The 72089-nt window shown below is 38.0% G+C and overlaps 1 protein-coding gene across 1 annotated transcript; it reads left to right on the plus strand.

The window, feature by feature from the left end:
* The first annotated feature begins 17828 nt into the window (after positions 1-17828).
* On the plus strand, positions 17829-35353 carry entpd3 (ectonucleoside triphosphate diphosphohydrolase 3). Its single transcript, XM_079836614.1, has 10 exons — positions 17829-17956; positions 19813-19935; positions 20742-20859; positions 27921-28080; positions 28795-28954; positions 29255-29482; positions 31729-32001; positions 32391-32501; positions 32644-32778; positions 34500-35353. The coding sequence occupies exons 1-10, from the start codon at positions 17873-17875 to the stop codon at positions 34689-34691; spliced, it is 1584 nt and encodes a 527-aa protein (XP_079692740.1). The 5' UTR covers positions 17829-17872; the 3' UTR covers positions 34692-35353.
* The last annotated feature ends 36736 nt before the right edge of the window (positions 35354-72089 follow it).

Here is a 72089-nt window from a genome sequence, read left to right on the forward strand (position 1 = left end):
CAGCGAGTCTGAACCTCGAACAATATCAGGAAGACTATTCCAGAGTTTAGGAGCTAAATGTGAAAATGCCCTCCCTCCTTTAGTGGATTTAGATATCCTAGGAATGACGAGAAGCCTCGAGTTTAGTGATCTTAAAGAGCGCGATGGATTGTAGGGCGATAGAAGATCCGTTAAATACACTGGAGCTAAACCATTTAGGGCTTTATAGGTCAGTAGCAATACTTTGTAATTGATACGGAACTTAATAGGTAACCAGTGTAGAGATGATAAAATTGGTGTTATATGATCATATTTTCTTGACCTAGTAAGAACTCTAGCAGCTGCGTTTTGGACTAACTGCAGCTTGTTTATTGATGATGCAGGACAACCAGCTAATAAAGCATTACAGTAATCTAGTCTCGAGGTCATGAACTAACTTTTCTGCATCAGAAATAGATAGCATGTTACGTAGCTTAGCAATGTTTCTAAGGTGGAAAAATGCCGTTCTTGTAACATATGAAATATGATTTTCGAAAGACAAGTTGCGGTCTAATATAACACCCAGGTCTTTTACTGTATCGGATAAAGTGACAGGACATCCTTCTAAGTTAAAGTTGTATTGTGAGAGGTTTTGTGGGCAGTTTTTTGGACCAATAAGTAATACCTCCGTTTTATCTGAATTTAATAGCAGAAAATTACACGTCATCCAGTATTTAATATCTTCAACACACGCTGTCAGTTTAGATAATTTAGCGTTTTCATCTGGTCGTGATGAAATATATAATTGAGTGTCATCAGCATAACAGTGGAAATTAATTCCATGTTTTCTTATAATATTACCAAGTGGCAGCATATATATTGAGAATAGCAGAGGGCCTAACACAGATCCTTGCGGCACCCCATAGTCTACTGACGTTATCTTTGATTTTTCCCCATTTAGACAGACAAAATGGTAGCGGTCTGATAAATACGATCTAAACCAGTTTAATGCCTGTCCCTGAACACCAGTGTAATTTTGAAGTCGATCTAAGAGTATTTTATGATCTATAGTATCGAACGCAGCACTAAGATCGAGTAGAACTAGAATTGAGATACAGCCTTGGTCAGAAGCTAGAAGTAAATCATTTGTGATTTTAACGAGCGCGGTTTCTGTGCTGTGATGCGGCCTGAATCCTGATTGAAATTTTTCATAGATATCATTTTCTTGCAAGAAAGAGCACAATTGAGCGGACACAACTTTTTCTAGTATTTTAGACATGAAAGGAAGATTTGAAATTGGTCTGTAATTTGCTAGGTTATTATGATCTAATTGTGGCTTCTTAATGAGAGGTTTTATGACTGCCAACTTGAATATTCTTGGAACATAACCTAAAGATAAAGACGAGTTAATAATATTGAGAAGATGCTCTTCCACTACAGGTAACAACTCTTTCAGTAGTTTAGTGGGTATTGGATAATACCATTAATTAAACATGTTGTTGGTTTAGATGCAATAATAAGTTTATTTAGCTCTTCCTGTCCTATAGTTGTAAAGCGGTGTAGTAGTTCTTGAGGGGCGATAATTGCGGTTGAATCATAAGACATCATTAAAGATTGTACATTTACAATTTTGTTTCTGATGCTTTCTATTTTCTCAGTGAAGAAATACATAAAATCATTACTACTAAACTGTAACGGAATATTTTGTTCAGGTGATGCTTGTTTATTTGTTAGTCTAGCCACAGTGTTAAATAAAAACCTTGGATTATTTTGGTTATTTTCTATTAGTTTGCGGAGATGCTCAGCCCTGGCTGCTTTTGGGGCCTTTTTATAACGTGACATACTATCTTTCCACACGATTCTAAAGACCTCTAAATTAGTTTGTTTCCATTTACGCTCTAAGTTACGAGTTTCTTGATAACATGTGTAGCACTGTTGTACCATGGTGCTTTAGTTTTCTCTCTAACCTTTTTAAATCTAATTGGTGCAACAATTTCTAATGTACTAGAGAAAATGGTGCTCATACTGCTAGTCATTTCCTCTAGTTCATCTGTTTGTTTGGGTTCACTTAGCAGCTGAGACAGATCAGGTAAGGTATTTGAGAATCTATCTATAGTGGTTGGAAGGATTGTTCTGCCTGGTCGATAACGTGGCGCAACATGACAGATTTCAGCAGTACGCAGTATGCAAGTTACCATGTAATGGTCAGTGACAACATCACTTTGTGGTATAATATCTATATCTGTAGCATCTGATAAGATATGGGAAGCACTTTCTCCTCCCTTTTAAAGATCCCACAGTTTAATGATACGCCTATTTATTTTGCTTTCCTAATTGAGAACAATTAGGTAGTTCGGATATATGGATTAATTTTTTTTTTTTTTTTTAAGGATACAGAAGAATGTTCTAATGGGAAGAGATCCCAAAAGTTGTGATATTATGTGCTAATGCACTTTGCCACATGCCTATATCATTACACACTTGACAGCTACACTTTGATTAATGGACCAGACCACACAAGCTACAATTATATTAGAGGATGTACAGATGTGATACAACACTAATGAGTTTAGTCTGCTTGTCTGGCCTGCTTTTATTTCACACTAACCTATTGATATCTACAATACATCCTGTTTAATTATTTATGTTGATATCTGCTGATTTTCTTTAATTGACGATTCAAATTCTTCTAAACACTTCTGGTGATCTGCATGACTGGGATATTTCACCAAAAAATATAATTAAAATAAAATATAATTCACCAAAAAAAAAACGTTTCTTCGGGCATGTGTATGATCTTCTGGATACGCTGATCGCTTTTGAGGATTTTCTTCACACAAATCAATCGTTTGGCCTTGGAATACTTTTTTTTGTACTATAAATTGTGCATGCAGTCGTATCTGTCTGTTATATCCTGTATTTTATATCATATTATACAAAAAAAGGTTAGGTTTGGGGATGGGGTTGGGTTACATGTTCAAAAGTGTCTAAATAGCATAAATTAAATAAATGTACTCTAAATAAAATTATACTGGCTGATTAAATTGAGAATCACACTCCAACATGTCATAATAGAAAAATCATAACCCAATACAATTTCATCATGACAATAACGTTCCCATGCCCAACGCGTCTGTGTATGACACCAAAGGTTTCTCATTGAAATCAACGGAGTGCCCTGAGTGTCAAAAAATTAAGCTTAGGGGTACCTTTAGCGACTTCATTGTGACGCGGAAGGCACTTGACCATGCTTCAGATTTTGATGCCTTGGAAGTGAGAAAGGGTTGGAACACAAAATAATTTGAAAAATGCGTAAATGATGGTGTAAATGTTGGCAAAAAAAATTTAAGTGCGTAAATGATGGTAAAATTCTATTTTGGGTGTACTATCCTTTAAATGGAGCAGATTGGAGGACAATACAGGATATACACTATATTACCAAATGTATTGGGACACCCCTCCAAATCATTGAATGCAGGTGTTCCAATCCCTTTCATGGCCACAGGTGTATAAAATCATGCACCTCATGCAGACGCTTCTACAAACATTTGCGAAAGAATGGGTCGCTCTCAGGAGCTCAGGGAATTGAAGCGTGGTACCGTGATAGGTTGCCAGCTGTGCAATAAGTCCATTCATGAAATTTCCTCAATACTAAATATTCTACGGTTAACTGTTAATGGTATTATAACAAAGTGGAAGTAATTGGGAACAACAGCAACTTGTAAAATCACAGAGTGGTGTCAGCACATGCTGGGGCACACAGTGCGCAGAAGTCGCCAAATTTCTGCAAAGTCAATAGCTACAGAACTCCAAACTTTGTGTGGCCTTCAGATTAGCTCAAGAACATTGTGTAGAGAGCTTTATGGAATGAGTTTCCATGGCCGAGCAGCTGCACCCAAGCCTTACATCACCTAGTGCAATGCAAAGCGTCAGATGCAGTGGTGTAAAGCACGCCGCCACTGGACTCTAGAGCAGTGGAGACGTGTTCTCTGGAGTGATGAATCACGCTTCTCTGTCTGGCAATCCAATGGATGAGTTTGGCGGTTGCCAGGAGAAAAGTACTTGCCTGACTGCATTGTGCCAAGTGTAAAGTTTGGTGGAGGGGGGGATTATGGTGTGGGTTTTTTTCAGGGGTTGTCTTGGCCCCTTAGTTACAGTGAAATTAATTATTATTGCTTCAGAATACCAACCGTTTAGGACAATGTCATGCTCCCAATTTGTGGGAACAGTTTGGGGATGCCCCATTCCTGTTCCAACATGACTGCGCACCAGTGCACAAAGTAAGGTACATAAAGACATGGATGAGCGAGTTTGGTGTGGAGGAACTTGACTGGCCTGCACAGAGTCCCGACCTCAACCCGATAGAACACTTTTGGGATGAATTAGAGCGGAGACTGCGAGCCAGGCCTTCTCGTCCAACATCAGTGCCTGACCTCACAAATGCGCTTCTAGAAGAATGGTCAAAAATTCCCATAAACACACTCCTAAACCTTGTGGAAATCCTTCCCAGTAGAGTTAAAGCTGTTATAGCTGCAAAGGGTGGGACAACTCCATAATAAACCCTACGGATTAAGAATGGGAGGTCATAAAAGTTAATGTGCATGTAAAAGCAGGCGCACCAAAACTTTTGGCAATATAATGTATTTTACATGTTACATACAGATAAGATTAATTGCTTTATTATTATTTTACATGTAATGCATCACATTTGCCCAATGATAGTTGCATGCAACACTTTCCAAAGTTGGGTGGCCAGACAGGCTCCCTGCAGATGATTATAGTGAATCACGCACAACACACACAAATGTTCAATTGTGCAAACGGCATATTGAGGGTGTCCAGAAAGATTATTCATCTCCCAGTCTAAAAAAAAGTACAATTGCCCAATTGTGATGTCACACTTGTCACAGAAAGCTCAATTAGCAGATGGGAAGTCTGTGAAAAGGGCATCCCAAAATCGTACATTCATTCTTTTGATCACCCCTTTATATACATGGCGTCTGAAATTTTTGCGTAAATGTGTAATACCACAAGAGTCTTGATATGTTCCATTGGCATGTTTGTTTTAGTGTCTGGTCCTCTTACATTATATCTCTAGAAAATGACAGGATATTGTCTTGCACTCAGAAATACGCCTTTAGCAAATATAAGTCCCAGCTGACTTCGGTCTTTAATTGTTAAAGAGTTTGAGGAAATGCACTCTGGGTAATGAAGATGTACAGTACACCACAAACATGACATGATAACTCTTCAGACTTAAGAAAGGAATGAATTGTGTACAGTTACGTCAACATTGTCTCCCCTTCCTAAATCCGTGCTATGAGATTAACTGCTGTGGATGTAAAAAGGACAGTATTTCTACTTTCTGTGGCCAGTGTCTGTCAGCTGTGAATCCAAAGAGCACTTGCTCTGCTAATTGCCTAAAGAAGAAACACACATCCCAACTTCTACATTTCAAATGGAAGCATTAATGTGTTCTGAAAGCATCTGGCGTACAAATAGAATAACTGATACAAATGTATCAACAAAATATAATTTTTTTATACACAATATACACATCGGAATGTATCATCTCTGAGTGCTATAGCTGTAGGCATTAATGTTTTTTCTTTTTTCTTTTTTAATAATTAATTGAGATAATCTTTGTGTAGATCCTATTTGTGGTCATGTATGCTTGATTATTATTGCTATTCACCACTTAATTGATTCAAATGACCAAAGGCTTTTAGGGGATACATGTTTTTTGCAGTCTTCTAAACACCTCAACTTAGTTAATTGTTCTTATCTCTTCACACTTAAACTTTGCATCGACTCCCTATCTAATGATGCTTATGCGATAAGCCGGTATTGAGTTTCACTGAGAAGTGAATTGAATCAAGTGCTATTATTTTGTTCAGTGGTTGTATGATATATTAATAGAACTAAGGGGGCATCTTTCTTCTGGCTACCATCACACTCAGTATACATACAGTCATGAGAAAAAGTTAGGACACCCTATTGAATTCCATGGTTTTCTGTATCAGGGCATAATAATAAAAAAAAATCATCTGGTCCTTGGCCGGTCTCACATTTGGAAATAAAACCCTCAGATGAACAAAAATAATTCCAAAATGGAAAAGCCAGGGGTGACAAAGTTAGGACACCCTAGTGTTAACATAGGAATTAAAAGGGTTAGTAATGGTCAGGCACTGCTAATCAAATGCCTACAAATGCACACTAGAAAGTGTGATCGCCTCTAGAAAAGCTGAAGTTCTGGCAGTTTGTTGGTCTGGATCATTTAGATGTGTGTTAACACGATGCACAGAGGAGGAAAGACATCAGCAATGATCTTAGAGAAGCAATTGTTTGCTGCCATCAGTCTGTGAAGGGCCATTTCTAAACAATTTGAAGTCCTTGATTCTGCAGTGAGGACGATTATTCACAAGTGGAAGACATCATTCTTCCCATGAGTGAACGTTCCAGCAAATTCACCCCAAGATCAGACTGTGTAATGCTCAGAAAAATTCAGACCTCAGACTCTACAGGCCTCAGTTAACATGTTAAATGTTAAAGTACATGACAGTACTAATAGAAAAATATGGGTCAAGTATGGCATGTTTGGAAGGGTTGACAGGAGAAAGCTCTAAAAAAAACATGGCATCATGGCTTAGGTTTGCAAAGTTGCATCTGAACAAACCATAAGACTCCTAGAACAGTAGACTCCTAGAACAATGTCCTTTGGACAGACAAGACCAAAGTGGAGATGTTTATGGACAGCTTTGGTGAAAACCAAAAGAACATATCAGCACAAACACCTCATACAAAAAGTCAAGCATGCTGGTGGAGGGGTGATGATTTTGTGCTTGTTTTGTAGCCACAGGACCTGGTCACTTCACAGTCATTGAGTCGACCATGAACTCCTCTGTATAGTATTCTAGAGTCGAATGTGAGACCATCTGTCCGACAGCTAAAGCTTGGCCAAAATTGGGTCATGCAACCAGACAATGACTCGAAGACCAGCAGTAAATCTACAACAGAGTGGCTGAAAAAGAAAAGAATGAAGGTGTTGCAATGGCCCAGTCGAAGTCCAGACCTCATCCTGACTGAAAAGTCTGTGGCAAGAGCTGTGCATTAACAAACCTGCCCCCGAACCTCAACAAACTGAAGCAATGACCAAAATTTCCCCAGAATGATGTGAGAGAAAATTATTGCTGCAAAATGTGGATCTACAGGCAATTGAATGATAGGGTACACTCTAAAAAAAAAGGCTCGTAATCATAGGGGAACCTTTTTTAGTGCTATATAGCACCAATTTTGGTGCTTCAGTAGTTCTTCAGCGGTTCTTCAGAGGTGCTATATAGCACCTTAGTCAAAGAACCGGTGAAGAACCTCTGAAGAACCGCTGAAGAACCTCTGTAGAACCGCTGAAGAACCACTGAAGCACCAAAATTGGTGCTATATAGCACTAAAAAAGGTTCCCCTATGATTACGAGCCAAGAACCATTTTTGGTGCAATATAGAACCTTTTTTTTTTTTAGAGTGTATCAAAATGCATTGGGGTAAAATATCTTTACGTATTGTATATTTCATAAAATATATAAATAATTAAATAAATTATTTACATATGTGGCAAGTAGCGCGTAATAAGCAGGATAATCTGCAATAATAACTGGCTGGATGTACATTATCCTAATGTAAATATAGTAATTTAGTAATAGTAAATATAGTAAATAATTAAATAGTAAATAATTAGACATCAAAAGTTTTGTCTGAGTCGAAATATTTTATTAGCTCTTTAAACGAAAAAAATCCACGAAGGGAGCAGCAGCAAGTTTGAACTAGATTTAATGGATACAGTACAGTCATACAACTTATTACACTGTATTTCACCACATAAGTAATTATGGGGATAAGAGTTATGATTTGAGATTAAACTGTGTTTTTTTTTTACTGAGATTATCGTTTACACCACACTCTCTCGTCTCATATCTTGTATGTTGTTTTGGTGCATTCATCTATTTAATTATTCCAAGATTAGCTACAGCTGTGATCCACACTCAAAATTATTTTAGGCACTTTATTTCATATTTTTTTACCACATTATAGATGAAACTGTTTTAAAATCGTACCTGTTTGTTATCTTATAATACATTAGTTTTCAAAACAATCGTCGCAAAATGTCAGCAGCTGTGTTTGTATGAAACAAGAGAGTGTGATACCAGAGGCCTATTGCACAAAACTAGGATAAGGGATTAAGCCGGGATATCTTGGTGATCCTGGCTCAATTTATCCGTGATCCGGTTGCACTAAAGCTGGATAGGGTGGCAGTTGGAAGTTATGGTATAAATTACCATGGAGATTTATTCTGTGGAGCTAGCCTGCTCCAGACCAGGCTAAATTCCAGGATCTATTTAATCTCATCCCTTATGTCAGTCAGCAGTCACCACAAACGGAAACCAATAGTTATTCCACTGCCCACTACATATTGTTATCACATATAACTAGACCCACTGTCATTATTTAAACGTTTGTGATCATAATTTCAATAATTTTGGATAAATTATGATTTTTAGATGATGTTGCTATCATTAGATAATTTACTGTTTCCCATAGACTATAAGGCTATATATAAAAATGATAGAATATTAGGGCCACAGAGGAAAAAAAAGAAAAGTCACAGACTTCGAAAAATTAAGTCATAATATTGTAACCCGTTGTTTTAGAGGAAGACGGTTGTTAAAATGACAGCTGTGGGGCATTTCGTGGAATTGTTCTTCAGTATGGTTTCACAAACAAGGACATACTTAATCTTTTGGCACATCAGCGTCACATTGTCATAAGTATCAGGACTGTAAAAAGAATATGCATCTTTTCCGCAGAAAGAACCAGCCTCATAAATGTATGACTTTTTCCTTCTTCCTCAGTGTGGCCCTAATACTCGGTCGTATAAAATACACATTCCATATAAATATAAAAACACAAAGTGTAACATTAGGTTCCTTTATTGAATAAGGATAAAACAAAGCAGGTAAACCATCAGCTCCTTTCGAAACTGAAGTCACACAGTGACTCAACAATACAACAAAAGGATAAATACACATTCAAAGATAGAGATTATATATACAGTATATATATATATATATATATATATATATATATATATATATATATATATATATATATATATATATATATATATATATATATATATATATATATATATATATATATATATATATATATATATATATATATATATATATATATATATATATATATATATATATATATATATATATATATATATATATATATATATATATATATAAATATATAAAACACACCCCGCTTGTCTGCACACTGCGGTAAATGCAGGACAAATCCATACACATCAACTGAACAGACAAATGAATGGAAGCAGTAGCCTCCCTGCAAGCTTGTATTACACACAGTATACAGCACAAACATCATAAGAGGCCAAAAAAAAAAAAAAAAATCGGTGGACAGCATAAGAAGCAGAGTACAACGGCTAAGATTAAACTGTACTACTGAGCGTAGTAATTATGTAAGCCTTTGATAATAATTTATCAAAGCCTTATACAGTGTGATGGGGTTACTTTACACAATTTCACTCATATCTGTTGTCCATTTCAATTAAAAGTTAAACTGTTTCATAATCAGTGTACAACTGCATTTTTGGAGATGTGAATTAACTATTTGGATTGTAATTGTGATGTTTCAGCAGAGCGGTGAGTGTGTAATTGTGCACTACTTACGCATTCAGGAGGTCTGCAATACTTTTTCTCTTTGCTTTATCACTGTGTCGGTGTTGCCTTTCTTCTTAATTATGTCTTTTTTACCTCCTCGTATGCCTCCATGAGGATTTATGCCTCCAACGGGGAAAAGTACGCCGCTCTAGTTGCCATGGTGAATCAGTGAATCTGTGATCGGTGGCGGGTCTATTTGAGTGAGCCGTGAGCGCGCACCTATCCAAGATTGGTTTAACCTGGCTTGATGAATCCGTGTCTGCTCATCCTGGCTTGGTCTTTGTGCAACCAATTAAGCCTGGATGCACTTGTTTTGGCTTCATTGAGCTCAGCTCAGTCATTTATCCTGGATGTCTTAATTCTACTTTTGTGCAACGGGCCTCTGATGACCAAAATATCTGTAGACAAAATATTGATTTGAGGAAAAAATCGGAAAACATTTTTCCTAGAAAGAGTAGCTAAAGCACATACTTCACTGACAGTTACCAGGATGAGCCTGTGTTGTCAGGACTCTGGTTTGATCTTCAGGCTTTCTGTTGTTTGTCTTGATTGTCAGTTCACCTCACTCTACCATCACAGCTGATTCCCATCCTGATCAGGGCTCTCACTCTCATTACTCACACACCTGTTCCCCATTTTCTGCACTGATTTTCTCCACTACATATGCTTCTCTCTTTCTTTGGTTTTCTGTCAGTGTGTCTTGGTTTCCATCCACTTCACCACTGTACCCTTGCCTGAAGACCTTGTTTTGGTTGTTTCTAAACCTTTAAACGCCTTGTCTGATGATTTAATCCTGTTTTGTCGTTTATTTGCCCAGTTCCTGTTCCCTATCTCACCTCAGCTTGCTCACCTGGATTTTGACCCCCTGCTCCCATCCAGGACTATTGCCTTGGCTTCTTCCCTGTAACTGTTGGTCTGCTTCTGGGTTTGACCCCAGCCTGTCCATTGGATTTCGCCTTTGTCTTGCCCTCTTACTTGGTGGCTCGGCTACCAATTATTTTATGTTTTGTTTTCCTTCAATCTTTTGGACAATAAATTCTACTCTCAATTGATCTGCTCTTGGGTCCCTGTTGTCTCTGCACCACCCTAACATGTGTTATCAGTTTTTACCGGTTGTTATTGGGGGATAACATACGGCTGGATGGCATGATGATTCCACAGAGCCGTGTAATAATATATTTAATGCACCGTCTATCCTGAATTAACAATGAACAACTATTTTACATTTGTTAATCTAGGTCCTTATTTATTTTTAATTTACTATTGTTCATTGTTATTTTCTGTGAACATGCCATTGGCTTCTGTATTAACTTTTGTTAACAAATGCAACCTAAAGGTGTTATCCTTTTTTAAACTAAAATGGTTACCCTGTGAAGTACATACCTACTTAAAGTACATACCCACCATATCCACAAATATTTAAAGATTATTTATTTTTTGTTCACAAAAAACAAAATATATAGAAAAAAAAACATCTGCAGTAAACCATGCTGTCAACGCAGTGGATCACGTTATTGATATTAAACACCATTGACAAGCAAAGGTATTTATAGATGCAAGGCCTGTGTGCATGGCAATGAACCCAAGGACTGCAAACCATGTTATAGCATAGTGAGAAAGGCTTTAATATGCCTGTTTTCTCTCCCTTCTCTATCCTAATCCAATTGCGAAGAACTGACTTTCCGGCTTCTTCTGGCTAATGGAGTGTCAAATCACACTTCCACCAGCTAAAAATACATGTATTCAGCACACCCTATGACGAAGAGAACAATCTAATTCAGTTTGGCTGTCTTCATCTCCAGTCAGTGTTAAGGTATGATTCATCTTCTTAGGCTATAGCAGCCCTGGCTAGATGTGTGAGGCGTCAGTGTGGCGAGGATGCCCACCTTTTCTTTGAACTGCAGTGGAGGACAGATGAACCTCAAGAGAGAGAATTCAAAAAACAGCAAATCAAATTACCATCTAGTATGCACTGGGTGTGAACACTACACTTTTGCAGAGCTTGATAAAGTAATGGTAAAAATAAAAGATACTAAAAATATATAAAAAGGTATAAATTCAATATATTGCTTCTTATTATTTCATGTGTTTCCTTGCACTCTAAAAAAAATATGTTGGCTCAACAACAAAAAATGTACGCATTAAGTGAATTTACGTTCAACCAACAAGCTGCATTGAGTTAGAGGAACTTAATAATTTGTAGCATAAACACAAATTTTTACATTTTTTATTTTATTTTTTTAATTAAGTTGTAGCCCTGGAACCAATGAATCTTATCTATTTCAGTTCAAATCAACAGATATCATAGTACATGCTAACATAACTTATTTAACATGTATATTTAATGAACAAGTGAGATATACTTGTCACTGGCATTAGCACAATGGTAACCATAAAAACATTACAGAAACTCTTTTAAATGTCAAACACAACAGCATTAAACATTCACTAAAAACAAATAAATTAACACTTAATTTCAACATTTATTCTTCTTATCCAGTCCTATGCAAAGCATGCTGGAAACTAGAAATGATTTATCTAATTTCAGAATTTATCAAGACAATTTTATTAAGTTACCTATTTTTTAAGCCAATTACAGCAGAAATTTGAGTTTAAATTACAGACGTTATTAAGTTGATGTAATGATCAACATTATTATGTCAAGACAACTCTACAAACCATGTTTGCAACTTAAAAGGTTTAATTAAAACAATAAATTATATATTTTTAACTTGCAACCATGCATTTATTTAAGTTGTGGTAACAGGTCCCCTGAATTACTTCTTAAAGTGTGGTTGTCTTGGATACTAAGTATGTTTTCAATTGTTGCCATGCAAACTCATTGTTTGATTGATTTGATACACCCATTCCTTGTTTAGCCCTTTAGTTACTCTGTGTAAATATAGCCCCCAGTTTGAGTAGTTCTTTGTCCATTCTCATTTATTTTTATTTGATTGTGTTTCTCCTGTGTCCTTGTATTCTTCTTTGCTTCTGCATGTTTTGGTTTATCGCTAAATAAAGTGACTGTTCCTGCCTCTACCTGCTTCTTTCTTGCTGCAACAAACTGTGACACAATTCAAATTTAAATGGAGCTGGAATTAAAGTGTGATGAAATTAAAATAAATGTGTTAAATTTGTTATGGTCTCTGTGTAAACTACAAAAACTTGAATTTGTGAAAACAGTAACGTCATATTATGTGTTCAGTCTATACAGTGGGTGCATAGTTTTTCTTTACAAAGTAACATCACCAACTTCTGTCCTGGTCTTGTATAATACAGCGTTTTTAGTCATTTTTGCGGATCCGTGTGAATGGGGATCGTTTTGACAATGTCGTCTGTATGTGAAAAACACAAAGGAAAACTTTTCCATTTTTAGTACATTGTTGATGTGTAAACGTACCCTAAGTAAAGTCGGTTGACTGAGGAAGTCTTTAGGTGGAACCCGGCCCCTCATCTTCTCATATATGCATCCAAAATGCAACTCGGATTAGTTGGCTGAATTGCCTTCAGTACTATTCTTTTGCTGATTTCTTCCCAGCAGTTTGCATTAAAAAGTCACTGAGGATTTCATGTTGAGAAGTTTTTCCCCCTGAAGGATTCATCCCTCATCCTAAACCACACTGCAAAGAATGGTTCTGTTTTGAAAATGGATACTGTTCTAGCAAAGAGATAATGTAATGTCAGTATGTCTCTCATGTGGTCCGTGACTTTCCAATAGAGGGATCTCCGTGAGCGCTGATCACCACAGAGCTCTTTCGTTCATTCTCAGGTTGCTGTAAAGTGCCCCATTAGGACCAGGCATAAACATATCCAGCTGACCAAGCAAACAAAATAACCCATTAAAAGGGGGATTTTCAAATGATATTACAAGCTTTTAAAAACACATAATGTACAGTGGGCAGAAAGAGAATTATGAAGTATTTTACTGCTCAAATGCTAGCAAGATGTCTTTACACTGTCTGTATTTCCCACAAATCTAGTCATTATCTAACATTATTGAATTAAATATTTTTTTACAATGGGAACTGCTATATTCATAAGAATATATAGCAGCACACATCCAGTAAGGAATCAAAAGTTGTCTGTACAGTATTGTGAGAATGTTAGAATTGATTCTATACAGTGGTGCTTGAAGGTTTGTGAACCCCTTGCAGAATCTGTGAATAATTTTAACAAAATAAGAGGGATCATACAAAATGCATGTTATTTTTTCTTTCATTCCCAGTCCCTGAACCTAGAGCAAACCAATGACAAGGGCATGTAGGCATCATCTCCTTCTTCAAAAACAACTTCAAGCAATATGTTATTTAGCAATGCTTCTGATAACCGAAAAGATAGCAACAGTTAGCACAGGCCGATACAAAAGTTAAAAAGCACATTATCTAACATTATTCAACTACCTTGAAGATGAAGCATGATGGAGGGTCATCATCTCTTAACAGCTCATCCTTAAAGAAAAATATAAGTGGACTAGAATTGTTCTATGATAAACATTTTAAAGCATCATTGAAATTGATAATGCATACCAGAGGGCACAACTGGGGTTTGGTCTGCTAAAATGAAGTAGGCTAATTTAAAATTAGCTGACCAATATTATAGTTACATAATTTGAATCCCAGCATAGTATTTGTATTTTGTTTCATATCAAAGTTCTTACTTTCATATGCAAGTTCTGATTTTTCCTTGCCATATGTTTCAGGGAGAAGTGCATGGCATTTTTCTTCTGAAAGTGGATTAGAATAAAAAAAGAAGTGATAAAATTATCCATTAATTTGACTATATATATTTATATATAAGCACAATATAGAAAAGCTGACAATACCAGCAGCTTGTTTTCTCTTTCTCCCTTCCACAATTTGATTGTCATGCAACAAAAGCAAATAAAGTAAGCAATAGAACCAGTACAATATCAAAATGAATTGAATGCAAGCATCCATTAAATAGATCACAAATTACAGTAAAACAAATCTAATTAATTACAAAAATAACACTGCCACAATACCTTATTATGGTCTTCAGAATCCATGATCTGGAGAGCAAATTGTAGAAATGGAATGCAGAAAAGATCTTGTCATGCACGTTACAGATTTTGTAATTTGTTTGTGCTACTAAAACAACATCAGAAATTAATTTTAATACACTTTACCCTTATTCTTTTTAACTACATCAAGACTAAAAACAGTGTACAAACGCCTTTATGAAATGTTCTTTTTCACAACTTATAATGCTTTTTTTTACAAAACTAAAAACTGTACAACAAGCTTACCCTTTCAACTCAATGTTGATGAACACGTGAAAGTGGTTGTTTCCTTCTTTGTTTTCTGATGGATCACAACAAAATTTACAACATTACCGCCACCAACTGTGGAGCATGAACCAATAGCTATAAATTATGTTTTATAAACAAGGTTCGGGAGAAGCACATTCAGATAATTGACACAGGTGGAGAGCACTCAGCTAATCAACAATAGAGGTATATATACACTCAGCAGTCCTACTTCCGTTTGTTGACAGTTCTCAGCAACCCTTCCACCACCCCTTCGCCACACCTTTTAACTCTAAAACCACTTACATATACGGGGGGTATTCTGGGTTCGGGCCTAATTCCGAGCTCGAAGCCATCCCCCCGGACAGCACGCCAAATACGCATTGAATTACTCTCTATAAATTATATGTACAGTAAGTGCGAACTCGTGAAACAGGTTATACTAAATAAACCAATCAAAATCCTCTGGAAGTTTGTACAGCCCACTTGCTGCTAAAGCTCCACCCACTTGCTGCTGACCCACCCATGTGCAGCTGGCTCCGACCTCCGTTTATACTGAAACTGATCAGAAAATGTAACAAAAATAACGAAATGTTGTAGAAATGTAGTAGAGTAGAAAGTATAATAATTGCTGCAAAATGTAACAAAGTAAAAGTAAAAAGTATGCACTATTGATTCTACGTGAAAAATGTAAGTAAAGTAACAAAGTATTTGTACTTCGTTACATTCCTGGACACTTGAATTACATTTTCTTGTCAAAATGCATGCTAGTCCCCCAAATATTACACAACATAATAGCCTACTTCATAATTCACCCGGTCTTTTGGTGAAGACGGTTGCTGTAAAAAGCACAAAAAAGTAATTGAGAATAGTATTGTGACACTGACATGTCAGCTCCGAATTTGCTTTGTAAAATGTAAATGCTGAACTAATTAATTTGTGAATGGCTGTACTAACAATAAATAAACAGATAAAGCTACATGCATGCAAGACAACAGAAAACTGACGGATGTCTAAACTTTATCTAAGCCTGTGTCATTGATGCCAAACAGCTCATAATATAACTGGATTTTAGGCTTTTGACAAATGTTTGTTAAATGTGGTACTGCAGTAAATTATGTTTGACATTCGACTCTGTGCATTTCATGTTTTTATTCTAGCCCAAACAAACTTATACATAAACAAACGCCCTTTGCATTGCACACGGCATATTCAAAACAAAACCAAAAAATTTCATAGCACAAGACAAGTTTTATGATAATTTTAGAACGTTAAATGTTTGTAATACATTAAATTCAGGAACACTGAATTAACGTCTTCATCAAAAGACTGAGTGATTTATGAAGTAGGCGTAGGTTCTACGTAGGCTATACTGGGTTAACACAACTGGGTATACTGGGTTGTTTTCCCCCACTTCGACTCCGCCCCCACGCCACGCTATGCCCCCAGCTATGGCACGACACCAACCAAGTCTATTAAGAATCAAGTGTACATAAACTTTTGAATGGGGTCATTTTTATAAATTCAGCATTCTTTTTTTTTTGTCTCGTGGCCTACATGTAAACATATTTTATGTAAAATATCTTATTCAGGACTGTACAAAATAAAAATAACATTAATTAATGTATGATCCCTCTTAGTTTGTTAAAATCATTCACATTTTGACAGATTCTGCAAGGGGTTCACAAACTTTCAAGCACCACTAGCAATAATTTAATGTATTGAAAAAAAGAAAAAGAAAAAAATTCTCTACAAACATAATGCACAAAAAGCTAAATATGAACTATTTGATTACTTTCAGAAATGTTAACAATGGCTTTTTGCTTATTAAAGGGTTACTTCAGCGATTAGCATTAAGCTTTGTATAAGCAGAAACCCGGTAGTATATTCATATTATCGTACTTTCCCCCCTCATGTCCCCCTGAGACGAGAGAATTATGCATTTTATTTCTGGAAAAAATCCTCCGATGACACAAATATCGTCATTTTGCGTCATCTGAGGATTTTTTGGCCAGAGGCTAGAGACTACAGCCAGTAGTAGGAGCTAGTTCCACATGTTATCAACTGGGATCTCACTCACAGAATGTAAATGCGCATGGCCGCTCGGCTCGGGCATTCATAACGGAGCAGTGCGGAGCAAAGTGAGTGTTTCAACTTTTCAATTAATTCCTATGAAAGTTAAGCTTTCATATGCAATCTGAAAACGCGTCAGACTGGACACGCACCGTGAATGACTACCACGCTTACCTCAGCTCTGCTCAGCTCTTCGCTCTCGTGATGAATGAAATCTGACTCCTGCTGCGTTTGTGCCGTGACTTCCGTTCGGCTCACTCACACTTTATTTAAAAGACACGTTCAGTTTTTAATTGTAGTGTCTGTTCTCTAACTGAACGAAATTGTTTTATTACTATGAAAATCAAAACGAGTAGCCGTGGCTTTGGGAGTGCCCTCGTTGAGTAGCAAAGCAAGTGCTTTCTGGGAGTTGTTGTCTTTCATCCACATAAGACAAAAATACCTTTTCTAAGTCTAGAAGGCACCAAATTCAAAAATATTTTCACATTTCTACTACATAAATTACCCAGTTTAAATACACAGTCATCTTCCCAGCGCTGAAGTTCCCCTTTAACAACATCCATCTGAATAGGTGGAGTTTCCAATTAAATTGAATAAAATGATCTGCTTATCAGGAGTGACAGCCAAACCCCTCCCATCCAGTTTCTTCAGCACGGGCTTTTGCTTATTAACATCCCTCTGAATGGGTGGAGTTTTTTAATAAACTTTAATAGAAGGGTCCTGCTTATTGGAAGTGACGGCCAAACCCCTCCCATCCAGTCTCTTCAGCACGCTTTATCACACACAATCATATGCCCACGCTCTCACACACATCCAAACACAGTTACACATGCACAGTCTTGCACATCTGGACAGAATGATCAATAAGGAGTCCCAATCTTCTGACCACCTTACAGCAGCCTCGCGCAGAGGGGTAAGCAAAATGTATTACTGTACCAATGCTTTGATTCTTACAAGCATGAATGTATTTTTGCATTTGTTATTTTCTTTCTTATCAGATCATGTAACAAATGTGGGTTCAGATGAATTGATTTTTATTATAAAATTTTATTGATTTTTGTCTCTGCAATCCGCCATAACTTAAAAAGAGCTATTAAATAATTCATACATTAAATAATATATACAATGATAAATAATAAATATTCACTTTAATGGCATGGTAAGCTGTTTTGGATGTCATTCTTATCCAGCTTCTGTGCTGTTATTTAAAAATATACTGCATGCATCAGTCTGTGAGTTCCAACGTCTAACCACTTTCTTTGATCAAATTAGAAACTGAAACCATAATATGGGTTATGATAAAAGTCTCCAGTATGATTTGTGTGCATTCTGTTTGAGTAAGGTGCAAAACTGGGTGTGCTTCAGATCATTTTCTCATGAGATCATAAATCAACAATTGATAGAGTGCCTGTGAGCTTGACAGTGTGCGAAAGATTCCTAAATCTAACAACATGCCCAAAGTAGATATGTCTGTACTTGCACTTTTTGTTGTTGTTGTTGGTTCAAGCAAATGCTGAGAAGTTTTTGATGGTTATTAGGCTCAGAAAATAGGCTCTTTCTTTCAAAAACACTCAAATTAAGTTGCCAGAAGAAGAAAAAATGCTCCTAAATTAACGTTATAATCAAATATTACAGTTAATAGGAAGCAGCTTGAAGGTTACAACTGCAAATTTTAACCTTTTACAATGAGTACAATGAGCTATTTTTGGCTGTTCGTGGTTCTTGTGTTAGAAACATGATTCTTTCTCAGAGAAAAACTGATAACACCTCAGAATAATATATGTATGAAGTAATGCAGGACAAAAGAGTAGTACTGCATAAACGTAATTTCGGTGGACTGAGGAAGTCTTTGGATGGAACCCAGCACACCATCTTCTCATATTAGGAACAAGCATCCAAAATGCAATATAATTATGTAGGATTAATTGGTCGGAATTGCTTTCAGAACTGCAGAACCCCCCACCCCACCCCCAGTTTCCCCAGTAGTTTGCATCAAAAAGTAATGCAGGACAAATGACTAGTACTACATTAACACTTCAGCTACTACTATTAACTAATATGGAAACAAAATGAACTAATCAGTAAGTAACAGCAAATTTAGGACAGAGCTAGTTCCTTATTAGGTAATCAATAAATTATCAATAATTATTACTATGACACAATATGAAGAATTGTCAATTAATTACTAATCACAACATTAACATGTGTCTGAGACAGTTTAAAATAATGGTCCAGTTAGTAGTTCCCTTTCGTTCAGTCACTCCGAGTTACGTCAGCGACTGACAAATGGGGTGTGGGGGTGGCGCACACCCCCCCATTCGTCAGTCACTGACGTAACATCTCCGTTCCCTCCTCAGGGAACGAGGGTTGCATACGCAACCGAGACGTTCTTGAATATTGTCTTTTTTTTACTATATTTTTTACCCATATTACTCAAGTGTTGCCTAGTCACTCTTCAAGAACTATCAGTGGTCTGGACCATTTTAAAGTGAAAAAAGAGAAGAAAAGAAAGTGTTTCACTTTAAAATAATGGATTAGATCACCAGTAGTTCCTGCCAGTGCTATATAAATAAAGGTGACTTGACATGACTAAATAATACTTTAGTAATTCTGATGCATTATATGACCATGTTTAGAGTAAAAAAGACAATTACTCACGTCTCACACACATGTTAATGTTGTGAAGAGCATTAAGAGTGTTCAGCGTGATGGGAATCAAGCTTTGCAGTAAGCTAGAAATTTGATTTGTTCATTGTTTTTTGTCTGTAGGTAAGGATGGCAAAAGTGGCAGTAGCTTTGGCCGCCGCATTTATGCTGGCCAGCATAGCGGTCATCATTTCTATTGCAGTTGTACAAACTCATAAGAAGACTTATATTTCCCGTGGACTCAAGGTAAAATTCTGAAATTTGAGCATACGTGATACAAACCGTACTAGTATGATCCTTTTAAACAGACCTATAAATTGGGTGCCTTTCTGAGGGTGTAAAATGATGGGACATAAAAGCATAATTGGTGTTTACCAGTCACATGTGGGAATTAATGTGTTCAAGAAGGACTTCAGTCCTATTGTTTAATCATAGTCATTTTCCTTCTAATTATACAGGAAAGAGTAATGTTTGTTTTCCTCTGTAATATTTCTATTATGTGTTGAAAAACAAACATCCCACATATGTTATGACAGTATGGGCCAGTATTCATTTACAGATGAATGACAGGTAAAATGTGGTGAAAGAATATTATAGACATGACCTATGGATTATGCTTTTTCATAATGCTTCATTCAGTTTCCATGAAAACAAATACTGTTTTTGTAACACAGAATGGAAACCCATTTTCATAAACACAAAACGACTTTCAATGGATAATCACCATTCATGGAGTTATTTAATTTCAATGCTGCATCCTTAATTTCGAAATTCCTTCTGGTGACTCATAAAGTCAGTCCTTGAATATTTTCCCAAACGGAAAAAAAAAAAGTGCTTTTGTTTAGTTTCTTAGAGCTTGAGGCAATTAGACATGTCTGTTCTTGAGCACTTCACAGAGTCATGATTTATTCCAAGGCAAATCTATTCATCAATGTATTTTGTGAACAGAGCAAAAGAATAAGGTCTTTGTGGCTTTGTAAGATCTTTAGTATTTGGTCTTTGGTTACAGTAATAATGTCCTTCTTCATTTCTGTTGCTCTCTCTTTCTCTAGTATGGTATTGTTTTGGATGCAGGCTCGTCCAGGACTACCGTTTATCTCTATGAGTGGCCTGCCGAGAAAGAAAACAACACTGGGATTGTGAGAGAGACAACAAAGTGTCAGGTTGAAGGTACAAATCAAAATGTCAACTGTCGTGTAAATTATTTTATCTTCAAAGTAATTAGGATTCAGAGAAGTATTAAAAGGTTTAACAATTGTTTATTTCTTGCAAGAAAGGCAAACTTCCCTCTGTCTCTGAAAGCTTTATTTTAGAGAAACCAAGCAGAACTTAATGTTCTCTGAAGTTTATTTGAATAAGGCATCAAAACTAAGCAGAACTTACTGTTCTCTGAAGCTTTACTTAATAAGGCATTGATTACTGGAAATTAAAGGGGTGGTAAAACACATTCTTTTGAAGGCTTGACTGTGTTTGTGGGGTGCACTGTAACATGTGTTCATGCTTCGTTTAAAAAAAAATTGCCTTATTTTTCATATATTTGACCTTTATTCTACACTGCTCTGTCCCTCCTTGTAAAACGGTCTGATGCTTTCCGGGTTGTATGAAGCCAGTCCCTCAAAAATACGCAGTGGGCTCAGATTGGTTAGCTGGCCTAGTGTGTTCTGATTCGCTAACCGCAGTGCACGGTTGTCGGAAACGTCACGCCCCTTACCGGAGGCTGTGCTTTGGTCGGCGTCAATAAAACCATATGAGAACATTTGAGTGAAGATGATCGAGCAGAACCTGTTCAGTCCTCAAGTGTAAAGACTGCGGATCTATAATGATCGCTACTGAATGGCACTGTTACTTTTGTATTTTTAGAACGATTATAGCCAAATATCTGTCGCAAGAACTATTAACCCAAAACGAACACTAAACACTGGCTTTACTAGTAAGTTAGCCAAATCGCACACAGAACCATGTTTAGCATGCCTGAAGATAAACAATACATAAAAGCTCTAATCAAAGAATCATTTACACTAATGCCAGGTTCGCTGTTGAGATTTTAACGTTAGTGTTTGTAACGTTAGGTGTTCGTCGGATAACGTTAAGTATGAATGAGCATTTAACAGACTGGTTTGCAGAACAGCGTTGTCATCTGTTTACTTCCTTGCTACAACATACAATTAACCTATTACAGGAAAACACATCGATGAAATATAAATCAGACTTACAGGTTGTGGCCCGTAAACAGCTTCTGTTTGTAAATCCAGCTTTCAGGACAAGCCGTTGTGCATATCCTGTATTGAACTCGCGAAGTTTGTGTTGTCCTCCGTGAAATGTGCAGCGCGCGCGTCGTGCATCCACGCACCGGCAGTGTTTTTTTCACGCAGCTGACGTTGTGCAAATCTGGCATTGAACTCGCGAAGTTTGTGGAAGTTTGTGTTGTCCTCCGTGAAATGTGCAGCGCGCGCGTCGTGCATCCACGCACCGGCAGTGTTTTTTTCACGCAGCTGACGTTGTGCAAATCCGGCATTGAAATCGCGAAGACGGTGGATGTTTTCCTCTGTTAGATGTGCTGCAGAGAGCCCTGCGCGCCTGATTCCCCGCTGACTCAAACACACGTGCATATAACATGCTGTATGTTAAACGCTCTGCAACGCACCCCCGTCCCAAGGAAGGCTGAACAGAGCAAGTACCCCAGACCTGCAATCCGGATGGAAATAACAGCGTTTCCTCGGCATCGCGGCAACAACACTCCAGCCTAACTAACTTATACCACAACAGCGCCGCGATACAAAATGGCCTCACCCTCCCTTATTTAATATTCTCGGAGGAGGGGTTTATGTAAATATTGAGCCTGTTGATGTCACCAACCCTGGAGGAATGTGTGTAGTCGCCTACTGGCCGTTTGCTGTAGTTCTTAGAAACTGATTTCTTTAAAAGCAAATATCTCCCTTTGCTTTAAACTTTGAACGTTGTAACTTTGCAGATGTTGTTTATGCTCAAGCAGCAACATTACATGCTAGCTAAAGTTAGAATAGTGAAATCGTGGTTTACCACCCCTTTAAATGTTAAAGCATGCATTATATTTCCATAACACAACTCACATTTTTGTGTGTGCAGACACTTTATTTTGATGGTTCCCCAACAGACTTTCTACTGACTATGTTTGACATGTAACTTCATGTCATCTTACTACTAACCCGAACCCTAACCTAACAGTCCGCTACAGTCTTTTAAAACTCTCATGAGAGTTAGTTGACATAGTTGATTTATAGTTAGTAGAATATCTAAAGTGAACCATCAAAATTAAGTTTAACCAAATATATCTAAACGCTATAATTTTGTGGTCTGTTTAATAAAAAATGTTGGGTTGCAAAAATTATTTAGTTTGACCTATGAGGTTGACAGTCAACATTTCTCACCGAACATTGAAAAAGTCCCCCTTTGTGGATATTTTAAGTCTTAAGAACAATAGATAAATGGATGACTTCCCTTTTATCTTATTGACCCTTTATGGCGTATCATCTTTTATAAATGATGCAGAGAAAATTTCCAATACAATAATAATATTCAACCAAAAAAAACAAAAACATTTTAGTATTATCATATGACATCTACCTCAGCCAATAAAATCTATGTGCCATGTGCTTGACATTTTTGGCAACAAGGAAGTGAAGGAGACATGTTAGGTCACATGCTGTCAATGCTCCATTGTGAGTTAATTCTAGACTAGGATAGTTTAGGATCATTTTTGGTCCCATTTTATAATAGGTGGCCTTAACTACTATGTACTTGCATTAAAAAAATAAGTACAATGTACTTATCATTGTGTTCATATTGTATTGCAAAACACTTTTACTGCTATTGAGGTGGGATACGGGTAAAGTTAGGGACAGGTGTGGTGGTATGGGTTAGGTGTAAGGGAAGTGTCAACAGTGTCATTATAAATGTAACTACAGAAAAGTACACATGCAGGTAATTAAAAAAAAATGTAAGTACAGTGTAAAAACATGTGGTAACACTATAATAACTACACGCTATGAAGCATTAGTTAAGCATTAGTAAATAGTTAATTCATCATTTATAAAGCATTAATATACATTAATAGGCAGTTTATAAATACAGCTATAAATGCTTTATTCTTGATTTATAAGCATATCTATAATGTGTTTAATAATTGTATTTTCATACTTTATAAATTATCAATTTATCATTTGTAAATTAAGTATTAGATTATTTACAAACCAGTTATTTAGGAGTTGTCAGTGGTTCATCAGATCGTTTAGAAAGTGTAAGTAAAGGATTAATAAACTATCTAAATGTACATTTGCACATCTTATTATTTAGACATATAGAAATAGTTACTCAGCGTGTTAATAAATGCTTTATTAACATGTATTTCTACTGTAATTCATGATTAATTCAGATAGTTATAAAACATTTAGTAGTCAGTTAACTCTTTTTGTGAGCTCATCTAAAGTGAGGACTATTTATGCCTCGTAAAGCTTTTACAAATGAGATATAAAGGCTCAGTTCTCTTCTGAACATAGAAAGGAAACAAACACAACACAGAGGAATATAGCACATATAAATATTTCTTCCAAAATGCAAAAATGGATAGTAACTTAATATCAATTTAAAATTAAACCTTTTCAATGTCATATAGAAAATAATATTCCTGTAGACTGCCAGAAAACATAACTGCAGTCAAATAGCCTCTGCAATCTGATATAAAGTGTAAACATTGCTGAATAAAAATGTACCAGTGGATTACACTGGATTACAGGAGAACCAAAATACAACAAATAAAATTTTGATAAAACAATAATAATATAATAAAATATGTTATAGTGTCAAAACAGTACTAACTTTAAAACATTAGAGAACAGCAGTGCAGAAGAGAACTGAGCCTTTATATCTCATTTGTAAAAGCTTTACGAGGCATAAATAGTCCTCACTTTAGATGAGCTCACAAAAAGAGTTAACTGACAACTACTAAATGTTTTATAAATACCTGAATTAATCATGAATTACAGTGGAAATACATGTTAATAAAGCATTTATTAACACACTGAGTAACTATTTCTATGTGTCTAAATAATAAGCTGTATAAATGTATATTTAAATAGTCTATTAATCCTGTACTTACACTTTCTAAATGATCTGATGAAGCACTGACAACTCCTAAATAACTGGTTTGTAAATAATGTAATACTTCATTTAGAAATGATAAATTGATCATTTATAAAGTATGAAAATACAATTATTAAACACATTATAGATATGCTTATAAATGAAGAATAAATAATTTATAGCTGTATTTATAAACTGCTTAGTAATGTCTATTAATGCTTTATAAATGATGAATTAACTATTTACTAATGCATAACTAATGCTTTATAGTGTGTGGTTATTATAAAGTATTACCGGAAATTTTCTAGTGAACGATCACATCTAAATTTTTCAGAAATTATAATAATTGAGTTAAATTGCATCAATTCACAGAAATTCAATTTGGCCAACTGAAAATTTAGATGTGATCGGTCACTAGAAAATTTTCAATTGGAGACCTGCATTTTTTTTACAGTGTAGAAGTTAAGGCCATGTAATATAAAGTGAAAAAATCTCAGTGTACATCCAAAAGTTTTGGTCATGTTCGATGCACATTTTGTAAAATCATTAACTCAAAGACCAAAGACGTGTATTATGCATAAATGACAAGTCCTATTAGGGGATAGATTATCTTGCACTTTTGTTCATTACTTTTTCCTGTGTTTTAGGTTGATGTTAATAAGTTTTATAGAAGACAGAGAGGAAAAGCTGTACCTTTTCCAGAAATTGAGTCACACTTTATATTAGGTGTCCTTACCTACTATGTACAAAAAATAAGTACAGTATACTTATTGTGTTCATATTGCATTGCAAAACAGGTTTGCTGCTATTGAGGGGGGATACGGGAAGTTATGGAAAGGTTTGCTGTATGATTAGCTTTATGGTTGGGCTAAGGTGTAAGAGAAGGATCAATGATGTAATTATAGATGTAATTACAGAAATTAATTGGCAACACTTTACAATAAGGTTCATTAGTTAACATTAGTTAACTAAATTAGTTAACAGGAACCAATAATGAACTGCACTTATAGAGTATTTATTTATCTTTGTTAATGTTAATTTCAACGTTTACTAATGCATTATTAAAATCTTGTTAACATTAGTTGTATTTTTATTAACTACCGTTAACAGATATTAAATAATGCTGAACAGAGGTTGTGTTCATGGTTAGTTCATGTTAACTAATGCATTAACTAATGTTAAATAATAAATCCTTATTGTGAAGTGTTACCAATTAATTACAGCTGTAATTACATGCAGGTATTTAAAAATATATAAGTACAATGTAAAAACATGTTTGTACACAATAAGTACATTGTATCAAATGTTTAATTTAAATGTTAGTACATAGTAGTTAAAGACACTTAATATAAAGGGGGAGCAAGTATTGATAATAGTGATGGCAGTATCATAAAATAAGGTTGTAGTAAGAAAGGAAGATAGTCATAGATTGTGTAAGTCAGGCATTTGGGTACATTACCCTATGCCAGTTTGGAAAATGGGATTCATACTACAACCAGAGGTCAGAGAAAATGCCACTGCCTATTGTCCTCAACACTGACAAGCAAATGCTACAAAAATTACTAAACAGGTCAAAATCAGGGTCTGCGTGGATAGTGTAGGCTATACTAAAAAAGAAAAGTCTTATTTATTTTCACTTGTACTACTATCATTGTTTTGGAATTCCAAGAAAGAAACAATGTTAAAAATAATAATAATAATATATAGAGGAGAGCAGGGACGAAAGTACCATTTTTCAGAAAAACTTAATTTTAAAAGATAATATTTTAGACCGAGATATATTTTTGCTGTGGTCAATAACTCACAAGTGTGGTCTATCAATAGCAGGTGGTATTTTGTACAAATATAAAATGAATACAGTATATTTTCACTTTGAACATAAGCTGCACATTGTTACTTTTGACACCATCAGGTGGGACGAAAGTAACACACAGGTGGGTCAAAAGTAACACAACAATACAAGCTAGATTGTTTTGTGTTACTCTTGTTTTTTTAAAACATACCTGACTATGACCATGTTAATATGTAACTGCAAACATATTTTGTCCTTTATCTTTGCAAAACAAAAATGTATTTGCAATGTAAATCTATTTGATAAGTTTTTTCTTCAACAGTATGACCAATATGAAAATTAAATTAAATGAAATTAGCATAATATGCATTATATAATAGCGGGACAAAAGTAACAAGTGTTACTTTCGTCCCGACAGGAAGTCCTGACATTTAAACACGATTTACTTTTATACTGAAAAACTCTGAAAAGACAAACCTTCAGGGTGTGTAACAGCACTAAATAACCTGTAGATTGATCATTACTGTGACACATGAAACAAGAAACACAACTTGTAATTAGAAAAAAAGTACCGCTTCATTAATTTACTTGCCGTACTTGAAAACTGAATCTCGGACCTAACCGTGGAAAACGAGGACGGAATCACGTGATCTTTGGCAGATCCGTCAAGGGTTGTGTGCTGAACGTGCTGTCATAGCTTGGAATGCAAATGTAGTCAAGGGCTCTGAGAAAATTGCTTTGTTACTTTCGTCCCGTGTTACTTTCGCCCCGGTTCTCCCCTACTATATATATATACTGTATATATATATATTTTTTTTTTTTACATCTAAGACATGGTTTCGCTACTTTCCAGGCAGTGAAGTTGAATCTGAATTTGTGTCATTGTGTCAATGTGACATTTTCACATGTGAGTTCCAAATGAAATATAGTAGCACAAGGTGAAATGGAATATTAATAAAGCTTTGATTTTTGAAACACAGACACTTCTTTTCAGATAGTGAAAATGCATTTGAATGTGTGTGACGTTTCAGACAATTTGCCAAAAATAATATACACTAATAGGACAAAGTCAGTTATAAATGACGATACCCTAAACAAAGCGTCAAAGGTCAGATGTAGAAAACTCATTTTGGAAAATTATTTTTAGCCTTAAATATACAGTATGTTAAATATAAAGTCATTTATTTTTTCTAGCTGTGATTTCATCATTAGTATTTGGTTTGTGAGTATAATTCTTTACTTTTATATTAGAGAAATATAATAATGTATTAAATATATAGGCATATAACAGAACTTGCATAATGTAATTTGTCTTTTCAAGGCCCTGGAATTTCAGATTTTGGTATAGACGAGAAACAGGACAATAAGACACGGACAAGTTTAAAACATTGCATGGAAGAGATAACCAGGCAAATTCCCTCCCATCAGCATAAATCCACCCCTGTCTTCCTTGGTGCAACAGCAGGGATGAGGCTCCTACAGTAAGAATGATTTTCCATTCCTCTTTTTGATCATATTTTTCTGCATCACAATATATTAGTAGAGCCATTCGCTATGATGCTGAGACCTCAGGGGATCATTCCGTGTTACACAATAGAATATAATAAAACAAATAAAAATATCGGTAGCACTTTACAATAAGGTGTAATTAGATAACTAGTTAACAAGAACTAAGAATGGACCATACTTCTATACAGCATTTATCTTAGTTAATGTTAATATCAACATTTACTAATACTTTATTAAAATCTAAAGTTGTATTTGTTTACGTTAGATAATTTATTGTGAACTAAAATGAACAAACAATGAACGACTGTTTTTTTAAGTAATATTAACAAAGATGAATAAATACTGTAATAAATGTATTTCTTATTGTTAGTTCATGTTAGTTAATACATTAACTAATGTTAACAAATGAGATGCATAATAAAAAAATAACATGGCAAGAAATAAGAGACTGCATTTTCAAGCAGCATAAGCTGTTTAGTACAGCTACAAATTAACAGGAAGCGTTATTTCTTTTGTTAAAAATAAAGTTGATGGCCAAAGAAAATGTCCTTACACACTTGTTCATAGTGTTAAAATGATGTACAGTGTTAAAATGATGGTGTTATACGTATATATATATTGCCACAGAGTGAACATGACACTGACACCATGTGTGCTGCATCTTTGCAAAATCTTTTTTTGCACAGTATGAAAAATGAAGACACATCCAACGCTATCCTGAAATACATGAGGAACTATCTTAGCTCTCTTCCTTTCAATTTCCAAAATGCTTCCATCATCTCTGGACAGGAAGAAGGCCTTTATGGTTGGATCACCGTCAACTACCTGATGGGGAACTTCCTGGAGGTCAGTTCATGGGCTGCCTTACCGAACCTTTTTTTTTTATTTTGGTCTTTGAAGCTAAATGATAATCTCAGAATTAGTTTGGTTACAGTTTCATCTTAAATGTATGTATTCAAATAACATACTGTAAATACAAGATTTTGAGTTTAGTCTCGTATTAGCCCAGTTATGCTTCATTTAGAATCCTGATGTTTTCAAGGCATTGCAGTCATCTTATGACACAATATTGAATCTATAGCAGAAGCGGACAACAGAGTTGAATTGAACTTTTTTTTTAAAAATAAACTTTAGTCTGTTTTATAGAAAAATCTTTGGAATGCCTGGGTACACCCTCATGGGTCTAAGACAGTTGGTTCATTGGACTTGGGCGGAGCCTCAACACAGATTGCCTTTGCTACTTCTGAAGATGCAAAAGGAGAAGATGTCATAAAGGTTTCGCTCTATGGCTATGAATATAATATCTACACACACAGTTTCCTCTGCTATGGGAAAAATGAAGCTGAGAAAAGAGTTTTGGCCAAACTTTCAAAGGTACAGTATATGCTCATTTCATTGAAGTAAATTTCTAAATGTTCCTATTTCTAAATGTTCTAAATGTTTCTAAATGTTCCAACCAAAATATGTGTTTTTATGATACAGTAAGTTAAAAAAAAATGATAATGTTGTACTTTTAGATTGTGTAATATTTTATGTTTCTTCTTGCTTTTCAACGATCAGTAATTATTATACATTAATCACAAAATTGTAAAAAAAAAAAAAAAAAAAAGGAAACCTTTCTTAGAAAATCCATTATTGCTGATGCAGAGTGATGCCATTAAACCCATAGCTAATGCGCAACATTTCCCCAAACATGCCACGTCAATACTTCAGTCATTTAATAGAGGGATGAAATAGCGTTAAAAGCTATTTACACTAAGTTCAATAGCAACATTTTCTTTGCACTAAGAGTAAATTGTAGTCAGATGCTATTTGCATTAAATAGTGTTAGATGATTTATAAACTTAGTGCACATAGAGGCAGATTCTATTTGCACTCCAGTGTATTAAAACATTATGCACTAATAGCAGCATATTCAGTGTATTTAATGTTATGTTGTAATCATAAATGGATGCTGCCTTATGGGACATTGCTTGTCACTGGTGCTAGACGACCGGGTCAGAGAATCTCCAAAACTTCAGCTTTTGTGGGGTGTTCTTGGTCTGCAGTGGTCAGTATCTATCAAAAGTTGTCCAAGGAAGGAACAGTGGTCATGGGTGGCCAAGGGTCATTGATGCACGTGGGGAGCGAAGGCTGGCCGGTGAGGTCCGATCAAACAAACGAGCTACTGTAGCTCACATTGCTCAAGTTAATGCTGGTTCTGATAGAAAGGTCTCAGAATACACAGTGCATCACAGTTTGTAGCGTATGGGCGTTTGTAGCGTATTTTACATCACGTGGATGGCCGGGTGTGTGTGCGTCGCTTACATGGGGAACGCATGGCACCAGGATGCACTATGGAAAGAAGGCAAGCCGGCAGAGGCAGTAGCTATGTTTCCATCCACCTATTTTTATGCGCATTTTGGGATATTGCATCAAAAAATGCTGAATGGAAACGCCAAGATGCGCATAAATTCTAAAAATGCGCATTAAAAACGTATGCGCTCGTTTGAGTAGGATACATTTTCTATCCGATACGTAAAAATGCGCATAAACTACGATGGAAACGCATTTACCGAATAAATTCCTTGATGCGCATAGAGAAAATCATGTGACTTTCGCGATGTAACAGCATAACTGTACTAACCGGCGGAAAATCTTGCTTGCACAGCATTTGAAATGCTGTTTTGGTCTTTCAGAAGTCTGTTGTCAAAGATGCTCGGTAAATTTCCCTCCTAAAACTGTCTTACACGACTGCGTTCCCAAAAAGCACATCTGCCTCTGAAAGCATGACAACACGTTTATTGAGACGCACAAGTTTCTCTGAGACGCAAATAATTTATTATATACGAAAATGATATGGTGGCTTCTCCTATGTTTCTTAGTGATTTTTTGCGGTAGTTTATCAGGAAGTGACGATTATGTTCTCTTCGACTCACTGGATGGAAACGGTGCTTTATTCGCAAATGTTTCATGCGATATTGCATTTTTGCGCATAAATTATATTTGCAACTTTGGATGGAAACATAGCTAGTGTGATGTTTTGGGCAATGTTCTGCTGGGAAACCTTGGGTCCTGCCATCCATGCGGATGTAACTTTGACACATACCACCAACCTAAGACCATGTACACCCTTTCATGGAAACGGTATTCCCTGGTGGCTGTGGCCCTTTTTCAGGATAATGCACCCTGCCACAAAGCAAAAATGGTTCAGGAATGGTTAGAGGAGCACAACGAGTTTGAGATGTTGACTTGGCCTCCAAATTCCCCAGATCTCAATCCAATCGAGCATCTGTGGGATGTGCTGAACAAACAAGTCCGATCCATGGAGGCCCCACCTCACAACTTACATGACTTAAAGGATCTGCTGCTAACATCTTGCTGCCAGATACCACAGCACACCTTCAGGGGTCTATTGGAGTCCATGTCTCGACGGGTCAGGGCTGGACAAGGGGGACCAACACAATATTAGGAAGGTGGTCATTATGCCTGACCAGTTTGACATTACGTTTTGATGTTAAATGCACTTTTGTTTTATATAGAATTGTTCTATATAAGCAATACTATTTGTATTTCATCTGAGTTGTCTAAAACTCTACATGCATTATCGTAATCACTTTTTTAATTGTTTTGCTTCTCAGGAATCCAACAACTGGGCTATTGTGAAGCACCCCTGCTATCCTTCTGGATATAATATCTCCATGCTTGCAGAGGAGGTTTTCGGAAGTGAATGTACAAAAACTAACGTTCCTTCAATGTATGACCCAAAGCGATATATTTCTTTCGTTGGACAAAGTAACCCTGAACAGTGCAAAGTCTTGGTCAGGAGTATCTTTGACCTGACGTCCTGCCAGGGAGCTGAAAACTGCTCCTTTGATGGAGTTTATCAACCAACACTCAGTGGAGAGTTCATGGTAGGTGTTCTGTCATTATTTACTCAACTTCATATAATTCCAAACCTCATTGCGGTGCATTATGGGATCAAATGAGTGCACTCGATAGCATATACTATGGTCTCGGACACCAATACAAATGCCAGTCCCCTCAAACAGTGCCCTATTTAAGGGTATGGGGAGGCGATTTCGGATGCAGCCTTGAAGACCTTGATTAGCTGTGTTTAATTAGGGCTGCAGCAAAATTTTGACACCTGTGGAGCATATGAACATCGATAACATCCAAATGTCATTGTTTCTTGCATTTTATTGTGACCAAATGTTAATCTAACCTATGCTATGTTGCATACATTTTTGGTGAACTACTTCTTTCAGCTGGGTCTATTAAAGCAGTTATTTTTCCGTCCTAGGCCTATGCAGGGTTCTACTGGACTGCTTGGGCTCTTAAAGTAAATGGTTCCAAAAGTATGGAGGTATTCAATATGAACATGAAGCTGTTCTGCTCAAAGGACTGGAAAAGTGTGAGTACCAGCCATCTGCATCATGACTAGCAGGGAAATATAGATTGGGAGGAATGAGTGTTGTGGTTCTTTGTGTTACATTTATGATTGATGTGTATAATCAATTAACTTGCCTTTTAATGTCCCTCATCCCCTTCTTTAGCTCAAGCAAAACTACAACATCAAAGACATCCATCTGAAGTCCTACTGCTACTCTGCAAATTATGTGCATAGCATTCTTGCAGATGGTTACAAGTTCAACACGGACAACTGGAGAAATCTCAATTTTCAGAAAGAGGTACATTGCATTTCATGTTAATCATGTGATAGGTTACAGTTTATTATAAGATTTTCTGGCCACTCAAAATTATAACAGAATTCAGAAAAATGTCAAATGTTTTTTTTTTCTTCCTTAAATTCTGACACATTAATTATACTGCTTCATGAACAGTACCAGTGGACTGTACAGTAGACCCCTATTCGAGGAATATTCCGGTTTCAATACAAGTTGAGCTCAGTCGACAGCATTTGTGGCAAGATGTTGATGAACACAAAATTCTTTTATTTTCTTTTTTGAAAGCAAGGCAAACATCAATAGAGGTGAATGTGCCAGTTCATAAATGTCATAATACTGTTTCAAAAGTATACCCACAAAATATAAACATTTAAGTACTAATATATATAGATCAGGCATAACATTATGACCGGTTGTAACATAACAATTATTATCTCTTCATCATGGCACCTGTTAGTGGGTGGGATATATTAGGCAGCAAGTGAACATTTTGTCCTCAAATTTGATGTATTAGAATCAGGAAAAATGGGCAAGCGTAAGGATTTGAGCAAGTTTGACAAGGGTCAGAGCATCTCCAAAAATGCTGCTCTTGTGGGGTGTTCCCGGTCTGCAGTGGTCAGTATCAAGGAAGGAAACTGTTCCTTCCTTGATACTGGTGAACCGGCTGGGTCATGGCGTCCAAGGTTTATTGATAAACGTGGGGAGCAAAGGCTGTGGTCCGATCAAACAGATGCTCAAACTGCTCAGGGTGCCCATGCTGACCCCTGTCCACCACCAAAAGCGTCAACAGTGAGCATGTGAGCATCAGAACTGGACCACTGAGCAATGGAAGAATGTGGATGTTACTTGTACCACCTACCTAAGCATTGTTGCAGACTATGAACACCCTTTCATGGAAACAGTATTCCCTGGTGGCTGTGGCCTCTTTCAGCAGGATAATGCGCCCTGCCACAAAGCAAAAATGGTTCAGGAATGTGGGTCTAGTGGAGTCCATGCCTCGACGGGTTAGGGCTGTTTTGGCAGCACTCAAACGACAGCTGAAAACTCACCTCTTCCGCGAGCACTTAACCTTATCTTAAAAAAAAAAACGTTCCTTTTCCTTATTTTCCTTCTATTTTCCTCTACTTCTTCCCTGCCCTAGTGTGTGATGCTCTGTGCGATGTACAAAACTTAGTACTTCAGGCACTTTCTGTGTTTTGCTGCCTCCTCATGATGTATCGCTTCCTGTACTCCTCAGTTGTAAGTTGCTTTGGATAAAAGCGTCTGCTAAATGCATAAACGTAAATATAAATGTAAATGTAAAAGGGGGACCAACACAATATTAGGAAGGTGGCCATAATGTTATGCCTGATCAGATGATAATATTGCACATAAAACTCTGAAACCACTGTAAAATTATTTGACATTTATACAAAAGTAAAACATAAGACTGAATGTACGCACATGGTTTTTATAAAATTTTTAGCTTTATATTTCTGCTTCTAAATTCTCCAAAAATTTGTCCCATTTACATCCATTGTAAGTGGCTCACCATAAATGTCATGTGTTGTGACAAACGTTGTCGATTGACTTTAACCTGAACTCGAAATATTAATTAAAAAATGTTTTATTGTTATGTCAAATATCTGCCAATCATATTCTCTCCCCCTCCAGCAAATCAGCTCTGTCTATCTAAAATGCTGCAGTGAACTGGACCTCTTTCTTTGTCTCTTTGTGTTTCTTAGGTAAATAAGACCAGTATAGCTTGGTCCCTTGGCTACATGCTTGCACTTTCCAACATGATCCCAGCAGAAGGGAAAATCATCAAGCTACCCATAGACAACGTTCTTTTCACTGGACTCCTCCTCCTGTTTTCTGCTCTGACTATTATCACCCTCACGTACCTCGTCATTGCACTGGTGCGCTTCTGTTATTGAGGTTTTTGTACTGAGTTTCCATCTATACTGTACTGAGTTCTCATGTGTAGAACTAGTTTCCCACTTAGGGAGGTTTTGGAAACCAGGAGAGACACTGATGTGTCAATGCAGATGTACCTGCTAGAGAAGGATTTTAATTTTGGAACCTGAAGGTCTTAAATGTCTAGCGGTGCTAAGGTTAAAAAAAAGACATCTGATGTGAACTCCAAATGTGTTAAAAGCCTGAATTAAGTGTCATTCTATCCAAAAAAGGGTTGTACAGGTCTTTTTAGTCCAGGAATACAGTGGCAAGCTCTTGTACTGTGGATTTGAATGAAGACACCAAAGACAAAGTAAAGGTTTTAGCTTATATATAGTAAAAAGTATATAATATGGTCATGGCAATGTTTTGATTGTGTATTATATCTAATGTTTGTGTCATCCCTAGCATCATGCCTTATGTATCTCACACATATATTTCTGCATGTGCTCTTCAGCACATATTGTCTTTGGATGAAATGTCATAGTATCTAAATAAATGTTATGGTTGTTAATGACAGTGCAGTGAAGACAAGTTATTATATTGCTCTGAAAATTAGGTATTTTAACTGATGATCTGGGCATTGGGAATTATATAATGTAATAATGTTAATGCTATTAAAGATATTAAAAATGAAGGACACAAACAAAAAAATTATGCAAGGGAGACTAGAAATGATTGTTATTTAAGGTAATTTGAGTTTGTTAACTGTTATGCCTGTGTTCTGTCTTTTAACAAACAAGGCATTAAGAAGAGCAACCATAAAATGTATAATGTAAATATATTAATATTTTCTTCCTTCAGACATTCTACATGAAATACTGTATTTAAAGTCCATATGGCCCTAAACAATACTTTTCCTTGTGTGACTTTAACTGGAGTGTTTTTCAAAAAATCTTCTGAATCCCTTTTGTCTTCCATGTTTAATGTTTAGAAACTATTAATTCAGTTTGTATAGTGAATTTATCAAAACATATTGTTCCAAAGCAGTTTTACAAAGAATAGTGCAACACTCCAGTAAGCAAGTTAAAGAAAACTGTAGAATTTGTTTAACAAATGTATACAGAGCATACATACTGTATATCTTATACGTACCTGTAAAGTTAATCTGACCGGATATAATTCACCATAATATTATTAGGTTAAAAAGGCTAAAAGCATCCCTTAAAGATTTTTTTAGTCCAAAGTGTTTTATTATTGATTTAAATATTACATAATTACTGAAAAATGTATGAGCCCAGTTTGCACCAATGGTATTTTCATTGAAATACTATTATAGTTTATATTAATATTTTAAAATATTGGTGACATTGGAATTATACAGTTCTATCTGAGCAGCTATTCTGAGCAGTTTTGAGATATTGAGCTTCAAAGTTTTTGCATTCCAATGGACTTTGTAGAACCTTTTTGTTTTCTAAATAAAAAGTCCCAAAATGTACACAACATAAAAATACATCACATAATGTAAATAAGTTGTCACAGAACAAGAATATGTGATTAACTCAATTTTGACAGAACCTTATTTCCCATTCGGTCGGTCATTTCCGACGCCATGTCGGAGACAGACAAATAAGAATCTTGCTAGCGAGAGCCAATCTACTTCGAGTGTAACTAAACGAGCTGATGCACATTGGCATGCAATGATTGCACCAGCTGCTCATGCCACACAGCACGGGTATAAATGAGCCACAGGTGCTTGCATCAAATCAGCTTTTTGATTCGGAGCCGAGTGGTGGATTGCTTGTCCTGAAAAGCGTGTGTTAACATTATAACGAGTCAAGCTCTTCGAGTGGACCTCTCCTCGTTTGGTGTTGGAGTGATGGCACTGCAGCGGGGTCGATTTTCTTTTTTGATTTATTGAGCAAAAACAAATGGCTGTTCTCACAGCTGGTTCTGTGCACTGTTACGAGTGCTAAAAAGCTGTTTTCACGGCTGGAAAGAGAGAGCATGCATGACAGGCTGAACATTTTCTCCGGAAAGCTTGAGTCCCTTTTGTTGTTGGCCAGTCGCTGCTCGTGTTTAAAGCACAGCTGTGGGTCTGCTCGACACTCTGAGAGACAGAGGAGATCAGCGAGAGCTGCCTGCCGGGGAAACCTGGACAGACCTCTCACTTCTCTGCGTGTTGTGTGCCGTTGAGCTGCCGGGCTGCAGTTGTCACGGCAACCCAGCGCTCGCTTGGCGCACTAGGTGCGCTGTCCCCTTGCCTATTTCCCGTTGTAGTGCCCTCCCTGGTGGCTAACAGGAGAGGTCTACTTCAGTGAAATAGCTTGGGTGACCTGAGAAGTGGAGGGCTTCTCCTTCGGGGAACCAACCCCCTAGGGCCTCTCCCCCTCTAGCGCACGGCAAGCTGTGCAGCTTCTGGATGGAATTGCTGGTTCTTCTTATGGGGGAACTTAGCGTTTAATTCGGGGCTCCAGCTGAGGTTCAGATGTCAATCGCTGCATCGGAGAGAGGGCTGTTGTGCCCTGGGAATGGGATGATGCTTAGCCCACTGTAATGGTGTGTGCTTTGCTGAATCAGATTTTGAGTTAACAGCCATGCTTTCCCAGGATCTTTCCCGGATGTGCATGGAAAACTTGGCAGCATGGAACTACTTTGGTGCAAAAAAAATTTCCTCTCTCATTACCCTCAATGGTGGGGTGGCTGTGTGCACTCTTAATGCACTCTTAATGCAATTCTGAGTCGAGGTTGAGCTGTGCATGTTGACTAACCGTGATCAAGTCACAGCGCAGGCCCTCGGCCAGACGATGTCCACCTTGGTGGTCCAGAAACGCCCCCCTTCTTACCTTCTTACCCCCCTAAGGACCTTCTTACTCAGAGATGGGGCACCCTGTGGCTCTCACGTCGGGAAACTCGGGACGAGACGCGGAGGTTCTAAGTGACTTACCCCAAGAGGTAGTAAACACCATCCCTTCGGCACAAGCACGTTTACGAGACAGGCTTATACTTTGAAGTGGATCCTATTCGTCGAGTGGTGTTCTTCTCGCCGAGGCGTCTATGTTTTCCGTCCTGCGGCAGGGTTTGAAGCGAAAGCTGTCACTCATGTGGTACTGAGACCCCGGCCTGGCTATGTGCCCAAGGTTCCTACCACTCCCTTCTGGGACCAGGTAGTGAACCTGCAAGCGCTGCCCCCGGAGGAGGCAGACCCAGCCCTGGCTTTGCTCTGTCCCATCCGCGCTCTGCGACTGTAAGTGGATGGAACGCAAAGCTTGAGGACCTCAGATCAGCTCTTTTTCTGTCACGGAGGCCAGCAGAAGGGAAAGGCTGTCTCCAATCAGAGGATGACCCACTGGATAGTGGATGCCAGCAGCTTGGCTTACTAAGCACAAGTTGTGCCCTGTCCACTCAGGGTGCGAGCACACTCTACTAGAAGTGTTGCACCCTCATGGGCGCTGGTACGTGGCGACTCTCTGTCAGATATCTGTAGAGCTGCGGGCTGGGCAACACCCAACACGTTTGCTAGATTCGATTGCCTGCGTGTAGAGCCGGGTTCCTCCTGTGTTCTCACCTCAAACGGGTAGAAGCACTAAGAGGCTCAGGCTCTTGTCGGCGTCATGTACTGTGGCGCTTATTTTCTCCAGAAGCAAACTCTGTTGAATCCTCCATCACCCTCGGTGCCAGACATGACGGAGTGTCTGGCATCAGGCCTTTTGCTGCCTAATCCTTGAGAACCGGTACTGGGCTGGGTATATATGAGTGACCCTGCGGGGATCCCATATGTTTTTCCTCAGTCGCTCTTAACAGAAGCCTGTGTCTTTCCCTGGAGCCCCCTCTTGCTTGTGGGCTACGGCTCAGCAGTTATACCTCACAGAACTCCTCCGGGGTACGATGTGGGTTCCACAGCGTTCCTTCCTACTAGAAGGCACGCTTTCCCAGTGTTATCCAATAAGTCACGGAACGGGTAATGCGGAACAGCAGTGATGGACTTCTCTTTGTGAGCCCCGTCTCAACAGATAAGAGAGCTCAGGAGGCTCACATGGGGCACTGGAAGGGGACAGAGGCCATGGTGCTTTGGTAGGAATTCCTATTGGTCGGATTCAAACGTGGTGTCGGAAGTGACCGACTGAATGGGAACGTCTCCGTTACGTATGTAACCCTTGTTCCCTGAAGAAAGGAACGGAGACGCCACGTCCTGTCGTCATGTCCTCTGTGCCCTGCTGGGCTGCCAGTTCCCCTAATCGGCTCCTCAGTGAAAAACTGATTTGATGCAAGCTCCTGTGGCTCATTTACACCCGTGCTGCATGGCATGAGCAGCTGGTGCAATCATTGCATGCCACTGTGCATTGGCTCATTTAATTTCACTCAAAGTAGATTGGCTCTCGCTAGCGAGATTCCTATTCGTCGGTCTCTGACGTGGCGTCTCCATTGCCTCCTTCAGGAAACGAGGGTTACATACGTAACCGAGACGAATTCCAAAGTGTGAAGAATTTCCATTATCATTTTAGTTAAAGTTCCAGTAATTTTGTTGCACATTTTATTTTTATATGTCTATGTCTTATGTCTATAGTTTTTATTCATTTTCTTTCAGTTTTAAGTCATTTTACTACATCAAGTTAAACTAAATGAAAATGAGAAATGCTGCCTAGGCAACTAGCTTATATAAAATAAATTTAAGTTCATATTTATTTATTTATTTATTTTCAAGTAATGAAAATGTTGTTTTATTTGTTGTTGTTTTTTGTGGTTTTAGTTCACTAAAAACTACAAGTTTTGCACAAACTTCACAATAAATCCATTCTCTCACAATTATAGAAAACAACATACATATATTGCATCTTTCTACTCTGCCAACCTTAGTTTTGGTTTGGTCAATGAGGCCCATCACATCCCTCAACAAGGAGTCTTTTTACTCCAAACAGATGAAATTAGAAGTTGACAACATGGTTACATGAACTATCCTGGTGCACAATCTTCCCTTAAAATGTAAATCACCATTCTACCAGAAGAGGACAGTATAATCCCAAAATAAGTTCTCAAAGTCCAATAAATCATTTCTAGACGTGATCTTTGACGACCATGACACAAAATGTGAAATAATGAATAATATACTTGATATAAACCCTTTTCTTTGTAAAATTAAAGTGAAACAGTTTTCTAAAGCCTTGCATTTCTTCCTCTAATTCCCTAATGACAAGTATTGTTAGTGCAGTAAAATCATAATGTATTAATAGTGTATCTCCTTCAAACAATGTTTTGGAATATTTCATCATTTTGTTCTTTTTTTTTTCAATGACAGTGGAGGCTAACACCAAGTTGCCACAGAAATGTAACATTACCTCTCTAGTTGTAATTACTTTGGTGGAAATTAAAGTTACCATAGTAAATTTAATGAGATCTGAATGACGATTTTATAAAAAATTAAATGAAGTTCACATACAACATTTGTGCATTAGCAATACGGTGTAAACTCTAGAAGCGCCCAGCCCAGGACAATAAATCTCCTCAGTATGTTTTTTTTTTTTTTAAGTCTCTTCTCATGTTACACAGTACATTCCTCTCCAAACCTCCACTCTGCTTTCCCTTCTCAAGTCTACCATCCTCCTGCAACGTGTTGCTAGAGATCAGAGCTTTGTTCTGAGACTTTGGAGACTGCATTGGAAACTAAAGAATAAACCAAGGGATAGTCACTAAACAATCTGACTTTGGATGCATCTCACGTATGGTCCAGTTAAGATGAGAGTAACTTGCCTGCTGGAATAACAGTGTGTTTGAATGAGGAGCGCAGGAATTAAGATGATGTGGCGCTGATGCTGTGAGTGAACAGCCAAAGCACATTAGGCTGCTGACGTTAGTGTTTATAATGGTAAGTGTCCAATTGAGAACTGTTCATTATTATACATTTTAAAATGACTAGAGTTTGTAAAGTCATGCAAGTCATGTTCATTGGTGGATTATCAAATACCTGAAAGCACGAATTGTCTGAATGACTGACCTAAGTTGTATAAGCTGGAATGCATGTTATATATCTGAATTCACTGGAAAATAATGGTTCTGAGACAGATCAAAAGAATTTGTTCCAAGGGCTCTTTGCAGGACATGGCACTAAAGCACATTGTGTGTATTCATATCAGATTATACTCTGCAGAAAAGCCTCTGTCAGTTATGCAAGATGCATCCAAGAGTTGTACAACAACAATGCCTAATGTTTTTCAGCATTGAGAATTCTTTTAATCATTCATCCCAGCTCCAGCCCTCCCCAGCAGACCCTGTTAAACTCCCTGACTCAGCAGACACAAAGTTCACTGCGTTCTGCCTGTGAGGGTTTAGTTGCAGTTACCATGCATTGAATTGCAATTATTCGCAGAGAAGGTGAAGAAAATGTATGTGTGCTTTATCTGCTGATCATTTAACATCTAAGATAACTTTTATGAGGTAAAATTATTTAAGGTTATCTTTGATGTGGGTCACTTTAGGCACTTGTACATTTAAAATATAGTGGTCACGCTTTGCTGTTATGGAACATTACCGAGTCCTAAAATACCGGGATTTCCTTACTTTTTACATGCAGGTAAACAAATAAAATATGTACTATTTTAGTGTTTTATTTTGATTGTTTTTATTCGAAGCCAAGTCTTTTTTTATACCTATTGCCTAGAGATTTATACAACACATATTGTTTCAAAGCAGCCTTAAAGTAAATTACAGGGAACTAACAATCTTCAAATATGAGACGTTCAAATTCTGCTATAAAGCAGCTCTAAAAAGATAATAGTGCCATTATTATATTTTAAATTAAATATTCTTTTATCTTTTTAAAGTTTGTTGCCTCAAGCCAACATTGAACCACAACGGACAAATTGAAACATTTGACATTTTTATTGAAAACATTACTTTCTTTAATCAGACACTTGAACAAACACATTTATCCAGTTTTTAATGCATTACAAATAAGAAAAAGTAACATTTAAAATTCAGCTGTTGCTCTCAGGCAACATTGAGTGGTCGAGCATTGGTGGTTCAGTGGTAGAATTCTCGCCTGCCACGCGGGAGACCTGGGTCCGATTCCCGGCCAATGCAGAAAGTCTCAATTGATGTTCTTGAGATCTGGCTCTTTAAGCTGTCCTGTAGCTCAAACAGTAGTGCATGGCGCTAGCAACACAAGGTAATAGGTTCGATTCCCAGGGAAAGCAAGAACTGACAAAAATTTAAAAATGTGTACCTTGAATGCAATGTAAGTCACTTTGGATAAAAGCGTCTGCCAAATGCATAAATGTAAATAATCACAGCCCAATGGAGCAGTTTCAGACTCTGAGTATGAGATATTTAGCTTTCCTATAGCTCAAACAGTAGAGCATGGCGCTAGCAACGCCAAGGTCATGGGTTCGATTCCCAGGGAAAGCAAGAATTGACAAAATGTAAAAAAAAATTGTACCTTAAATGCAATGTAAGTCGCTTTGGATAAAAGCGTCTGCCAAATGCATAAATGTAAATGTAACATTGTACCACCGTGGAAGTATTACCAAATTATCATATCCATCTTCATCCTCATCCCCATCTTCAATCTCACCCTCACTCTCTCCCAGCCGGATTGTCACTATGACCTCATCTTCCTCATTAAAGTATGACACCTCATCCTCACCCTCATCACCTGGCAGTAGTGTTTTATACCTTTTTTAAGTGCTATAGAAAATGTGCAGATCATAATGTGCAGTTATAGTATGTGGATTACTATTCTTATAAGTGAAATTAGATAGATAAGATTAGATAATTCTAACTCTTTTGCTTTCAAATATATTATGTTTGTATCCAAACTAGTATCTCATGCAATTCCATTATGGTACAATGTTGCCTTGAGGCAACACAGTTTTTGATGAAAAACATTTGATGATATAAAATGTAAAGTTCTTGAAAATACTTCTTTACTTACCAGTGAAGGTGACTCGTATTTTTAAGGGTGATTAACTGGACACAAATTAGTCTTCTCCCATGAATTTGTGTTTCATTTTATTAAAAATAAACTAAAATAGACTATGTTGCCTGGAGGCAACACCGTACCATTGAGGGTTAAGGACTACAACAAATGGCTGGTAGGGACTACAACAAGCTTATTCACAGGTTAGTGACATCACTAACCCTAAAACATAAACCCTGCCCCCTGGGAACACACAACAAAGGGCGTGAGGCCATGTTGGGCTGCTTTAGAGAAGAGGAAGCGTTGTTAAGTGATAATTAAGTCATAATTAAACTAAACACCTATTCTATCTTCATGCAGCATATATTCTCTGGCTCTGAAGGCATCTTACAACAGTTCCCCCACGAGCAATTATAAATTATCATGACCATGAATATGCTAATCAATAACTTGAAGATAGTTAACTCCACATCAGCTACATTAATTCATCAACTAACCAGAATCAGAAACGTCCTGTTAAATTCTACATGTTGTCACTTAGTGAGTCTCTCCATGTCTGACATAATTGTTTGAACATAAAAGGCTGAACAATTTCTGACATTTTCAGTGCATGTCTGCGTGAGGTAATCGGAGCTCTTGAAGCTCTGCACTCTTCTTGAAAGGGGGCTGGGAGCAGCAGCTCATTTGCATTTAAAGGGACACACACAAAAACGGCGCATTTTTGCTCACCCTCAAAAAGTGACAATTGTAACATGCTATAAAAAGGATCTGTGGGTTATTTTGAGCTAACACACTCACAATCACACATACACACTCTGGGGACATCAGAGACTTATTTTACATCTTGTAAAAAGGGGCATTATAGAACCCTTTTAATTATTAGCTTTTCATCGTCACAAAACCCCTGTAGTTCCCTTAAACCCAAGGGAGTAGGTTTGGTCTCAGCTTTGGTGGGGACAGCCCACCAGGTTTGCCCAGATTATACAGTCTATTATTTATGTTACTGAGTATGGAAATGCACCATAGCTTAGGAATGAATATGTCTAAGAATTTATGAGGCTCTAAATTATATTTGTATTTCTTTTAATGCTTAACTGTAATTGGAATTCGTTTGTTGTAAGATACCAGTGCCTTAATGGTGATTTCCTTTGTTATTTCAGACTGTTTACAATACAGAATATTACAATACAGACATGAATCTACTTCATCTCATTATATTATCTCCTGACTGATACACCATCCTGTATACTGTCCCTAAAGAGCTAGAATAACTGTATTATCTAAAAAATGCACTCAACGACTTCCCCACCGACTTCCATTATAACAAAAAAAATTTTATTGCAAAGCCATGCCACCATATATTTATGCATTCTGATTGTTGGTGGTTTTCCCTGTTGGGAAGAGGTAAAATTTGTAATTTGTACTGTTGATCACCAGGTGGCACCATTAACCCTTTAGATAGGCCTGTGCAAAAAAGAAAAAAAAAGCTTTGTTTCTGGCTTTTATATAGAGTATAACAGCATATAAATGAGGGAGAAAAAAAATTAATCTGATACTGCACAAAAACTAGCAATACATTAAAGCCAATGTTGTTAATAATCTTTCACATGTCCAAGACTGTGATAATAGGTAAAAAAAATCCAGTCCACAATCACATTTTATATTGAAAATATTGTTTTCCAATTTATGAACTTGGCAATTAATTTTTTCTTTTAAAAATGTTGTAGTTTTGATCAGGACTGAGGTTGATTAACAGAATTATGCCAAAAAAAACTGATTTTTACAGCAGTTTAATTTAGTGAATGGCTTCATCCCAAACATTACGCAAGGGTAGTGAATTTGAACAATACACAAGGTAGACTAAGGGCTACTGAATGATTTGGTAACGTAGCATTATATCATAATAGCGCAAATTTTATGCGACTATCCGTGCTGAACCCCAAATCAATACTCCTAACCTTGTTTGATAGATTACAGAAGCTAGGATTAGCTGTAACAATATCCTGGGTAACATATACTATCACCAGTTAATACTATTTTCCACAGAAGAATCTGCACTGCCGCTGCTAGTTTGTGTGGCTAACGTTAGTTATTTTGCCTACTTAAGTTACACTCTGCTTTATCAAAAAGCTTTGCACGTCCCCTTTCTTCTTCTTGGGTGGCATAGCTGATCTACAAAGCACAATGGTGTTGGGCAAATGTTGAAGGGCAAAGGTAATATTAAAAGGTTTTACTCTGGCCTTTTATGGGGTATGCAGACTGCCCTGATAACTTACCATTGTCGTCGACACACCCGTTCGCTTGTCTGCCAGTGTAAGCTTTGACACTCTCCCGTGCGTGTAGCGCACTATGCCCATTCTTAAACCCCAGTTTGGGAAACCCTTCTTTAATATAATGATTAAGTAAGGAATAATTGACGACGGTCTGTTGAATTATTAAAAACTGCACACCAGCTGACCCGTGGTGGTAATGCGGCCACGACGCGAAGTGTTTATCTGTTTCAAGAAAAGCACTGTAATTACAAAGAAATCTGGAATTTAAGGAATGTAATGTTTTTTTTTTTTTTTTTTTTTTTTTTTTAAGAAAACTAAATGATCAGACCTCACAGCGATATTTGGGTGCAGACAGCATGACATAACACTTTTTTCACCAAAAGCAAACCTGTGACAGATAGCTGTGTACTAGCCAATTTCCTTTTTTTAATGACAGGAAACCCTGGGCACTTACAATTTTACATTGGCAAGAGCTAAGACTTTTTTCTTCTGGTGAACCTTCCAACTGTTTTGTTGGAATGGAGATGGTGTTTAATTACAGGTCGCAGGGTTGTTGAAACCAGGATGCTAAAAGCAGCCGCAATTGTCCATCTGTGGTCCTTGCTGTGTGTACAATGCAGTATTTTAATGAATTGTCTGTTTTTATAAATGTTTAAAGGCTTATCTCTCATTAGTTTGTGTTCTATGATCTTACATGAGCATGGCATCTCTGATTTTTGGACAGCTTGAATAGCCAGATGTTTTCAAAGCAAAAAACATTAATCTAATGCACATCTATTAAGGGTTCCAATGATTCTGGAAGGTCCTGTTTGTATATCTGTTTGTTGTTATGTTTGTGTTTTATGATAGCTGGCATGGCTTCGACAAGATTAGAAAAACAAAACTGTATTTTTCCAGATTTTCCCAAATAATATCACTATTCCTAAAACTGACTGTCAAAGCTGAAAAACAGCCTACATCATTAGTGAAGTCTGTTTTATAGCTTAAGCATTTGCAGGTGAGGTTGAAACATTCAGCTATTAGTCAAAACTTAGTTATAACATCTGCTAAATGTGACTCATTGCTGAACATCTTGAATTGAATTGTAAGAAGGGAACAATTTTTTAAATATTCTATGCCATCTGTTTGCCAGTTACTGCTTGGCTGACTTAGTCACTCCTGAGAGAGCAGTATTTCCTACTGATAACTTTTAAGTATTGCTGTCCCAGATTCCCAAGCAATAGTTAAGAACATCAGGCCTATTTCTTTTTTACTTTAGATGTACAAATTGCATTCTGGAAAGGATGTAGTACAACCAACAACAACAACAACAAAAAAACGAATTCTAAAAATTAGTAATTAGTAAGGGGAAAAAAAACGTTAGTGTTACTTGTATCATGGTAATACAATAATGTTCTTTGAAGGACATTGGAGTATCTTGTAAGTTCCATATAGCTATATAGAACTAACGTTCAAAGGTTTGGGGTCGTTAAGATTTTTTATTTTTTGAAAGAAAGAACATTTATTAACATTTATGCTGTAATCATTTTAATATTTATGCAGAGAATCCTGGGAATAAATCACGGTTTCACAGTTTCCACAAAGATATTAAGCAGCACAACCATTTTTAACTGTGACTTTGAGCACCAAATTAGCATATAAGATATAAGAATATAAAAGCAAGATTTCTGATGGATAAGCTTCAAACCTATACCTGTGTTTCTTTATTCTGTGACCATCGTCCACCAGTGATGTGACATATTAAGACTGACAGTTGATTACTATTCTTTTTCACCATAAATTGAGATATAACTCAGACTCACACAACATTATCTAGAAGTCATGTCTGCAATGTTATTGGCCTGCCTGTTAATCAGAGACAACCAATGAGCTGTGCACGAACATGGCAGAGAGAGATAGCCACCAAGGGAATTAGAATTGATTGTTCGAGGAAGTTGTGACATTATAATAATAGCTTTTCAAATTGCCATGGAGTAACAGCACCTGCACACAATTTTGTTGAGCTTTTGGAGCAAATCAGTGTCAGGGAGAGACTAAATGTAAATAATCAAGAAATATGATGATATTTTTGTTCAGCTATATCTGGAGGCACTGCAAGAAGGTATATAGCCTGTTACTGAATTCATTTGGTTCATCAAGCAAAAAGATATGAAATTGTCTGAGGTAGATTTGCCTGATTTTTTTTAGAACAAACTTACTTTGTGGTGCTCATTGGTTGAAGAGTTTTCTATACCCTATGTAAGGGGGCTTTAGCCTCCTGGTCTTTCTTCTAAGAAAAAGTCTTTATTTTAACATTAATCCGGATAAATTTGAAAACTTATACTATGAGGTATTGTGGAAGCTTGTTTCCACCACATAATAAAAAATAAAAAAGAGGTAATTGCGACGTTTTATCTCACAATTCTGACCTTTTTTCTCAGAATAGTAAGATATAAACTTACAATTCTGAGTAAAAAGTTAGAATTGCGAGTTTATATCTTCTGACTTTATTTCTCGCAATTGAGACTTTATATCACACAATTCTGATGTACACTTGCAATTATGAGATAAAAAGTCGCAATAATATGAAAATGTTTTATTATGTGGCGGAAACAAGCTTCCATAATTAATTGTACCTCTAGATTGTACCGATATATATCTATTGTTCCAGCATTGTTGTGCAGTCTTATTAAAGATAAAAGTTTCTTTGTACAATCTTCATTTTTCTACTAAAATGATTGTGCCAAAAGAATGGCATGAGAACTTTATTATATGTGTTCACTCATACCTCACTGAGCTTTTATTAAAACATTTTCACGAGCTTGTAAGGCAATTGAAGCATTTTCAGATGTTTCAGTGTGGACAAGCAACTTTAAAAAATGCTTGAAAACGCTAGTGTGGATGGAGGTCGGTGGACTTAACTCAGTTGTCAGCACCCTTCTGTGATTATGAGATCTCTTTTTATGGCAGCTGCAGCTGTTTGCACTTATTTCACTTTCATATTTAATATTTAAATTTGTTTCAATAGGCCGCTTTAGACATTCTTCTAACAATAAGTATCTTGGCAACTACATGTCAACTACCTGTCAGTTGACTATTAGTAAACTATCTGCTTAATATCTGCTAACACTTTATTTTGATGGACTTATTCTACGTACCCTAACCAAATAGTCTACTAATATCTAACGTGGACTTTTGAAACAAAGTATAACCTTTAAGTTTGACATGTTTATCTCCACTTAAAATCAAATACAGGAAACGTCTCAGGTAGCACATGCAACACCAGTTCCCATAGAAGGGGAACGAGATACTGCGTCTTGATGTTGACACTGTGTCAATGCCATCAGCGTGACCAGTGTCTGAGGCATGTGAAACCTCACGCCAATATTCATTGACGGACGACAATCCATGACATCTCAAGCAGAAAGCGCCCATGAGTACAAAAGGTCGCCTGTAATACACATCATCAACTCTTTTGTCTGAAGGAGATATGCAGACAAGCCTGAGGCATGGCAACAAGATGCAGTGCTCGTTCCCCTTCTCAGGGAACCAGGTTGCAAACGCAACCTAAAACATTCCTTATCGAAGTGTATCGAACTTTGACACTGCATCTTGGTGTTGATGCTGAAGGGGTGCCTGTCTCACTTAGTTTTGAGTATGCACAAACATAGTGGACATAATTAAGTGCACTTAATGACTCTACGAAGATTAGTCAAAAGTGCGTCAACCTCAGGACACATCCTATGTGACCTGCAAAATGTATATTGTAGAACAACTCCGAAGCCCAAATTTTCAGGCATTAGTGAAAAAAACCCAACCTTCTATGCTCCCTAGCAAGGGAAGTCCTGGCAAGTACAACCTTACCTACAAGTACTTCTTACATAGCAACATCCCTACTTCAAGACCCAACTGTATTTGGGGAGGTAAATTAAATAGAGGGATTCTCCATTGCCCACATAATTCCATCCAGCCAACATCATCCCCAAAGGCAGCACTTGTGTAGAGGAGACTTCTGGAGGCTTCTGGCCCTGTCTTTAGCTATCTGTTGATGGGCCAGGAAAATCAGAGAGGAATTAGATCAACATGGGATATGTTTCCTGAATGCCGCTGACTGCGCCCTTGACTCCCCAAACATTTCCACAACTGTTTCAATGGAGGTGATAAAAAAAAGTCCAGAGGGCAAGACTGGAGCATCAAGAAAGGAAGTTTTTCTCCTTCTCCCTGATGTCTGCTATATTCAACCACAGATGCCTCTCCGTAACCACCATGGCTGCCATTGAGCGGCCGATGGCAGCAGCTGTTGGCACAGAGGGCCAAATCTGTAGTGCAGCGCAGATCAGTGACCACTTCAGCAGACAATTCCTGCCCCTGATCTAAATCCTTCAGCAGGAATATACTATACTTCTGGTATATTCCTTTGCGATCCTCTTCTGCAGACTAATTGGGTCCTATTTTAACAATCTTCGTTCAGCGAACAGTCAGTCCAAAAGGGTTGTACCTAGTCTTATTGAGTCATGGGTGTGTTTTGGGCGTAATGTGCACTAAACCAGAGTCTCAACTCCCATTCCCTTTAAAACCAGTTGTGCTTGCACCATGGCGGATTCGCTATTTACATGGCGGAATTTAAGAGCGGAAAGACTGAACGCTTCTCCAGAGAGGAATCCTTTTATTTTTTGACTTCAGACCAGGTTTTTGTTGGTCAATGGCAGCACTGCCAAGGTCTCCTGAGATGCCAGCACTGCCGTGGTCTCCTGAGATGCTAGCACTGCCGTGGTCTCCTGAGATGCCAGCACTGCCAAGGTCTCCTAAGATGCCAGCACTGCCGTGGTCTCCTGAGATGCCAGCACCACCATGGCTACCTGAACGGCCGGCGCCTCCATGGTCCCCTGAGCTGCCGGTGCCTCCATGGTCTCCTGAGCTGCCGGTGGCGGCCTGGAGGTTTTTCGTCCTGCCTGGATCTCTCCTCTAGGGCGCCCCACCCCAGTTTATGGCGTGAGGATGCGCCTCCAGGAAGGGGAGAGTAATGTTACAGTCACCAGCAGCCATATCACCCTGCAGCCCAAGACTGGTTTCCCACTGAAGCAGGGCTGAGCCTGGTTAGTACCTGGATGGGAGACCAACTGGGAAAACCAGGTAGCTGCTGCTAGAGGTGTTAGTGAGGCCAGCAGGGGGTGCTCACCCTATGGTCTGTGTGGGTCCTAACAACCCAGTATAGTGATGGGGACACTATACTGTCAAAGAGCACCGTCCTTCAGATGAGACGTTAAACCGAGGTCCTGACTCTCTGTGGTCATTAAAAATCCCAGGATGTCTTTCGATAAAGAGTAGGGGTGTAACCCCGGCATCCTGGCCACATTTGCCCATTGGCCTCTGTCCATCATGGCCTCCTAATCATCCCCATATACAGATTGGCTTCATCACTCTGTCTCCTCTCCACCAATCAGCTGGTGTGTGGTGGGCGTTCTGGCGCAATATGGCTGCCGTCGCATCATCCAAGTGGATGCTGCACATTGGTGGTGGTTGAGGAGATTCCCCCTTCTATATGTAAAGCGCAATGAGTGCCTAGAAAAGCGCTATATAAATGTAACAAATTACATAGTCACCTGTCACTTCTGCACTTCTTTTCCCAGCTTTCTCCTTGACGCTCACCTGCATACACTTCATGATCACGTACATCTGCACCTCATCTTCTCCCTCATCAGTATAGCTATTTAAGCACAAACCTCACCTCAGTCATTTGTCCGGTCTCGTTTGTATGAAGTGAATCTTGTGAAGTGAAGAGCGAAGATTGGACTGACCATCCATGTTTACAAAGCTCTGCCAACTTACCTGATTTCATAAGCACAGTTTGTGTTGTCAATAAATCACCCTTGCAATGCATTTCTCTGTGTGCTTCCGTAACAATATACAATTTTTTTTTTTGTTAGAAGAGAGTCCTTGAACTGCTTTTCTGCTTTCTTTGAAACATCTGAGCTAAGTACCATTAATTAACAAAATGATAGCATTTTTTTCATAGATGTTATTAATCATCAAATATTTCAAAACAGAACATGTGAACACTGTTTGTTTATGTTTATGCAATGAATGTTGAATGTACGCTGCATGACATCTGTTTGTGGTATTTAAATTAGTATGAGTAGGCATACATGTGCACAGATACTGGCATGTTTGGTTGTGTATTTATTATATTACCGAAGGATGGGACACAAGAGCCTGTTTCTGTATTTTTGTAATATTGCTGTGTATTTCTCTGTTGTTTTTCTGTGTGTGAATATAAATGACTGCAGCAGACTGTCAGTGACACATTTTCATCCTACACACTGAGACCTGCACATTATATATTTCAGAATGACACTAGTGTCAAAAGCATCTGCTATGTAATAAAAAAGACACTCCACTGATGACAGACAAGACAGCAGATGGCTGATCTCTTTTTCTTCCTCTCTCTTTTCTCTCTCACTTTTTCCTTTCATGGTACCTTTCTCTACCCCTAAACCATTTGCCTCCTGCATGCAATGGTATAGCTGATCCTCCTATATGGATAGAGGGTAATGCTGACCTTTGCAAAATGCATGAAAGATCATACATCAAAAGGAGTTTTCCTACAGCCCGTCATGGTATGGAAGATCTTTGTATGCTGACATTACACTTATTGTTTAGTCTTAGGGGGCTACATAGTTTCTCAATGTGAGCATTGCGATATCTGTTTTGTTGTTTGTTTTTAAAAGATATTTAATATCTAATCTCACCACTACCCTAAACATGAACGGCATAATAGGTCGATAAATGCACAATGATAATAATTACAATATCTTAACTAATTTAACTAACCAATTCTTGACAATATAAAAATGAAATTCGCATTTAAATGTACAGTGACAATATTTTACAGATTTCTTCTATAGACATCTTAGAATCGAGTGAGTCTTTGTTCTCTTTTGTCAGATCTCTGATGCAGCTGTCATAAATAACCACTCAGACACTCACAGTTTGTATGTTTCCTTTGTCTTGCTCTTGACAGAGATAGATGTTGAAAAGGAGTTTGCCATTTCCATATAGTCTTTTCATTCAATCAGAAAGTCAGCAATGCCTCCTTTCTGGACATTGTTAGGAGCATTATGTGATGGACTGTTTCCAATTTTAAGATTTATAGAAATCTGACAGAACTGACTGTATTTATTCAAATGAATCTTTTGGGTCAATACATAGTAAAAAGTGGAATGTTTTATTTGTGTGGTATTAAAAGCAACAAATGGATTTACAAAAATGTATGAAAAAATGTTTTCACGAACAGTCCCCTGATCTGTCATTGGTCATCCAAAAAGTTTACACTGCCCCAAAGTCATGCCATTGGTTGAGAAAATTTTGCTATGTTGGGCTGGTCAGAGTGTTCAAATGAACAGAGCAATGTTGCAAAATGAGCAGATGGCTTTAATTTTTTGTCTCTGCATATTAAACTAGGATAGGAAAAGGTATTTTAACTTCGACAAACACTACACCTTTAAGATCCATTGACAGCATATTTTTGGCTTCTAGCACATAAAGATATTTTCATGGACAAACCACTTATCCTATTTCTATGATGTACTGTAGACACATAGCAGCTGAAGTGAGAGAGTACAGCGAATGAAAGCACAGGGAGCTGCTCAGAAAGAGTTGAATGATCACAATTTATTTTCAATGATAAGGGCCAGTGAGCAGATGAGTGAGAGCTAGAAATTCCACAGAGCACAGTAGGTTTTGATCTATTTTCTTCCTCCTGGACTTGCCCTTAAAAGTGAGAATGTGACAGTTAGGCCGTGTGTCCACCAAAGTGTTTTTTCAATGGGAGCGTCACGTTTTTAGAATGCCAAGGTGCTGAGCGTCGATTTCACGCACAGGCCGCGTGTCCATCAAAGCGTTTTTAGCCAGCTGAAAATGCTCTTTGCTTGTTATGATACAGACTATCCACGGAAGTGTTATAGTACTCATTTGACAGATAGTTTGTTTCTGTATTGATTCTGTATAAAAATGCTGAGATAATGTAAAGTATTAGCTCTGGCTCTTGTTTTAAATGATTTTGTTCCTTATTATGCTTGTTGTTGTCATCTGTTGACGTTGAACAATCAGAATATGGCGCCAGTGGTGGTTGGTCAGCGTTGTATTCGTCCCGCCCCTCCTCCATGTGATTGGACGACTTTGAGTAAAACACAATGCTGATCACTGTCACTTTTCACCCAGCCATCCAATCAAATACAACACCGACCAACCTCCACATTCTGCTTGTACAACGTCAACAGATGAAAACAACAAGCATAATAACAGAACAAAATCATTTAAAACAAGAGCAAATACTTTAAATAGTATCTGCATTTTTATATAGAATCAATACAGAAATGAGATACTACACTTCGAGGATATTCCATAAGCAAAGAGTCTCAACTGAGAAACACTCTGAAGCGCCCACAGCGAGACGTTTTCAGCAGAGCGCCTAGCGTTTTCAGCTAGCTAAAAATGCTTTGGTGGACACACAACCTTAATCTAGTTTTCTTTTGCTGTCCCTTGTCGTTCAAGAATAGTTCTGCATTTGCATGTTGGGCAGCCACTTGCGCCTCCTCCGAAAGCAGTGGAATGAGGCGCACTGGCCAGTGGGTCCACTGCCACTGACATGCCTCACAGTCTTTTTGAGTAGATCCACAAATGCCTCTGGGTCGTCCTGTGGACCCATTTTAGTCAGAGGCATGTGAGCAGTGGTAGAATGGGGTTCCGGAACAGCTTCCTGAAAGAGGGCACGGAAGCACTGGTCCTGGTCTTCCCTCATATCCAGGAGTGCCTAATGGTGCTCTTGGTGGATGCCCGTGGACTACATGGTGGCAACAGCCTTCTCCTCCCGGGTTTCGGCACCACTGTAACACAGGTTCAAGGAAATGAGGAGAAGGCAGGATCAGCTGAGGTGGATATTTTATTCACAAAAAAATACCAAAGAAAATGAACTGTACTTGACCTACTTATGGACCGCTCGTCTCAATCTCCCATTGCTGATTCCGCTCTCGCCACATAGTTGTTTTAAAATGTAATAAAATTTTGCAACATTACTAATGTTATTGTATTTTTGATCAAATAAATGCATCCTTGGTGCATTTATTGGTGCCTTTTATTATTCCAAACTTTTGGTAGTGTATATTTTACTGATGGGTGCATTTGCATTAATTTCCATGTGCAGGGTTTCATCACTACTGGTAAAATGGGCCCAGATGTGCCAAGTTAACTGAGCAGATAAGAGAAAGAGATGACAAGAACAAACAAGAGTGATATATATCACCTTAAATTAACGCTTTAAACTCCTCACTTTGAATAATCCATGGTGAGAATCAATGCCATATTTTGACTGTAGACAACATGTTTATTGGATACATTTTTATGTTAGGTTTTTATGTAATCCTATTTGGTTTTTATTACTTCTATTCTTTCTTTCCATTATTTCACCAGTGAGTGATTTTTACACAGTTTTGAGTCATGAAGGCGTAGTCTGTGCAAGTAAGACCTGGAAAAACAATAACTTTGAGATGTGAGCATGTTTTCTCCAAAACATTGTTCTTAATTCCTCTTCATGTTCTCAGTCTGACTCAATGTGTTTGTTGTGCTTGGATTGCTGCCTTGTTTAACAGTGTGATTTGTCATACTTGTTTGTGCCGTCTGCATTTGCCAGTTTAACACTATGTTGTCAATATGCTTAGTTGTTAAAAGGAACACTGAGAGTTTAATGCAAGGCACTTCATTTGCAAGGGTCGTCTAAACCACATACACAACAACTTTCAGTATGGAGTTCAGTCTATTTTAAGTTTCACACCAGCTAAACAGTACCTTCAACCCTTTCCCTTAAGCATCTGAACATCTAGTCACACAAGAGGTCTAAGATTTGTTAATGGTTGTGAAGGTTTGTTTTTTTTTTGTTTTTTTTTTTTCGGCAGATGTTCGGTGTCTCTGGATCAATGTTTCAGTGTGTTGAGTGATTTCCTTACAGTTTGTTTAGATATTGTGAATTGCTAAGGGGTTTAGGTTCTGACTCACTGTTAACACACTGATCTGGATTTAAAGATTTTCACTTTGTGAAACTGAATTGTTGTATATGTTTATGAATGTGTGAGAGAGAGGCAAATCTCTTTGAATAAACTTATATTTACATTTCTAAAGCCTGTAATCTTAAAAAAAAAAAAAAAAAAAAAAAAAATATATATATATATATATATATATATATATATATATATATATATATATATATATATATATATATATATATATATATATACTTGGAAGTGTGCTTGTGCTATCTTTAGACCACTTGCTTTGGTATTGTGCTGTATGATGCATCTATTTGATATTTGACCCCTTTACCAAACTACTGCACAGCAAATATAGCATAAAACTACTGAACCAGCTAGAAATCTGCAAGGTTCACCATGCGTAATTTTGACCTATCCACTTCCCTTCAAAGAAACATTCACTTTTTTGTGTAAGTTAGCAGTCAAACAGGCCCTAACCTGTCCAGACTGTGTCTTAACTGATGCTCCCCTCAGCCTCGTGAAACTGCACACAAGGCATTCTTTAAACTAAAGCATAATGGAAGTCTTTCACAGGTGCTATCTGCTAAAGTCATAAAAATGTCAGCCAGGAAACGGGAGAATTTTCTTTCCTGTTTAGCATCCAGATATATGTGGAAAAATGTGTGTCATGCACTTGTTTATGCATTATATTTAACTTTTTTAATGTCTGCAAATGACTAATATCAAACATAAGAAATGTATTAGTACACTTTATTATATAGGCTAAATATGAAATGCCTATTTTCTAAGGTTTTGTACATTTAATTTGGTAACACTTTAGTTCAGGGACCAATTCTCACTACTAACTAGTTGCTTATTAGCATGCATATTACTAGGATATTGGCTGTTTATTAGTACTTATTAGTACTTTACATATTAACGCTTTATTCTACAACTACCTTACTATCAAAGTATTGTTAGTTCTATAGTTCATGTTAACTAATGCAATCTTATTGTAAAGTGTTACAAACTATTCTACATTTGTCAGTATCAAGACAGAGTAGAGTAGCTTTTTAGGGTTAAAAGTAGAAAACTACTTTTTCTAATGACTAATGTTAAATTATAAATTATATCATAGTATGGCTATATATAGATATTTAAATATCTTTAGTTATTGTATGTTTTATTAGTAGCTTGTAAATGAACTACTTTTTCAAAAGAGCTTCACTTTAATTGGACTATATATAGCTTGTTGCTTGTTGTTGCTAAGTTTAACTAACACTGTTTGACAGTAAACAAAAAAATCAAAGCATTTTAGCAAAATGGTGTGATTTTTTTCCCAAGCTTTATTTGACTTTTTACAGTTGTGTGTACACTTTTGGGAGGATTGGTACTTCTTCTAAACCTTAAATGACAGGCTTTTCCGAGTTTAGAATGGGTCATGACTAGGGCAGGAAAATTAGAGACTGCAACTAAAAAACAAGCCAAATAATATAATGACATTTACCAGACATTGTTTATTCTGTCACTACTGTTTGTTATTAGATGCTAAAGTGGGCATGAAAGTTGCTATATCTTTTCTTTCGTATGGTGACGCATATCCAAGTGAAAAGGAAAAAAAAAAAGTAGTGCTGGACTTGATTTTGTCCATCAAAAATATATTGGATCATTGTCATTTGTAATTGCTGTGATCTTATGTGATTGACAGGTTGTCTCGCCTTCACAGTTCACACCAGTAAAAACAACATCAGACCAGAGAAGACATGCCATTGCAAGAGGGAGAAGTTATTTTGGTTAAAGATTACGAGGGCACGTGATTTTTAAAAAATTATGATATGCAGTTTGTGCACAGATAAATCCTTTATAAAAAATGGTGATTTCATGGTGAACCAAACATTCTGTATTGTGTCTGATTAATTCTCCAACATATATCTGTAAAATAACAGCTTTGAAAGATTCAATCTACATTCCAGGCTGACACTGTAGAATCTGGAGTGTACAATGGAATGGACACATATGGAAAATATCTCTAGGCATAATGTCAATCTTAACCACATATGGAAAAGAGTGAAATGAATCTCAAGCATGTGTGTTCATCATCAAGACCTCTGAATGGAATTCCCTCTAAAAGCATTCACTCATTTAGATTTCACTATACCTTCCCTGAAATCCAAACAGCTTTTCCTGTTGTCAAGTTTACAAAACCTTTTCTCCTTGAGCTTTACGACTTGCTTGCTGACTTTATTGTACCATTTGTCTTTACCACTACCTTCTCTGCTGTGTCTTTCAGGCTCTAAGAGTGTGGTTGAAGTTCAGACTAAAATGTCGGTTTGTGCTGGCCTTCCTTTTTTTCTTCAGCCTGTCGGTGGTGCTGATATACACCCTTCCTCCCTTCCCATCTGAGCAGAGCAGGGTGAATGTACGGGGCCCCCGCAATAACAAACCCAGCAAGCTGGTCGAGAAGTGGTCTTTGAGACCTTACCTTCCAGTGTATTTATACGGACAGAACAACAAAACCTGGAAGAACCCTGAAATGAAAGATGCGGCTAAGCATCTCCTGATGGTCAACCATCATCAGCTATCATTTTCCTCCGGAAAACAAGTTGAGAAAAAAGTAATGAACAAAACGCCTCCAAAAAGTGAAGCAAACAAAAAAGAACGATATCTGCAGAACACAATCAAGCATCCAGCCAAGCTATTTGCAGCCAGTGCCAAAAGAGGGCGAACCAATAGACTAGGAACTAGCAGCAACTCTAAAACAACCATCCATCTTCTTCGCTCCAGACATGACCCAGCTTTCCCTCAGCCTGCCAGCATACAAAGCCTCCGCCCAAATAGCAAGACATGCAGGCACAAATGCACTCCAGATGGGGACAAATTAAAGAGGCTTGTGGGGCAGTTCTCTGATACACAGCAGGTGGTAAAACTGAAACAGGCCCCGGGAGAAGCAGGAACACATGAAAGACAAGCAGGGTCCTCCGAGAGGAAGAGGCCCAAATCCGGGGCAGAAAAAAAGGATAGGATTCCAGCAGAGGCTGGCATCAAGGAGTCAGCCATTGACTGGTGTAAGACTGTCTCTGATGAGACTTTTATTGAAAACCGGAACCAGACCAAAGCAGAGTCTCTACCCTGGCTCAGTGAGGATGACATGAAAAAAATGGCGCTTCTCTCCAGGGGCACAGTGTTGAGTAAAGCCAGGCTTCCGGGCCATGGTCAAGTGCTTCAGGTTGGACTCAGTGATAGATATGACATTTTCGCTTCTACAGAGGACAATCATATCAAACGCTGCCACACAGGAAGCTGTGCTCTCATAAAACGTCCAAATGACTGGTTTGAGGTGTTCGCCTTTCACCTGGACAGAGTTCTAGGTCTGAACCGGAGCTTGCCCGCAGTGTTGAGAAAATTCCACAGTGAGATTCTACCATACAGGTACACAACTGGATCTCCCAGACCGGTGGTATGGTGGGATCCCAGCATCCAGCATCTGTATGATGCTGAGAATGACCAGAACTCTTTTTCACTTACTTGGCCGCAATATCAGACTCTGCTTAAGAGCAGGTGTGGTACTCGGGTACCCTTGAACTTTACAACATGTGTGGGAGTTCATCATTCAGAGTGGGGGCGGCTGGCCTTGTTTGACTTCCTGCTGCAGGTAAGAGGCACTGTGAAAACAGATAATATTTTGAATATTTGGTTTCCACAAACTCTAAGTCTAATGTGTACAAATATATTTTATGAGACTAAATTGCATATGTAAATTGCAAATTACACAAGAAAATAAGAATATTTTATAATATAAATCCAAAAAAGATTGGATTACGTAGACGATAAAATAGAAATGGTCAATAACTTAAGTTTAAAAGGTTACTGGGTTATATGACTCTAGTTTGTATGCATTTAAATTATGTCTTTGACCGTTGTGGTTAGAAACTCTTTTATGAGTCACAAAATGTAGGCCTGCCAAGTACATAATGGCTAACCTGCCAGCCTGGTATTTAAAGTAATTCATGTTTTCCATTTTTAGCACTGGCATTTGTACTGTTCAAAGTAGACTCTCTTAAAGGTGAAGTGTGTTTTGAACATGTTTTCTGAAAACGTGTCCCATCTGTCATTGGTTGAGCCATGATTGTTATGTTGTGTTGGTCAGGATGCTCAGTCAGGTAGAGGCCTGTTGCACAAAAGTAGTTGAAAAAAGTCTGATTTTCAGAATAGGTGTGGAGTTGACAAACAAAACAAATCCAAACTGGTTTAAATCAGGTTAAGGGGTCTCAAAACGTTCACAATAAAAGTTCTCTGCACTGTAAACCCAAATAAAATGGCAGAACTCTTAATATTTGAGGTAATCATTTACATCAGAATTTTAAGTTAAGGAATTCAACGATATATTATATATAGTAGACAGATTTTATTTTGTAATAATTGTTGTATCTACATTTTAATTACTCTAAACTTGAAATATTTGAGTAATCTAATTCATATATGAATTAGATTAGTCAAATATTTCAAGTTAAGAGTAACTTGAGTATTTAAATTGAGATTACATGATCATTTTAAGTTAAATGTATACAATTAACTTAAAATGATCATGTAATTTCAACTTAAATATTTTAGTAGTGGAAACTTGGCTAGCTTTATACCTAATTCAATAAACACTAACTTGCTAATTGGTAACACAATGCTTTGATAGCCATAGCAATTGCTGAATGAGTACGACAGTATAGAACATTTAACATATTATATATATCTGTATATATATTATATATATATATATCTGTTCTCAAACTAAGCTCATGTTCCACTCATCACCATGATGTTAACCCTGCAAAAAAACAACATTACAGAAACTCTTCTAAATTAGCATAGCTAAACATTAAACACTACAAAATATACCATTTGACATATATATTGAACAAAAACATTATATAACACTTAATTTTAGCATTTACTCTCCCTTTCGAGTGTCATGGCAAAGCATCCTGGGAAATCCCATCCCAGTTTCCATTATATTTAAGTTCTACCAGAAAGACTCGGGAGATAGAATGATGAATGAAGTATACATTTATTGACAGCCCAGCAAGCATAATAAGTTTTGGCATAGGCCCCGTCCATAGTTTATAATCCGAGGGTAGCGGATCAGCATATTCCTGCCTGAAGATGAAGGCAGGGGCACAGCCGACCCCCCTTTTGAGGTATGGACGGAACCATCCTGGTGGTGGTGGGGAGGGTGGAGGTTGTTGTCGCATCGGCATCTGCGAACTCAAACATGTGTAAGTACGACCTTTATACAGAAAATATGAAGACGTGATTGGATAGAGATGAAGTTAATAAGTGACGAAGTGATTAAGTCTTCCTGGCAGAACTTAAGCTGAAGCTTCCATTTCTACCAGAAAGACTCGGGAGATAGAATGATGAATGAAGTATACATTTATTGACAGCCCAGCAAGCATAATAAGTTTTGGCATAGGCCCCGTCCATAGTTTATAATCCGAGGGTAGCGGATCAGCATATTCCTGCCTGAAGATGAAGGCAGGGGCACAGCCGACCCCCAAAAGTAGGTGGATTGTAGATCCACCGGACGGGGCCAGCCTTCCCCCAAAATGGTAGATGAAAAGAATACACACCGGACGTGAATCCTGAGGTTCCTGAAATATAGAAAAATGACGGTTAGGTACTATGACGGTTTAAATTTTATTTTTATTTTTTTATTTATTTTTTTATTTTTTTTGCGCTACTGGTTTAGCCTTACATAGCCAGACGTAGACAGGCCTCAATAGACCGAACAGATATAGCCACGTAGGCCGGACGTAGACGGCCTCGATAGGCCGACAGATAAGGCCATGTTAGGCCAGACATAGACAGGCCTCGATAGACCAACGGATAAGGCCACGTTAGGCCAGACCTAGACAGGCCTCGATAGACCAACAGATAAGGCCACGTTAGGCCAGACATAGACAGGCCTCGATAGACCAACAGATAAGGCCACGTTAGGCCAGACATAGACAGGCCTCGATAGACCAACAGATAAGGCCACGTTAGGCCAGACATAGATAGGCCTCGATAGACCAACAGATAAGGCCACGTTAGGCCAGACCTAGACAGGCCTCGATAGACCAACAGATAAGGCCACGTTAGGCCAGACATAGACCGGCCTCGATAGACCAACAGATAAGGCCACGTTAGGCCAGACCTAGACAGGCCTCGATAGACCAACAGATATAGCCACGTTAGGCCAGACATAGACCGACAGATAAGGCCACGTTAGGCCAGACATAGACAGGCCTCGATAGACCAACAGATAAGGCCACGTTAGGCCAGACCTAGACAGGCCTCGATAGACCAACAGATAAGGCCACGTTAGGCCAGACATAGACAGGCCTCGATAGACCAACAGATAAGGCCACGTTAGGCCAGACATAGACCGGCCTCGATAGACCAACAGATAAGGCCACGTTAGGCCAGACATAGACCGGCCTCGATAGACCAACAGATAAGGCCACGTTAGGCCAGACCTAGACAGGCCTCGATAGACCAACAGATATAGCCACGTTAGGCCAGACATAGACCGACAGATAAGGCCACGTTAGGCCAGACCTAGACAGGCCTCGATAGACCAACAGATATAGCCACGTTAGGCCAGACATAGACCGACAGATAAGGCCACGTTAGGCCAGACATAGACAGGCCTCGATAGACCAACAGATAAGGCCACGTTAGGCCAGACATAGACAGGCCTCGATAGACCAACAGATAAAGCCACGTTAGGCCAGACCTAGACAGGCCTCGATAGACCAACAGATAAGGCCACGTTAGGCCAGACATAGACCGGCCTCGATAGACCAACAGATAAGGCCACGTTAGGCCAGACCTAGACAGGCCTCGATAGACCAACAGATATAGCCACGTTAGGCCAGACATAGACCGACAGATAAGGCCACGTTAGGCCAGACATAGACAGGCCTCGATAGACCAACAGATAAGGCCACGTTAGGCCAGACATAGACAGGCCTCGATAGACCAACAGATAAGGCCACGTTAGGCCAGACATAGACAGCCTCGATAGACCGACAGATATAGCCACGTTAGGCCAGACATAGACCGACAGATAAGGCCACGTTAGGCCAGACATAGACAGGCCTCGATAGACCAACAGATATGGCCACGTTAGGCCAGACATAGACAGGCCTCGATAGACCAACAGATAAGGCCACGTTAGGCCAGACATAGACAGGCCTTGATAGACAGAGAGATATGGCCACGTTAGGCCAGGCATAGACAGGCCTCGATAGACCGACAGATATAGGTGCGTTAGGCCAACCTAGACGGCCTTTTTTTTTTTTTTTTTTTTTTTTTTTTTTTTTTTTTTTTTGAGAGACGAGGTCACACAAGGCCATTACCGCCAGTAAACCACCACCAGTAATTGCATAAAATTTAACTGATTTTTACTGAAGAGCTTGCTGAGCTTCGAGAATGATTTTTGAATCGGGTCTGATGTATGATTCAAAAGCTGAGGAAGACCATCTGCCCATGATCTTAATGATGTAGAGATTCCTCGTTCAGCAGCTGTTGTAGCTGCCCCGTTTCTGAATGAATGGCCGGTATAGAGAGAGGGGGATAGACTGCAGCTTTTGATAACAGTGGTTAAGTGAGTTCTGAAACAAGCCTTGGAAAGGGTTGCTCTGTTAGGTAAATATAAATAGCGGTGCGTATTTGGAAGTTCTAGGCCGGATTTTAAGAAATTTAACCATAGCTGTAAAGGGATAGAAATTATTCTTCATCTTAGAATTGTTAATGTGATACCAGAACCTATAGAGTCATTCTAAAATGCTTAAGGAAAAGAGTAAAGAAATTGAGTGAGAAGTGAAGATCGGAATGGGAAAGACGAGAGTAGGATCAAGCTGATTAGTTTCCAAGTGAATTTCCCTGGACACATGAAGCCGAAAGGGGCTGATAAACACAGCTTCTAGCAGAATATCGGTGCAAGTGGAAGAGCGACCTTTACGATTTAAGGTCCTGTTCTTCGTGATCCCATTTTTCAAACTTTAGTTAGTGTGTAATGTTGCTGTTAGAGCATAAATAATACCTGTAAAATTATAAAGCTCAAAGTTCAATGCCAAGCAAGATATTTTATCTGACAGAAGTTCCCTTTCAAAGCCTACAGCGAACGGCCGGTTTGGACTACATCCATGTACATCCTGCTTTAATTACGTCAGTAGAACAGTTTGTTGACTAACCTCCGCCCACAAGAATACGCGAAAAAAGGGGGCGTGGTCTTGTTGCTCCCTCGTGGAGAAGAGGAAGTGTTGCGTTCGGTTCGGTTCGGTTGCGTTTGTCGCCATGTCGTTCAGACGCTGTTATTTTCATCCCGGAGTCAAATCACCTTTGTTTGGCCTTCAGGGGCTGTAGTTTGAGAGCGTTCATCTCCCCGTTATGGTAAGAGGCGTGACCTTTCCGGGCAACGTGCCCTAAGCTGCTGTCGAATCACAACACGGGAACCGCTGGCACAATCAGAACTCGTTACGTATTTCTGAAGGAGGGACTTCATAGACGAGGAAATTCTCAGCCGTTTTGAGGACAGTGAAAACAGCAGTATGCAGATAAGTAAATTGTGTGAAAAATAGTTTTTTTTTTTTTTTTTTTTTTTTTTTTAAACATGAACATGAACACATGTTATATTGCACACTGTAGACACAATCAAAGCTTCAAAAAAACACGAAAAATGGGACCTTTAAGTGTTAGGAGTTAAATTAAAAGCTTTGAACATACCTGATGCTTGTTAAGGTAATCTTAATAGGTAATCTTAGATTTACCTTTGGAATTATGGGAGCCTGATGGTATGGGATGCCTGATGGTTTGAGCATTGCTGAAGTAAACCATCTTGACTATCATGGAATCCCACATTCAGATGCTTCTTGATATGGGAGACCTTGGTAGAGGATACCAACTCCACACATTGAACTATGTTCGTAGCAACACCAATCTGGAAGAATGTCCCATGCACGGTTAGTTGGAGAACGCTTTTTTTTTTTTCTCATCTGCAGTTAATAGGATTCTAACCACTTGGCGTAGCTCCCGCTCACAGCTTGATAGAACACCATCTAACCGTCAAACCTGCTGACAGAACCCCCAAAAGAAAATAACCAGAACAGCATGACAAATACATAACATGCGCATGTTATTGAGAACATCGACGATGCCCTTGCAGAAGATAAGAATTTTTTAAATGATAAAGCTTTACTAGCTAATAAACCATAGCTAGCTATATAGAACTCGGCACAGCTACCAAACCCATGACAAAAGATCAATGCGAGATTCATCGTTGGATACCTAAGCCAAGATAATACTGTGTAAATTTGGCCACGTTTGGCAGTATAAGACAAATATCGCAATTCTAAAATCCTTTGACCCTGGAATAAAATCTGATGTCTTTAATAGTTAGTTTGACATGCTCACCGACGCCATGATACATTTTGGCCTGAATAATTCCACTAGTTGAATGGGTTGATGTAAAACTCCAGACAAGTTCTTGTGTCTGATTATCGTACAGCCTGCCATTAATGCACTGAGATCCCACAGTATGACATGAGGATCTCATTTGCACGGTCTGAAAAGCAACGAATCACAAAGACAATAGCCACGACGTGTGTGCCAGCTTTAGTAAAGAAAAAAATCTTACTGTGAGAGAGGAGAGCCTTATCATTTATGGTGTGGCCAGAAATCGATAAGCATGTGCAGACTGTGTCAAATAGTCGTCGCTATATTCACTCCCCTGCATAGTGTTAGTCTTAAAAACGGTCATATGTTGGCATTTACGATACGTTTTGCAGTGTTGAGCATAGCCAATTCGCAGACATTTGATGCAATGACCAATGGAGGAGTTTACATAACAGAATACACGATCAAGATCGAGTGGTTCAGCGCTTGTTCTGGCTAATCAGCCTGCTAATGAATACAATCAACCATGAAGTGAGAACACGCAATAGATTCATAGTGCAGTGTAGGAAGACTAGAGTTTTCACTACAGTGAAAGAATTTGCTGAACTGAAGCATTCAATAGTTTTAAGTGTTTAAAAGGGAGCGCACTCTGCTCACTGGATATAAAAGAATTGGATATTTGTGTTCCCCTGCTGCGATTTCAGTAGCTATACAGAATGCAATCTTTATGTAACTGAATTTATGTACATCCAATTTGTGCTGCTGTCGAACGACAAGTCGAACCTTGTTATGAATGCAACCTTTAATATGCCCAAATATGCTGCTGTGAGTATGAGCGAGAGTGCACATTTCTGTTTTATTCATGATCGTCATACGTCCTAGCACGAAACCAAGGGAGAACAGAACACGATATCCTAAAGTTCCTAAAATTGATGGAGGCATCTGATATCACAGTAGCTGAAACGCTATGGAGTCAAATGTACGTGATGTACGAGAAGACAAAAGCACAACATGCTATAGGGTTTTTTTTTTTATTTTTTTATTTTTTTTTAGATAGCGCATATTCATGCTGCAATATGCAACGACAGCCTTTATAGGAGCACAAGACGTTCTTCCTCCTAAGGAGAGAAGCCATCTCAGATCGCAAAAGGAAGTTAATCCAACATGCCCAGTAAATGAGTTAATTAAATTCACCTCGAGCGATCTCATAACCCTGTGCCAATTCGCGATTACTTTACTCAGTTAATCATGGAGCCCGATTGGGTGCATGTTGCTTTAAAACTCTTGTTTGAGGTTCCATTGCGTTCGTGGGAGATAGGCTAACATGCTGTGCCATCTGTTCTGTTTCAGCTTATCTAAAAAAAGCTATCATTAACGGTAACCGGTGTAGTGCGTATAATTTACGAGGCACTATGGAAAGTTACTACACGAGCGACAACGAGCGATACGTTGCACAAGCAGGTGCGCGTCTGATGCATGTGTCTGCTAAACATGCTTAGTTGCGACCAAATTGAAAGAATAAATACTACACCCAATCGGCATCGGAATGCAAAATCATATATCACTGTGATGAATGCTGATGTAGTGATGATGCCAGATGACGATAAAGATCACAGCCGTGTCTTTTGATAACATGCCCAGATTGTCCTCCATGAAAGTGATTGTTCTGAATCAGAACGCGCAATTTTGCTCTCTTTAGTGAAGGCACTCGTGTCTGTTGCCGCGACAGCCAAGTGAACAGAATGATAGGCTGACATGGACTTAGAATGCCACTGTATGCACATTATTAACTTAATTAATTAAATAAATAATAGAACCAGCGATCGACCGCTACGGAACATCCGGCTCGTCATTTGTTGTCGCATCGGCATCTGCGAACTCAAACATGTGTAAGTACGACCTTTATACAGAAAATATGAAGACGTGATTGGATAGAGATGAAGTTAATAAGTGACGACGTGATTAAGTCTTCCTGGCAGAACTTAAGCTGAAGCTTCCATTTTGACAAAATTAAAAGAAACTCAAAACAACAAAACAATTCAGATTATTTAAAATGTGTCAGTGTGCCCAAAAAAGCTGCCCTAATTTGTGCAGCTCTTGGTCGATTGCGTTGATCATTATGGAAATGATCTGGCTGCATCTGTATTCTGTGCAATCTGGTATATTTGCATTCTTTAAAACTTAAATTTTAAACTTTTAAAAGAAACTTTCCCCAACACTGACATGGTTCAAACAGATTGGTACTTCACTGTAACCATGTAGGACAACCCATTCTCACTCCCAAGGCGTAAAAATCCGAAGCATGGTCAAGTGCCACAATGAAGACACTAAAGGAACCCCTAGGCGTCACTATATCGACTCACTGGGTGCTCCATTGATTTGAGTTGTTTACCCAATGCGTCAGATCAAGACGCATTTTATTCTTTGCATTTGTAAAAGCAGACATGATTTTTTAATGTTTTATTAATATTTAAAGGCTACTTTTATATTTTGGAGCAACTAACCCAACTCCTACCTTAAACCTACCCACTTCTAAACAATATAAAACACGTAACAGGCAAATAGAAGTACAGTCACAGGTATTTATTGCAAAAACTGACCAAAAACAGTATAAAACTATTAACTCATGTTGCATTCCAAGTCTTCTGAAGTCATTCGATGTCTTGTAAAGAACATAGTTGATCTTAATGTTTTAATCGCTGAGATGATGATCCTTCCGCTCCTTGAATACACTCATTCATATTTCATTCAAATAAAACACACGACTCTTTAGCATGACGCAATCGGTCACAAGACACACGTGAGTCAATTACATTTTACAATCAAAGCTGACGTAGTGACGCAATTGGTCACGAGACAAACGAAAGCCAATGCAATATTACTATGAAATCTGACATAGAAATCTGACAATTTTTGAAATGTAATGTTGTTCATGATCTTCGGCGGATGGAGACGCTGGTCGCTTTTGGGGATTTTCTTCATACAAATCAATCATTTGGCCTCGGAACACTTGGAATATTTGTACTTTTTGAATACATTATGCATGCAGTCGTATCTGCCTGTTATATCCTGTATTTTATATCATATAATACACAAATGGGTAGGTTTAGGGATGGAATGGGATGGGGTTGGGTTACATGTTAAACCGTGTCTAAATAGCATAAATAATATAAATGTAATTAAAATTATACTGGCTGATTAAATTGAGAATCACTCTCCAACATGCCATAATGGCAAAATCATAACCCAATATATGATCATTGTTCCCATGCCCAATGCATCTGTGTATGACGCCAAAGGTTTCTCATTTAAATGAATGGAGCACCCAGTGCGACGAAAAATGTTGCCTATTGTTACCTTTAGCGTCTTCATTGTGACGCGGAAGGCACTTGACCATGCTTCGGATTTTAATGCCTTGGGATTGAGAACGGGTTGTGTATAGGATTGAGGGTAATGCTTTAAGAATCAATCATTGGAAAAACTTGTATTTGCTAACATGTTAACATGGTCCCCTAATATCTATGAAGATTATTGCCTTTGGGCCTAGGATGGAATAATATGATTTCTTGAAAGCTCCTTTTTCAGACTAAAAGATAAAAGTCACTAGCCTGGCGTGACCATACTCAATTCTAGTCAGAATATAAGTCTGGTACCGCTCCATTGAGCTTTGATTATGGGGCGTGTTTCAACCGAGCCAGGAAAGACCTCAATTGGATAGACCCACAACCAATCAGAGCAACAGAGCGACGCGTAACGTTAGTTGTCAAATGTCAACAGAACTCAACTGCACTGTGTTGCCAAGTCCGTGTTTTTCTCCATGTCCGCGGGTTGAAGCGAACCCAATTATGTGATTATATAAACCCAGGAATGCGAATTTTAGCAGGCAACCTTGCCAAAATAACATATTTTGCCAACCAAACGCCATTTTTTTCCGGAGAACCCCCCGGAAAGTTATTGTTTTGGGTTATAGTTTTGAGTAGCAATTGTGCGCGACATTACAAAAACACTTGAAAACCCTGTCTGCACGCACGCTGGATTAAGTAACGTTACAAGAAAAAGATGAGTGTAAACGATCTTTGCCAGTAATAAAATAATTTAAGGATACACAGAGTACTTACCAACACGATCATCGTTTCTGAGAGAAATAGTGAAGGTGAATGCATATACGAACAAGTTCTCCGTTTAGGTCAGGATAAGAGCAAATTCAACCCAAGAGCCTTCGATGACGTGGATGATTACGTTACTGTTTATCATCTGTCCATCATCGTCTAAAGCTCCCCCTGACAATTTCATTGGTCCGAACAGTTTCTGTTCGGGCATAATTACTCCTCTATGGAGCGAGTCCAGGCCGAATTGGCCGAGCAAAAAAATTTGTGGGCGGGGCTAAATTCGGCTGGCATCCAGGCTAAAAAGTCACATAAAAGCCAAACAAACAAAATGTAATTAATTAATAATTATTTCATAATAATTTCCAGAGCATCATCCAAGCACATTCTAATGATATTGACAAAGTTAGAACAGTAAAAAGAGAGACTTTCATTCACTGTGAATGATCTAATCTTGATCACATGATCACATTGATTGTGCGTCAGTATCACCTCATTAGCAGATTTAGAAGATGTCTTTTACACTTTTCTTCCTTTTCTACACTTTTGGCTCCACATAGCAGCAATTTTTTTAAGAACCATTGTCATCATGGTGACGCTTAATTACATTTTTGAACATAGGTAATAAAATAAATACATTCATGCATCCTTTCTAAAGAACAGGTTGAAAGTGACTGATTGAAACTTCCTTTGCGGTTTTGTGATTTTATTATAATCTTTACAAAAGTACAATCAACACTCTCTTTTACTAATTTTGCATGATGAGCATCTGTTAACACAGAAGGAAACATTTTTACGAAATACAGGCAATTTACAGCACAGCAATATCATTAAATATTGGAACTTGGAGTTTCTTTTGTAGAGTTTTGTACTGTTTAAAAAAAAAACGCAGGTATTCCCGCTTGATTACAAAGCATGCCAAATCAAGTGTGAAAATATAACTTGATGGCAGAAAAACTGTATACTGTAATGTTGCACACCCATGAATGTGCATGCATGTGTAATTGCATGCGCTCATAAATTGATGGATTTGTGAGTATAATCTGTGTGTGTGAAAACTGTGTACTGTGAAAGCGTGGGTGTATAGATGTCAATGAATAATACATTAGATCTTAGAAGATAAGTCAATAGCTGTAACATGGCCAACAGATAATAGCTTTGTATTGATTTGGAGAAACTGCTGACTGGGACCCTTGAACACTTGTTCCTCTCTATTCATTTAGCACCTCTGATGGCACTGATGTGAAACCTCACACCCTTGAGCACAGAACAGTGTGAAGGACACACTCATTGTCACCACAAGACCTTCTGTGTGCTGCTCTGAAATCTAGATCATTGGTTCTCAGCTAGTGGGCCGCAGATCTGGTCTGATAGGATCCTAGACAATATAATGCATAAAATACAATGCATCTTACCATAAAATCATACATTTTTATTTAGAAAATTAAATAGGCTAAGCAACTTTTGTTGAGAGGAGGAAAACACTTCAAATCATTTGGCATTTTTACCATATTATTTGTGCATGTGTTAACCTTCATGATTTAGCTTCATACAGTGAAATTCCAAGGGCGAAACATGGTCATCTCCATAGGAATCCATATGATTTGGAATTTTGTGCGAGAGAGAGATGAGGTGAACATTTTCTGAGTATGGATTTCACATCAGAACCAGGGGGATGGGGGACCTCTAAATAAGAGGTGCTTCATGCATCGCTACACTATTGACATAAATAATGACCAGCTATTGTTAATGCATTTATAAAATAAAAAAAAGTTCTATGCCATTTTTAAAATTTAGTATTCCATTATTTCTCCTTAGCTTTTAAGAACTTTCCCTCACTTTTCCAGGAAAGGAAATCATAATAAAAAAATAAAAATAAAAATAAAAAAATCTCTTGAAGTAAAAGCATTTGATAACCACCACTGATACAAATAAAGATGTGTCATAGCTTCTATTTTCTCCTTTTTAAGATGTTTATTCAATTTCACACAGTTTCTATTCAACCCTAACACCGGAACTGGATACTTAAAGATATAACACAATATTATAAGTTATAATTCCAATATTTTGCTACTTTTTACTTATTTGTTATATTTACTTTTGTTAAAGTCTGAGTACAATGAGGTGCAAATCTGCAATTTTAAAAAAGGAACATTTTGATGTTTAACATCCTGCATTACTTCATGGTCAAATACATGACCATCTCAAGGTCAAGGTCACTGTTATTTATATAACACCCTAAAACAACATTACTGCTGACCAAGGTGCTTCACAAAAAATTGAATTCAACAACTAGACCATCAAACCAAATTAAAAACAAGACAAAGAATTTTACTCACTAATACTAACATATCCAAAATTATGAATAGGCCTGAGAAAAAAGATATGTTTTCAGAGATGAAATAAATGCAGATAAAGAAGAAATAAACCTAACAGATTGAGGTAGCGAATTCCACAGCTTAGGGGCAAATACGGAAAAAGCTCTGTCACCATTTCAAGCGAGACAATGGGACGAGATATAAACTGGAGCCAGACCGTGCAAGGCTTTAAATACAAAAGTAAAAAGTAAAAACCTTGTAATCGATTCTATATTTGACAGGTACCCAATGTAAATGTTGCAAAATAGGAGTGATATGCTCATGCTTTTTCTTCCCCATTAAGAAACAAGCTGCAGCATTCTGAACGAGTTGGAAACGTGATAGGGAAAACTGGTTAATACCAGCATATAGGGCATTGCAATAATCAAGCCTTGTTGAAATAAAGGCATGAATGACTGTCTCTAGGTCACTAAAAGACACAAAAGATTTAAATTTCCGTAAACCAAGTTGGAAAAAACTGGCTCTGACAACAGAGTTTATTTGCTTGTCAAATTTTAACTCTGAATCAACAACAACACACAGGTTCTTTACATGAGTGCGGATGTTTGCTTGCAGAGGTCCACTAGAGGTCAGACCATCTACCAAATGGGGGGAGCCAAATAAAATGACTTCAGTCTTGTAGTATGTGAAATCCTTTGTACAAAACGTCAGATTTCCTTAGATATCGTCATTTTGCGTCATCGGAGGATTTTTTGGCCAGAGGCTAAAAACTACAGCCACTAGCTGTTCCGCATGTTATCAACCCGCCCATAGGGGAGAGATCTCACGCACAGAATGTAAGACACAGACGGCCGCACGGACATTCATAACGGGGCGATGCAGAGCAAAGTGAGTGTTTCAACTTTTCAATGAATTCCTGTGATAGTTTAGCTTCCATATGCGATCTGAAAACGTGCCAGACTGGTGCTTAACGTTACCTCAGCTCTGCTCAGCTCTTCGTGATGAATGAAATCTGACACTGCTGCGTCTGTGCCGTGACTTTCGTTCGGCTCACTCACTATTTATTGAAAAGACACTTTCAGTTCCCTTTCAGTCGGTCACGTTCGACGTACGTCGGAACAGACCGACGAATTGGGATCTGTTTTCAGAGACCGACCTACTTCGAGTAATTAAAAACGAGCCAATAAACATTGGCATGCGATCACGCATTCCACGCACCGCCCCGCGTTGCGGGTATAAATAAGGAAGTGGAAGTGCCGCATACCGCTTTCAACTTCGGAGCCGAGCATTGCAGTAATCTGTGTGTTCCTACGAAGAGTTTTTTTCTACAAACGAGTCGAGAGAAGATCTTTACCTGCTTCCAGTGTTCCAGTGTTGGTGTGACGGTGCCCTGCAGC

The sequence above is a fragment of the Gobio gobio genome (assembly GCF_949357685.1).
Source record: "Gobio gobio genome assembly, chromosome: 15".
NCBI classification, from domain to species: Eukaryota; Metazoa; Chordata; class Actinopteri; order Cypriniformes; family Gobionidae; genus Gobio; species Gobio gobio.

Bases quoted from the DNA above. Each gene is read 5' to 3' on its own strand.
- entpd3 (XM_079836614.1), top strand. From the start codon at position 17,873: ATGCACAGTCTTGCACATCTGGACAGAATGATCAATAAGGAGTCCCAA. The intron at 17,957-19,812 runs GTAAGCAAAATG...TTTTGTCTGTAG, and splicing joins CAGCAGCCTCGCGCAGAGGG to GTAAGGATGGCAAAAGTGGC. The intron at 29,483-31,728 runs GTACAGTATATG...TTTGCTTCTCAG, and splicing joins TTTTGGCCAAACTTTCAAAG to GAATCCAACAACTGGGCTAT.